The 72,089-nt window shown below is 33.2% G+C and overlaps 4 protein-coding genes across 4 annotated transcripts; 3 read left to right on the forward strand and 1 right to left on the reverse strand.

Moving 5' to 3' along the window:
- The first annotated feature begins 14,892 nt into the window (after positions 1 to 14,892).
- LOC145110934 (putative ABC1 protein At2g40090) lies at positions 14,893 to 18,008 on the forward strand. The gene is made up of 9 exons (XM_079047248.1): positions 14,893 to 15,249; positions 15,742 to 15,896; positions 16,012 to 16,137; positions 16,238 to 16,471; positions 16,563 to 16,781; positions 16,867 to 16,978; positions 17,064 to 17,155; positions 17,238 to 17,531; positions 17,617 to 18,008. The coding sequence occupies exons 1-9, from the start codon at positions 15,063 to 15,065 to the stop codon at positions 17,815 to 17,817; spliced, it is 1,620 nt and encodes a 539-aa protein (XP_078903374.1). The 5' UTR covers positions 14,893 to 15,062; the 3' UTR covers positions 17,818 to 18,008.
- Positions 18,009 to 27,891: 9,883 nt separating this feature from the next.
- Positions 27,892 to 28,433, forward strand: LOC145113855 (uncharacterized). The gene is made up of 2 exons (XM_079049905.1): positions 27,892 to 28,038; positions 28,161 to 28,433. The coding sequence occupies exons 1-2, from the start codon at positions 27,892 to 27,894 to the stop codon at positions 28,431 to 28,433; spliced, it is 420 nt and encodes a 139-aa protein (XP_078906031.1).
- A 914-nt stretch (positions 28,434 to 29,347) lies between these two features.
- Positions 29,348 to 39,314, forward strand: LOC145113856 (uncharacterized). Its single transcript, XM_079049906.1, has 17 exons — positions 29,348 to 29,523; positions 29,611 to 29,731; positions 29,827 to 30,015; positions 30,123 to 30,191; positions 30,275 to 30,447; positions 32,876 to 32,979; positions 33,219 to 33,446; positions 33,755 to 33,994; positions 34,145 to 34,225; positions 34,370 to 34,570; positions 34,684 to 35,122; positions 35,220 to 36,160; positions 36,248 to 36,812; positions 36,870 to 36,969; positions 37,069 to 37,468; positions 37,656 to 38,358; positions 38,447 to 39,314. The coding sequence occupies exons 1-17, from the start codon at positions 29,348 to 29,350 to the stop codon at positions 39,312 to 39,314; spliced, it is 5,598 nt and encodes a 1,865-aa protein (XP_078906032.1).
- A 3,050-nt stretch (positions 39,315 to 42,364) lies between these two features.
- On the reverse strand, positions 42,365 to 43,403 carry LOC145111534 (protein LURP-one-related 8-like). The gene is made up of 2 exons (XM_079047799.1): positions 43,050 to 43,403; positions 42,365 to 42,940 (listed from the first exon to the last, which is right to left on the reverse strand). Exons 1-2 carry the CDS (start codon positions 43,296 to 43,298, stop codon positions 42,584 to 42,586), a joined length of 606 nt encoding a protein of 201 aa, XP_078903925.1. The 5' UTR covers positions 43,299 to 43,403; the 3' UTR covers positions 42,365 to 42,583.
- Positions 43,404 to 72,089: the final 28,686 nt, after the last annotated feature.

Consider the following 72,089-nt stretch of genomic DNA (forward strand, 5'->3'; position numbering starts at 1 on the left):
CCTTGATTTTTTTTCATCTTTCCCAACCCACAATACACGGAAATCCTATCTTTCTCAACCCACTCAACTCACTCAATTAAAAAAAATACTAAACAACTAAGGTAAACTACCTAAATATTATAATAAAAAGAGTCCATTTATTGAAAAATTATTTTTTGATGTTTGCTATTCTGACCAAGAAAGTAAATCCTTTTGTTTACTCAGGTTTTCTATTCTAATCAAGAGGGTAAAACTTGATTCAACCTCCACCTGCTAGTACGACCTATTATCGTTTGTATTTTCAATTGCTTTGTTTGATGTAAAATTTATTTTGTTGTTTGACTTGACGTTCACATATTGTTTTATTTTTGTATTTATTGTTTTTTTTTTGGTAATGTTAATTTTTGTATTTGAGTGTCTAATGATCATTGTTTTGTTAGTTGAGTGTATCATCTTAAGTTGCGTTGTACAGTCCAAAAACATATACTAACGTTGTGTTACATAGTCCTAAAAACTGAATATCTTAAAAGTTGGTTTCAGAATGTTGAGAACATGGGGTTGGTGAACCTGGTAATTCATGTAAGGTTTGCTCTTTGGAACATTGTTAGGATACTAATTTAATTGATTGCCAAAAGCTGAAACTGTGTATAAGGCTATAAGCTGGGAAAAACATATGAAATAACACAAGTAGGAAACTATGAGGAGCTTATGCATGCTCATAAAGATCTCATCACAAGTTCAAATCCTTCATTTCTCGAAAACTAAAATGAAATCCTAGAAACTGAAATATGGATTTGAAAAATACTAATAATGTCACCTCTTTAAGGAAACAATGAGAGGCCAAAATCGTAATTTTCCCTCAATTCTATTAGCAAAATATTTTCTGAACTGTAGCTTATTTCATTTTTAGGTAACATAAAAAAGTATATGTTTTTTAATTCGTTTACATTTAAATTAATCATTTGCCCTTCACTTTTTGTTTATTGCAAATATAAAAAAGTAGGTATGTCTACAGTTTATTAGATATAAATGAGATAACCCTTAAACATAAATGAAAGTATGTGAAAGGAAGAAATAAAGGTGTAATATTATAAAAAAAACAAATAAGTGAAAGTAGAATGCTTACAGATAAATTTTCTGTCTTTGTAAATAAATATTTTTTTGCAAATCAGCGGTTACGATTTCGAATTATCAATAATTTTTTTTTAACCATGATTTCTACGGGTTTAAACCTAATATACACTATATAACATAATTGTGACAATATTTGTCTATTTTATAAGAATAAATCAATAAGATAAATATTGGATATGATTTTGTGTGCGTCGATCACGAAACATCGTTTTAACTCTAAATATTTTTGTGTATAAAAGTAATTTTAAATGTTAATTATTAATTTCTAAAAATAATTTTTGTTTATATTAGATGTTGAGTTGTCCCTAAATTTTGTTTATTAATTTGAATATTAATAGTGTATATAGTTGATAAGAACATGGGTGTGAATGTGTGGTGCTTTGTTTTGTTGGAAAAAATATTTATCTTTAGCATATTATATTTGTTAGAATGTATGATAGCATTGCACACTAAATATTATTTTTAAAAATAATTCTTTTTTTGGAAAACACGTGTGTTCTTATCTCTAAATATTATTAAAATATGTGACAACCCGAAACTTTTTCCGTTTCTGTTATACGATTTCCATTAATAAAATTTGAATTTTATTAATTTTCCGTCAAACTTCTTGATTTAGAAAATCATCTAGTTTTATATAATTAAATTTATATATGCGAGTCGGAACCAAATCACGCGAAAACCCGAATCTCTCGAAAAATCAAACAATTTATGGCCTTAGTGAGTTTACAGCCGTAAACTCGTGTACACTCGTTTACGGCCAGCGTCGGGTGGACCCCCACCCTCATTTGAACACTTTTGACCGGAACTCCCTCATTCTCTCTCTAGAACCCCTGGCCGTAAACACCTAAAACGCCCATTTTCTTCCGAAAAACATCAAAAGTCATCATTTGGGGTCGATTGGGAGCATCTGGAACACGTTTTCTGCGAAATCAAACACCCTTGTTCTTGAGTTTACGGTCGTACACACTTCATATCTTCAAATCTTCAAAGGCCGTAAACCCGTTTACGGCCGTACACTCATCGAATCTTCAAAGGCCGTAAACCCAGTTCACGACCGTAAACTGCCTGTCGGCCGTAAACCACTCTTCACGGCCGTACACCCCTGTTCACGGCCGTACACGCCTCTTAAGCAGTGAAAAGCTCGTTTTCCCGATTCAATCAAGTCCCGATAACATTCCTTAACCGAGAACAAGTGTTTTCTAACACTTTACCTAGCGAAATAGCTAATTTAGATACATATATGTATTTATTTGTTATTAGGATTCTGCTAAGTGCCACACATGTGACATCCTCATTTTCTTGGCCAGAAAAGACCGATTTTGTTTATGCTTTATAAAAATCAGAGTACTTCTTTTAATAAAAATGTTGCGGAATTTGTTCCCAGTAAAACATGATAAATACGTTATCAAAAAATTTCCGAAGAAATGTATTTTTTATTCATTTTCAAAACATTGGGATGTCATCGTCAATACAGAAACATAAGCATAAACAGAACTTACATTTATTTACACTAGTGATCTACATCTCTTTTAAATCTCCCAGTGTAAAATGGCTTCATATCGACACATGTGATACAAATAAGCTTGAGTGGGTCAGGTTGGGAAACCTGGTGAGTACATAGGGTTTTCAACCCACAATAATATAATTATTATGTTTAAACAACAAACAATCAACCCAATTACCCTTCCCCATTATCTTCTTTATTCTACCCTAAGAATCAACTATTCCTCGTTCATTTATTCCTAAGGATTATCCTAAGGAATCGGTACGAAATCCATCGTTTTCCAGAGTCTACTCATTTGGTACTACGTCGCATAATCGCCAGGTTTTAGGCACTAAGTCTCATAGTCACCAGGGTTTATACAACAGTCACTACGTTGCATAGTTGCCAGGGTTTGTTTATCGACAGTATCGTTTCCGAGAATCCACTCGCAATACATGTCAATGGGTTTTTAGAGTACATCTAGTGAATACACAGTTCAAAACACCTACAGGTTGCGAGCCTGCTAGTGTCCATTGGACTGTCTAGAATAGTCTGTGGTTGTCATCCATACTCTGCTGAATGACGGGGCCAACACATGGGTAAAAGACTTCTCCCATGGTTTACCTCTCACCCTTATCTCATGGTCTATATCACTTCTCATCATTTTATTTTTGTCACACGACAACTATTTCATCTACCCATGTTTTACCCAACACATTTTGTAGATATAAAATACATATACAGTTTAAATCATTTAAAACATGTATAAAAATCTTTCACCCAGCACAGACGACAAGTATACAGACAATATGCACACATAGCACGTAATTTATATTATATACTTCATATCTATGTGTAAGATGAAAGGGACTATGCAGTCACCTGATTAGGTGGTGACTCGGTACTTGAACAACACTTCGTTATCTCAAAACAATTTTTCCTTGACCAAAACCTAGTATCAATACCACTAGAGTTTAGTTTTAACGTTAACCGCGACTAATTAATAATCTAGCTATTATTATTAGTATATAAGCGTTAAATAACACTCAATATAACTCATAATAATAACCCAAATAATTATTTTAAGGACCTAATAACATTACTATAATTATTTAAAAGCTATATTAAAAATTGCGTAGGCGTAGCTCACTTACAGCGGGTTTTCTTAAAAATCGGACTTTGCTCGGAGCAGCGTTTCCGAACCGAAAGACCCTTTTTCTCGGGACTCCGGGAGCCTCGGGGCTTCCTTCGGGTGCTAGGGGGTTTACCTAGGCTTTAGGGGGGTTTAGGGGGCTAGAGAGAGAAAGTAGTGAGAGATAGATATAGTAAATTAGTGAGAAAAGAGGTTGCACCTCGCATGCTATTTATAGGGTCGAGCTGCTGGGAACACGCTGCGCTCCTCGGACCTACGTTGGGCGTTCCTCGGACGCAGGACGTAGACTTCCAACGCGGTGCGTTCGTACGAGACGTGTCCGAAGCCTGATGGTACGACGTGGCCTGCTCCGAGACCAAGCAATTCCGAACGCGAGGCGTTCCTTGTACGCGCTGCGTAGCGAGGCCAGGTGTCCTTATCGGATGCGAGACCGTGGGGAGCAAGGGAAGGCTGGGATCGTGCCACGTCATCGCATCTAGCAAATTCTCACTTCGACTTCTAAAAATCATAACTTTCGCATACGAGCTCCGTTTTCGACGTTCTTTATATTCACGCGTAGGAGGGAACGTACTCTACAACTTTCGTTTAGACTCCGTCGGCTAATTTTGACTTTATTTTAAATTTATATTTTTAACAGACCGGGACAGGATTGGTCCGTTAAAAATTCATAACTTCTTCATCCGACGTCCGTTTTCGTCTGTCTTTTTATCATTACGCTACTATTAACGAGATCTTCGATTCTCGTTTAGGTTGTGTCGGCTAAAAACCGCTCGATCTAATATTCGAACTTCGGGATGTACACTACTAAGCCGAAACTTCGAAAAATCATAACTTCCTCATACGAAGTCAGATTTGGGTGTTCTTTTTATGGAAGCTCTCGGTTTAACATTTTCTACGACTTTCGTTTAGATCGCTAAGGGTAAAAGTCGCTCTATCGTAAATTCACTATTTACGTCTCCCGGTGCCGTGCCGGTTTTTCCGTAAAACTTCGGCGGGTCATAACTTCTTCGTTATAACTCGGATTTCGGTGTTCTTTATATGTACGGAAACCTTGAGACATATTCTACAACTTGGTTAAGATTATTTATTCTAAATAATCTTTTGTCGAAAAGTCGTTTTCGGCCCCTATTATCTCTAGATTGACTAGCCCGAATCTACGGGCGTTACAATTATCTCCCCCTTAGGATGATTACGTCCCAGAATCATAAACGAAACAGGGCTCACATGATGACTCCATACGTTATCTCTTCATCCTAAGTAATAATCGTAACTTCTTTGTTTCTTCGAACGAGTATCTAACTCTTGGACTCGTTGACTGGAGGTGGTGCTCAATCTTGCACTTGCTCCCTATCTCACGTTAGACTCCAAATTATGACCTTCAAGTCACAATCTCGATCCTCACTGGATACGAACTTAAGATAAGTTCTTTTATTACTACAATGGAACGATGTGTCATATTCTAATGACCTATCATCATATGTTGCAATGCTTAAACTTAGGTCTCTTAGAGTCAAATTCCAGAACAGACTATACCTTCCTTCATGTTCTAATGGGATATAATCACATCTTCAAAGGTAGCATTCCTAGCTACAAGCAACTATCGTGATACCTCTACTGATTGCTTTGATTGTCTTCCACTTCAAGCTTCTAGCTTAAGTCAGATGCTACATCGGACTTGGTTCTCTGAACCACGTATCATACACACCGTAGTCGGACTCAATTCGATATGAACACTAGGGTCGGAATAACAACAATCTTCTTAGTCATTACCGAATCGATGGTAACAACATGTTTGAATAAAACGGAATCAATTACTAGTTTCTTGGTAACCTTGTGACTTTCCTTGATCCAAGTGTGAGTCCTGTGCTTCCGGTAGTATATGCATCTACTACCTTTCACACCTACTCATACTCGTCCCAAGTATTGTCTCGTAGTTTTTCCAAGTCACCATACAGAAATCACACAACAGTTTAACACACCAGATAACAAAACGATGGCTTTATTATTTCTTGAAACTATTACATAGGTGTTCAAGTTCACCCTAGACTATGCCTCTAATAGGCTACATCATATGAAACTACGGCTACTGCATAATCCAATCTTTGGATGAGAAATCCTCATCCTTGCTTCCTCGCGTTGATGTCTGCTTCATCGAGGATCATGTGGAATGCCCTTGGTTTCGACGGTGCTTCTGGCCTTGTTGCTTTATTTTTCTTTGGGCAATCTTTAGAAATATGCCCTTCTTTGTTACATCCGTAGCACACCTTCTTGTTGGACGTGCAGTTGTTGGCGTAATGCCCTGTCTTTCCACATTTGTAGCAAGTCATCCCCTCGCTACACTTTCCGAAGTGTTTCTTCTTACACTTCTCGCACCACTTAGCTTCACCTTCTCCTCCAAATTTTGAGATTTTGCTTTCTTTGTTGGTCTTTGAAGATCCCTCATGCTTCCTTTTCTCGCCAACTCCGACCTTGTTGGCGACTCTACTCTTGATCATCTCTTCTACAGACTTAGCAGCCCGGATAGTTGCCTCCAGAGTATGTGCCTAACGTACCGACACCGCATACTCCCATGGGAGTCCCTTGGCATACTTGTCGATTTTTGTTAATTCATCCGGCACAAGACGCAAGGCAAACTCCATCTTTTCTGTGAAGTTGTTGGTGTACTCATCCATTGACATGCTTCCCTTCTTCAGGGTCAGGAACTGGTTCTCTAGCTCGAGCAGGTTTTGGGTTGAGCAGTACTTGCGTTTGAATTGCACCAAAAACTTTGCCCATGTCAGTTGCAGGGGCTCAAAGTCTTCCCCAGGGTGTTCCACCAACGAACTGCGCCTCCTCGGAACAGACGCACTGCAAACGTGGTTTGTAGCTTGCCTTTGCAACCACATGTCATGAAGGCTAATTCCATCTCCGAGATCCAATCCATAACTCCGATCGGATCTTCCTTCCCAATGAAAGTCGATGGCTTGCAAGTTAGAAAATCTTTGTACTTGCATCCATTCCTCTCGACTCCATCATCTTGGTTGTTCCTTCTAATTATCGGCGGATCAGCTTGACCAACGGTCCTGCTGTAGTTTCCTTCCTCAGACTGCCCATCGTTCAATTCAGGCTCTTCAACAGACATCGTAGGTTCATGCCTCTCTTGTAGCAGTAACCGCCTTGTTTCCTCCATTTGGCGATCCAACATCATCTGGATCATCGCTTGTACTCCAACCATTGTGATTGGTTCGGGAGCGGCTACCACCACGGGTATTTTCTCAACCACTGGTGGTTGATTCCTGTTCCCATTCGCATTCCCAGCTCCACTGCGGGTTCTTGCCATCTTGATCTATACACCGAATACGGTGAATTTAGATCCTTATTTAGGATAGACGTTTAAATCATCCTTATCTCTCCGAAACGTTTACATGTTAGTTCTAATATCGTAATCGTACGTTTAGAATCCTAAACACATAAGGTTTCCAGATCCGGTCGACAACAGACCATAAATCCGAACAAATAACAGCATATAAGGCATAAATCATTTAGCACATAAAGCATATTAGGCATTTTCCTAAATAAGCTAGTGCTTGTGTCTATTCAGGTGTATTACCTAAATTTATTCCTCACGATCATCACTTAGCATTCTAAGTTTAAGTCTAGAAATAAATCCATATTCCTAGTTCGCTTAAACTAATGCTCTGATACCAACTGTGACATCCCCATTTTCTTGGCCAGAAAAGACCGATTTTGTTTATGCTTTATTAAAATCAGAGTACTTCTTTTAATAAAAATGTTGCGGAATTTGTTCCCAGTAAAACATGATAAATACGTTATCAAAGCATTTCCGAAGAAATGAATTTTTTATTCATTTTCAAAACATTGGGATGTCATCGTCAATACAGAAACATAAGCATAAACAGAACTTACATTTATTTACACTAGTGATCTACATCTCTTTTAAATCTCCCAGTGTAAAATGGCTTCATATCGACCCCTGTGATACAAATAAGCTTGAGTGGGTCAGGTTGGGAAACCTGGTGAGTACATAGGGTTTTCAACCCACAATAATATAATTATTATGTTTAAACAACAAACAATCAACCCAATTACCCTTCCCCATTATCTTCTTTATTCTACCCTAAGAATCAACTATTCCTCGTTCATTTATTCCTAAGGATTCTCCTAAGGAATCGGCACGAAATCCATCGTTGCCAGAGTCTACTCATTTGGCACTACGTCGCATAGTCACCAGGTTTTAGGCACTAAGTCTCATAGTCTCCAGGGTTTATACAACAGTCACTACGTTGCATAGTCGCCAGGGTTTAGACACTATGTCTCATAGTCGCCAGGGTTTGTTTATCGACAGTATCGTTTCCGAGAATCCACTCGCAATACATGTCAATGGGTTTTTAGAGTACATTTGGTGAATACACAGTTCAAAACACCTACAGGTTGCGAGCCTGCTAGTGTCCACTAGACTGTCTAGAATAGTCTGTGGTTGTCATCCATACTCTGCTGAATGACGGGGCCAACACATGGGTAAAAGACTTCTCTCATGGTTTACCTCTCACCCTTATCTCATGGTCTATATCACTTCTCATCATTTTATTTTTGTCACACGGCAACTATTTCATCTACCCATGTTTTACCCAACACATTTTGTAGATATAAAATACATATATAGTTTAAATCATTTAAAACATGTATAAAAATCTTTCACCCAGCACAGACGACAAGTATACAGACAATATGCACACATAGCACGTAATTTATATTAAATACTTCATATCTATGTGTAAGATGAAAGAGACTATGCACTCACCTGATTAGGTGGTGACTCGGTACTTGAACAGCACTCCGTTATCTCAAAACAATTTTTCCTTGACCAAAACCTAGTATCAATACCACTAGAGTTTAGTTTTAACGTTAACCGCGACTAATTAATAGTCTAGCTATTATTATTAGTATATAAGCGTTAAATAACACTCAATATAACTCATAATAATAACCCAAATAATTATTTTAAGGACCTAATAACATTACTATAATTATTTAAAAGCTATATTAAAAATTGCGTAGGCGTAGCTCACTTACAGCGGGTTTTCTTAAAAACCGGACTTTGCTCGGAGCAGCGTTTCCGAACCGAAAGACCCTTTTCTCGGGACTCCGGGAGCCTCGGGGCTTCCTTCGGGTGCTAGGGGGTTTACCTAGGCTTTAAGGGGGTTTAGGGGGCTAGAGAGAGAAAGTAGTGAGAGAAAGAGATAGTAAATTAGTGAGAAAAGAGGTTGCACCTCGCATGCTATTTATAGGGCCGAGCTGCTGGGAACGCGCTGCTCTCCTCGGACCTACGTTGGGCGTTCCTCGGACGCAGGGCGTAGACTTCCAACGCGGTGCGTTCGTACGAGACGTGTCCGAAGCCTGATGGTGCGACGTGGCCTTCTCCGAGACCACACGTAAACTAGTTAATATAGGATTGTGAGACCACTCTTCATTTGTACCCTTCTGGGTACTGGTAAAATCCTCAACGTTTAGTGTAACCAGAGTTTCCTGGAGGGAGAGCGTGAAATTTGTGAATAGATCTATTCGGGACTGACAATCTCACACCTAAACTGCTAGCTATAGTTAGGGAGGCATGCCTGGGGTGACAAATATCATACCATACGACGCCTGAAGAACGTCGCTGAGGTCATCAGTCATATCAAGCATGGTTATACGAACTCACAATAGTATAAACTAACCTTTTGTTTACGGGATTTCATTCTTTAATGGTTTTATTTTAAGTAATAAAACTACTATACATATTGGTGTTAGCCAGGGTTTTCATACTATACATTACTTACATTACTCGTGGTAGCCAGGGATTTCATACAAGAACTTTCATACAAAACAATACAATACAACTGGTGGTACCAGACATACATACAAGTACTTTCAGTCACAAGAACATAATTCAATAATGAAATTACAATTGGTCTTGGGGCTAAGACTACTTTTCATTACTTAAGAAAATATTGGATTTTCTTGGAAACATACAAACATTTCTACAAATTCATCAACAAATTTTCACTACAAAACATCGCTTATGAACTCACCAGCTTTATGCTGATACTCTTTCAAAACTGCTTGTATTCTCAGGAAATCAGTAGACATATACCTCCTGGAGTTTTGAGAAGACAGAGCAACTAAAGTCGCGTCTTTATATTTTGCTTACACTTTTGATGTTTACAAACAAGACTTAAACAGATGTAAACCTTTTCATATATGTATTCAATGTAATGGTTGTGTTTACTATGATTGTTATGATACAATTGTTGTGATACTATACATGACGTCATCCACCCCCGAACGTTTCCGCCGTTCCGGTAAAAGAGAACCCTAAATTCTAATCTTAAGAAATCAGGACCATTCATTACATTTCAATCCTTAATTTTTCACCCTTGGATTGTTTGTTGACATCATCATTATTAGTCGAACACCATTACACGCTTTTCTCTTCTTTCCTTCGTCATCTACCCTCTTTCTCTCTCTCAATTGTAACCTAATCATTCCTTTTTACTTCAATCATGCCAGAAAACTTATCCATGATTCACATATACCTCGCCTCTTCAAACGCCTCCAGAAATTTAGAGATTTGTTTAATCGATTTCTCCTTTCTCTCTTTTCTTCGGCAGCCATTTCTTAACACAATCCTATGCGGCCGATACAACCTACAAGAAGGTAACTGACCATCCCTTCATCTTTATTTTTGGTTTTCGATCATTATCTAATATTGTAGTTTTGATTATTGTTGGGGGTTTTTTTGTTAGTCAAACAGACAGATGCCAAGTCCATATATCGACATTGCCATGATCTTCTTAGTTTTTTTTCTCTCTCTCTCTCTCTCTCTCTCTCTCTCTCTCTCTTGCTCTAAACCCAATCGCTTCCTTCAATTAATACCAAAAAGGGTCACCCCATCGATTTCATACATCAAATTGATCTTATGTGTTCTTCCCCGTTGCTATGTGTTCTTCCTCCGACGACAGAATCTGGCCTGTAAGTCCCGTAATTATGATCGTTGACGCTTTTGATTCTATAACCGAATGGGCTTTTCATATTTGATGTTTTCATTCAGGAATTGGAGTTGAATTGGAGAATTGTTATGACAACGATAATAGGGTTCTTGGGTTCTGCATTTGGAACAGTTGGTAGTTTTGGTGGTGGTGGCATTTTTGTCCCCATGCTTACTTTAATCGTTAGGTTTGATACAAAGTATGTTGTTGCTCTTTCTAAGTGTACGTTTTCACTTTCTCTTTTCTGATTTCTTATCTAGGTAATGAATATTCAAATCTACAATGTTTCTTGAGTTTTCTAAGAGGGGATTGTGTTTCATTTCACAAAAAGTGATTCTTAACGTTTCTGATAACTCATATTTGGAATGAAATCTTTCTATTTGGGTACAGAAAGTTTGAATATGATTTGAGTTTGGATTTCATATCTTGAAAATTTTGAACCACGTATGGAAAAAGTAATTCGAAATATAACAAAAATACCAAAAAAATAATTTTCAAATAATTTATTTGTTAGAAATTAATTTTAAGATGCTTTAGTATCGAAAATTCAGAAAAAAAATTGTTCAAAGGATAAAACAATTTTTTCTTCAAAGATGTTTTACCTAATAATCACTTCGAAAATCAGTAATTCAAACTCGAAAAACCTAATTTTCTAATCACTTTTACGTTCGGAGTCGAGCTTCTCGCAAATTAGGGTTTTTAATGGTGTATGAGGTTGATACCTCGGTAATTAATGTCTGTAACCCCTTCAATATTTTGCACCGACAAAATTACAAAAATAGTCCATGTGGTTTGCCAAATGTCACAAAGTCAGTCTCTACTAATTTTTTAGACGAACATGGTCCCCGTGGTTTCCAAAAATTGCATGCATGACCCTTTTTGCTGACACGGTTACTGTTCATCCGTTAGTGTAAAGGTATTTTGGTCTTTTCAAGTAGTAAGGACTGAGTTTATTACTATGGGTGAACCACAGGGACCATTTATGTAATTTTTTCTTCAATTTATGTTTATGAGTTTGTGACTTTTCCACCCATTTACTTTGTAAAATATCACTTTGAACTTTGAAAAATGTTACTTTGACCTCTCTATTTTCTAAATTTTCGTGTTTAACCCCGTATTATATATAATTTGATTTTTATTAGACAAAACTTCAAAAATGGTCCCTGTGGTTTTCGAAAATATCAATTTTAATCCCTAAGTTCAAAAAACCTCACAGATGGTCCCTGTGGTTTCAAAACTTTTAACAAACAGTCCCTTAGCCACATAAAGAGACTAATATGCCCTTTCTATTTCTTTTTAGAATTAATTTTACCTAATCCTATTTAAAAAAAATAAAAAGACAAAATAAATAATTCATTGGGCCCACCTCTCTTTCTCTCTCTCGTGAAAGTCTTTGTCATCTTCTTCTACTCAATCCCCAACACCCTTTGACTGATAAAAAAAACGGGCACTTCATTTACATCAGTTCATAGCCCCAGCAACTTGATTTTTAAACATCACCACTGCTCCACCACTACTCCGCCATAGAACCACCTGTATCAAATGTGAATCACCAACGTTGGCCACCGTTTGTCAACCAACAACCCCCCCTTTTCCCTCTGCTGCTCCGACAATCAATCCTAAAAGCAATAACACCAGCAGAAATCAAGGGAAGGCAGAAATCGAGGGAGGTTCTTCGATCCTCGTCTGATCGAGAAGGGAGAAGCAAGAATGGAAAACAACAGCAGGTGGGGGTGTTCGTGAGGAAAGAATCCGACGAACCAAGGCTGCCGCCCCTGTTTCAGTTTCTCTCCTTCCTTTCACATTCTTCCATATCGATCAACAACTCAAAACATCCCCTCGTTTGCAGTGGTCCTCAATTTTGGCTTCGATAAAGTGAGAGGAAGAAGAACCGATAAACTAGCGAGCTGTTACAACTCCCCAGCCATCCTCACTTGGTTCTCCGTCACCTCCAGCACCTCCTCTCTCTCCGCCTACTGGTGGTGATTTGAAGCCACAGCTCGGATGAGTGAGCTATCAGCCGAGAAGGAGCTCATCGGAAAAACCGACTGCTCTTCCCTCTTCCACCATTATAGCCGCCTCCGCCTTTTCCCCCCTTGTGACTGCTTAACTACTGCAGAACCACACTCCACCATCGGAGCTTCCTGATCGCAGCCTTCCATTCGTGATTTCAGCTTCTCCGAACAGACGAAGACGGAGACCTGTTCCCTTAGCTCTCAACCGGAGATGATGCAAGTTATAGCCTCAGAGGGTCGCCGGAGATCGACGACTCTGTCTCTCCTCGCGATTTGAATGACCACCATCGGAACTTCTCATCGCTTCCGATTTGTTCGTTCCTCCAAATCCCCAAACAGATGAAGAAGACGATGTGCGTTTTTTATGTTGAGAGAGAGAGAGAGAGAGAGCAAGTGGGCCCAATGAATTATTTATTTTGTCTTTTTATTTTTTTTAAATAGGATTAGGTAAAATTAATTCTAAAAAGAAATAGAAAGGGCATATTAGTCTTTTTATGTGGCTAAGGGACTGTTTGTTAAAAGTTTTGAAACCACAGGGACCATCTGTGAGGTTTTTTGAACTTAGGAATTAAACTTGATATTTTCGAAAACCACAAGGACCATTTTTGAAGTTTTGTCTTTTTATTAATAACTTTTGTTTGTTCACCTAAAAAACTATTTTTATGTGTTTATTTTTATATATTTGTTGGTATAATTTAAGGTGATCAACGTTTCGACTTTAATTTAGAACTTTCTTTCGTTATTATTATTATTTTTTAAAGTTACATGTTTTTTTTATAAAATTGTCGGTTTAAATTCGAATCTGTCTATGTTTCGATGTAGGGATTTTTTTTTTCATGCTTAATTTTATGTACGATTAAAGCATATGACTCGGGTCACATATTATACGTTTTTGATTATTTAAACTTTCGTTCGTTAACTTAAAAAAAATCTTACTTACTTATTTTATGCACGTGTTGATATAAATTTGAGTTTTTCTTTTTCTTTATTTTTTAAATTTCGATTTAATTTTTTTTGTACGTTTTGGTGCTTATTTTATATATGTTCATACGTATGAGTTTGTTCACACATAATAGATAAAAGCGTAATTATGAACATTGAATTTTGTAAGTTGAATTTTGACGATTGTATTGATAAAAGTTACGTTTCGACGTAAAAAAACACGTACATAAAAACAAGCACGAAACATAAAAAAGATTACGTCGAAATGTAGACGAACTCGAATCTATACTGATACGTAAAAAACGTGAAAAAAAGTTACATTGAAACGTAGACAAACTCGAATATAATACATTTTTTAAAACTAACGAATGAAAGTTATTATATGTGACCAGAATGATACATAAGAATGTATATAAAATTAAGCACAAAAATATACAAAAAAAATATATCGAAACGTAGACAAACTCGAATATAATACATCTTTTAAAATTAACAAAGGAAAGTTATTATATGTGACCCGTCTCATACGTAGGAAACGCACATAAAGTTAAACACAAAAAAAGTTACGTCGAAACGTAAACTCGAATTTAAACCGAAAAGTTTATACAAAACAATGTAATTTTTTACAAAAAAAATTAACAAAAGAAAGTTTTAAATTAAAGTCGAAACATTGACCACTTTAAATTATACTGACTAATATATAAAAATAAACATGTAAAAATAGTTTTTTTAGGTTAACAAATGAAAGTTATAAATAAAAATCAAATTATATATAATACGGGGTTAAACACGAAAATTTAGAAAATAAAGAGGTTAAAATAACATTTTTTAAAGTTCAAAGTGATATTTTAAAAAGTAAAGGGTGAAAATGCCACAAACTCATAAACATAAAAATATAAAAAAAATTTAATAAATGGTCCCTATGGTTTATACATAGTCACAAACTCAGTCTCTACTACTTGAAAATACCAAAATACCATTGTACTAACGGATGAACAGTACAATGATCAGGAAAAAGGGCCATTATTGCAAGTTTTGGAAACCATAAAAATAATAGGGACTGACTTTGTGACTTTTGGCAAACCATAGGGACCATTTTTGTAATTTTGTCTTATGCACCACTGTCTCCGTCGCTTGCCCGTCTATGGTTTCACTTTTACCCGTTGCGAGTTGCGTTTGTGGAGCCAAATCACACACGAAAGCGTCTACTTCTCTACAAAAGGGGACGGGCGGCCCACCACCTACTGCCACCGCCCACCTTAAGTTTGCCTTGCGTCAATCTCTAAAAACATTCTGCGGGGAAACCATTAGCTATTAGGTGAACAAACATGGTGGTGGCACGATCTATTTTAGGCTTTAAATCCAAGTTCGCAATTGTTGCCACTGCCTTGGGCGCCGGTGCTGGTGCTGCGGCCATCGCTAAATCGGATGATCCTGCCACTTCCCTCAAGCTCTGCACCACTGTCCCCGTCCGCCTCTTTCGCCTCTCCCTCACCGCTGCTACTATTGCCTTCGGTAATTTCCCTTTATAATCTCAATTTCTTTAGATTTTAGCTACAAACGCGGGAGTAAATCGTGAAATTATAATCGTATGTTGTTATCTCATTTTTTTTTTAATATATTTTTACGTGCACGTTGACTTGTGTCAAACGTTTCTTTCCCTATGGATCTCTGAATCACGTTTGAAAGTGTGTTTCTCCGACTTAAGTGTTTATGCATTTAGGAAAGAGCAACGCTTCAACTTTCGAAATTAGATGAATTGACCTTCAACTTAATAAGAAGTTGCTATTTCGAAAATTGTTACAAGATTTCGCTACCTACATTAGGTTTCGATGCATCTGGGGGATTTTAAAACCAGTTTCTCTTTCTAAACAGAGATAACAAACCTTCTATCATCGACTATAATACTTTAATCTTTCTTGTAAATTGACGTTCTTTCTGGAGTATATTTACTATACAATTTGAATTGATTTTAATATAGAGAAAGAAATATCTGTATGCTTTCAGATTATGAGTATTCACTATGGGGACTCCCAGAAGATGTCAATGAGAGGACAAGAGTTAAACATGAAGTCCACACCAGAAGTGCACGTAGGCTTGAAGAACTTTGCCTCAACAATGGTGGAATATACATCAAGCTTGGTCAACATATAAGCCAACTGGTAGGACTAGGATCTACCCCTTCCTTTCTTATTTGAATTTTGAAGATTCAATTTGTATTATATGATCATGATGCACAAACCACATACCTAAGCCAAATTGAAACCTCTCATTTAGGAATATTTGGTACCTCAAGAGTACATTAACACATTGAGGGAGTCAATGTTGAACAGGTGTCCTACTTCTTCCTATGATCAAGTATGCCAAGTTGTCAAGAGAGAGCTTGGTGGGCCACCTGAAGAAGTATGCATCTTCCTAATCTCATTATATTCTTTTATTTGTGTTGTAGTTTTTTTGAGTCATAAAGTTAAGTCAAGTGTTTGTTTTCTTTTCTTACACACAGATATTTGACGAATTTGACCCTGTCCCTATTGCAAGTGCTTCTCTTGCTCAAGTTCATGTTGCTCGCACTCATGAAGGAGACAAAGTTGCTGTGAAGGTACAACATATGCACATGACAGATACTGCTGCTGCAGATTATGCAACAGTTGAATTAATTGTCAACACTTTGCATTGGATCTTTCCTTCATTTGATTACAGGTGGTTGGTAGATGAAGTACGCGACAGTCTACCCAAGGTTAGATTTGTAATTTTGATCTTAATTCTCACAATCTTTATCATATCATATGCTGGATCCTTAAGATGTTATGATGTGATATGGTTATCAGGAACTAGATTTCTTAAATGAGGCCAAGAACAGCATAAAATGTATGGATAACTTTCGAAGGTTATCTCCTGATATTGCAGAGTATGTTTATGCCCCTTTGGTATATTGGAATTTAAGCACCACAAAAGTGTTGACCATGGAGTTTGTGGAAGGTGCAGAAGTCAATGATTTGAAGAGCATTAAAAAATTTGGAGTTTCACCACATGACATTGCCAGACTAGTAAGTTCATTGCAAATTGCTTTTTTTAGACAAAACATGTGGCATGATTTATGTTAAGTGATTTTGTTTTTAATACACAACACAGGTGAGTAGAACATTTGCTGAAATGATGTTCAAACATGGATTTGTACACTGTGATCCACATGCTGCTAACTTAATAATTCGCACAATGCCTTCTCAACGAAGTGGCATTTTTGGTAAATATCTTTAATATAATAAAATTGGAATCATATCTTTAATCTTTATATAATATAACAAAATTGTATGGTTTTTGTGTTTAAGGGAGAAAAAAACCACAATTAGTACTTTTGGACCATGGTCTGTATAAAGAGCTTGATGTTTCCACCAGGACAAACTATGCTGCACTGTGGAAGGTGCACTTTTGCAATTTGTTGAATCTGAAAGGGCCTTTTATGACAATTTTTAAATGTTTTTGGTTATATTACAAATTTACAGGGTTTAGTACTAGCTGATGCGAAAGCAATAAAGGAAAATTGCATAAAATTGGGAGCTGGAGAGGATCTGTATGCATTGTTTGCAGGGATTCTGACAATGAGGCCATGGAATAGAGTTATTGATCCAGCTGTCGATCATCTTGCTATTCAAGGAAATCCCAGTGATCAATCAGAGCTTCAGATGTATGCTTCCATGTATTTTCCTCAAATTACAGAGCTTCTGCATAAACTGCCACGTGTCATCCTTTTGATGCTGAAAACAAATGACTGCTTGCGTGCAGTTAATAACGCATTGGTATATGTCCATGTCATACTTTTTAAATTTGATGATGATAAATTTGTTGTTTGTGTTGTTAATAAGTAAAGTTGTTGACATACAGATAGAAAGACCTTCAGTGGAGTCTTTTATTATTATTGGAAGAGTTTCATCAGAGGCACTGATTGAGGAGAAGTTGTTGAATGCCAATTCTGTTTTTAGGTTGGTGAGTGTTTGGTTGGAGGAGATTTCATTAGAAGCTCGGTTTTTTATAATGCAGTTGGCCTTGTGGATGCTTCAGTTTCGTAGAGCTTTGGTGTTCTAATCATGGAGTTATATCATTACAATGAGTATACATACATCACAGAGATCACAAAATCATGTGGTTTTCAACTAATTCACTTATAAAATTCATTCTATATAGTGTATTCTTTGGCTATGAGCCCATTGTTTTCTACGTAGTACACAAAAATTCAATAGATAAATTGAAGCTGGACATGTTGTGACATTGTAAAATTTTATACAATGCTTCATGAGTGTTGTTCAAATGAAATATATCCAAATTGATTTCGGAATTTAAACATGATAAATAGGTTGCACTAAATTTAAATCCGATCCAAACCAACAAATTATAATTCGGTTGGATTGATTTTTACAATTTATTTTTTCGAGAGCTGAGAAATTTACAAAATATATTATTTGAACATAAACAAGTTTAATCATCATATTTTGAATTCGCAATATTCAATCTCTTGTCTTCTAAAAAAACTCTAATAAAGAAATAAAAGCAAATAGTTTAGTTAGAATTAAAATATATAAAATAATTACTTTGAAAAACATGGTAATTTAATATTACATGTATAACTTTTTCTGAAAAGAATTGGTTTTTAACTTTCTAATCGAACTAACAAAAAATAGTCAATTAATAAACTATTAATGATATATATTACAAATATATAAGATAAATAAGTAAATAAATTGTTATTTTTTTTTTTTTGACTATTCAATTATTATTTTAAAAATCAAATCACTGAAATCCAAATGCTACAACCAATCAAAATATCTAAATATCTTAGACAATTCATATTCTTATTATGTCCTTAGTCTTTTAGTTGTAACATGTCGGCTTTTGCAGTCATTTTTTATATCTATTAACACTCTTTCAAAATAGTCTCAATTGCCATATCAACGACTATTATATATATATATATATATATATATATATATATATATATATATATATATATATATATATATATATATATATATTAGGTGTGAGACTCATGTATTATATGAGTTAAATAAAAAATTAAATATCAAAATGTAAACATTAAGTATTTTAAAATTAAAATTTTAAATTAGGAAGGAAAAAACATATTTATTGCAATTTATGATCATATTTATTACATTTAATACTTTACTTATATAACAATATGTATTATGTGACTTTTTTATTTTAAAAATTAAAAATCTAGAAATTGATATGTGGATAGTCTCGGGGTGTGCAAAAAACCGCACCCAACCGCACCGCATAATGCGGTTTAGAATTTTGTGGTGCGGTTTGCGGTTCGTCATTTTATCAAACCGCACTATGTGGTGTGGTTTGCGGTTTGTATTTATAAAACCGCAGTTCAAACCGCACCGCACCGCATGTTATATATATATATATATATATATATATATATATATATATATATATATATATATATATATATAGGTTCAATTGTTTAAACTAAGTATTGTGTTATTGTATACATAAATGTTGACCAATTAAAATTAAGTAAAAAATTAAATAATTAAATAAATAAACAAGGGTATTTTAGTAATTTGATAATTAGATTCCACAAATAATCCCTATAATCTTGCTAACATTCAATTTTAACCTAATTTATTTTCTTATATACAGCCGATGTCTTCCATAAAAAAAGAATGAATTGAAACAAAAAGAAGGGCTTTATTTCCCCGTGTTCATCACCTGACTAACAGATCGGGCAAAGATCGGGGAGAAGCATCGGGCAAAGATGGGCAATCGATATATAGGGGTTACTAATTTGAAAAGATATAACATTTCGTTCTTCTCTCAGTTTCAATTTCTCTCGGTTCTCCCTACTTCAATCACAACTTCTTGAACTGGGATCTGTGTGCACGTTCCCAAATTTTTTTCTCCCCTCTTCTCCAATCGATCGCATGGTTCTTCCTATCTTCTTGAAATCGGTGGTAGGTTCTTAATTCCGATCGACACCACCCCCAATCACAACTCCTTTTTTCTTCCAATCGATTACACACCCCTGTATCGCTCTTTGTATGCTGGTACATATGTATTGATTCATTGCTTCAAATTTATTAATTTTTATTTGAATTTTTTGGTGTTTAGGGTTTCCGGTGGAACCCATTAACGCGATGGTTAAGGTATTAGACGCAATCTTCTGCATCCAGGCCTGCTATGTTCTTTACTTTACAAAGTTTTTGTTTTTTTGGTTGTACTCTGATGAAAATCTAATTGGTCTTTCTTTTTTTGTTTCGTTTCCTAGGAGACTTTGAATGGCCTGCAGATTTAGAAGAGGAGCAGTGTTTATGTGAACAAGAAGGTTTTCCATTGGAGGAAGATGAATGTGAATCTAATCAGGTTATTGAAGTTTACTCATGTGTTTGATTCTTTTTTGGTTGGGCAATTGAAATTTAGAAGTCATTACATTTATGCTTTCTGGGAAATCAAGTATGGTGATTTTCCCAGCTGGAGCTGGAAAGTCACTGTGTTCTTAGTTCCCTGCTATTGTTCTACAAGGAATGATAGTTGTCATTAGTCTATTGAAGATGTTGTTTGAGTCTTTGAATGGTCTAAAAATAGTTGGGAAGAATAGAAGCTTGAAATTATGCTCTAGGAAGTGAACCAAAAACTCTTATTAGGTTTTTAGACTGAAGCAGTTGACCTTACTACCAGTAGAAAAGGTAACATATGGAAGAACACAAAAATAATTCTATGAGAATATTGCACACCAGGTGTTTGTAGAAATGCCTGAAAGAGAACTTGATGTTCAAATTCTTGAAGAACACAAAATAATTTATGAGTTCGTTATTTGTGTTACTTGATTTTAACATGTAGTATGAGTTCTCTTAGAATTACTAAAATTTGTTTTATTTTTGGTGTATAAAAGCATTCTCACATAGTTTTATTCTTACATAATTCAATTTCATGACAGATATTCTCATAGAATGAATGAAGTACATGATGATCAATGGCCCGAAGGTTGGATGAATGTGTGTAGGATAGACATGAACAATCCTCAATGGTCACCGATCTTCCACAAAAATGCACTACTCATTGTCATATTCTGTTAGATTAATCTATAATAGAATGATAAGAGTATATGTAATAGTATATTTCAATAGAATAATCTACATATTATATTTGTTTGTTATTAGGGAGTGTTTCATTATTATAGAATAAAATATAAAGTTTTTTATTTTTTCAAAGATGTAATAGAAAAAATTTAACTTGTATCTAAAAATTTGTTTATTCTGCGAGAAGTAAGACTCTTTATTAGTTTATGACTTGCATTTTCATAGAATATCATTATAAAAAGAATGTCATTCTGTCAGAATAAAACCGGATATGATTAAAAATTATATTAGAATTATTTAAACTAAATTAATTTAAAAAAAATCAAAATTCAAAAATTAAGATAATCAAAGATCCATTAAACTCTGTAAATTTCTTTTTTTAAATTTCGGTTTCCTAATTTGAAGGCAATGCAAATGTACAATATTACCCTTCTTTTAATTAAATGGCATTATTCTATTTTTCTTTTATTTAATAATATAGGTAAATCACTTTCTTAAAATAAGTAAAATGATTGGCCTACATTGATGCATACAATAACACAATAACTAGTTTAAATAGAATAACCTAAGCCTATATATATATATATATATATATATATATATATATATATATATATATAGGGTGAGGTTTAATAGAGAACCATAATTAACCAAGGAACCAATCTTTTTTTCAACTTTTAGAACTTATTTTTTATAAAAACAAAAAAACTAAAAATAGAGAAATTCATAACTTTTTATCCTTTTTCCAATGATATCAAATTCGATTTTTTTTTACGTCAAATTCACAATGTGAATCTTTGAAAATTCACAATGTGAATCCGGATTCACACGGTGAATCCGAAAAATATTTTTCACATTCACAATGTTAATATATGAATTTAGATATTTTTAGATTTTTTTTTCGATAAAGAATAAATTCTAGAAATTGTAAAAAAGATTTGGTTCCTTGAAGAACCAATAATTATGGTTCTCTATTGAACTTTTCCATATATATATATATATATATATATATATATATATATATATATATATATATATATATTCTTTACTTTGTTAAAACTTCAAATCACGATTTAGAAACGATGTATTTAAATATATTTCTTACAATAACCAAATATCTATAACGTAACATTAAATCACTATTAGATCAAGATCCCACAGTTTACAAGAATATAGCAATTATAACGGCAATATAAAGGAATAACAATAACACTTACAAAACTATAGTAGCATGAATCACAATTTATTAAAAACGATTTAACTTGAAAACTGTATTTGTTTTTATAAAATGAAAGCAATCAATTTTTTTAACCGGGTCAGTTTTTTGGTCTTTTGATAGATTTAATGTTGAACAACTCATCAAACCGCACAAACCGCAACCAAACCGCATAAACCGCCCGCACCAAACCGCACCTCATAACGCGGTTTTGAACATTTGTGGTGCGGTTTGCGGTTTCTAAAATATTCAAACCGCATATGCGGTGCGGTTTGCGGTTTTGACTCTAAACCGTACCAAACCGCACCGCGCACACCCCTAGTGGATACTATTAATTTCAAAAATATCATAAAATGTCAAGTGTCAAAACTTATGAGAGGTTAACATGTGACAAAATTGATCTTCTTTTATTAGAGTAAAATTTTAATTTATCAAAAAATTTATAATCCTCATGCAAATTTTAATATTAACATATTAATATAATATTTTAATACATAAATAAAATCAATATAAAAGGATGATATGACTTGCAAGTACACTTTAAAAAATTGAAAGAACATGCTACATGAATGCCTTGATAATGATTTATAAGTAAGGCTGTAAACGAACCGAACGTTTAGCGAACGGTTCGTGAACCGTTCGGCAGGAAGTTCGCTTATGTTTGTTTATTTAATAAATAAACGAACATGAATACAAATTCTCGTTCGTTTAGTTAAACGAAAAAATATGAACATTTGTCTCGTTGGTTTAATTATGTTCGTGAACGTTCGTTTACGTTTGTTTATGTCCGTTCATATAAGTTCCTTTTATATTCATATATGTTTAATTGTATTTGATTACATTACTATATTATATGTTCATTTATGTCCAAATATTTTCGAATTATGTTTGTTTATCTTTGTTCGTTTATATGTTCGTTTAGCATGTTCACGAACATAAACGAACGAACATGAGCAATGCAATTTATTAAACGAATGAACATGAACAAGAAAACTCGTTTGTTTATCCGTTCGTATTCGTTCATTTGTTCGGCTAACTTAAACGAACGAAAATGAACAAGCTCCGTTTGTGTTCGTTCGGTTCGTTTACAGTCCTATTTGTAAGTGCTCCGAACAAGTTGGTTTTATGACTTTATCTAAATTCTAAACATACATAAATTTATCAGTTAAATTGTGTATTAGATGGAAACAAACATATTTACGAAGATGTTCAAAACATAATCGTGTAAGGGCCTGTTTGATTTGAGTCTAACTGGTCAGACAAAATATATGACCCGGTCCAATCAGTTTGTTTGATGCCGGCATTTAATCCATCTGACTCGGTCCACATTCATCCATTTACAACTTACTCGGACAGGAAAAAAAGATCACTGACTGGGAACGAATCGTCATTCTACCTTATTTACCCTTACTTAGGCCTGGCAATCGTGTCGTGTTCGAGTTGGCGTGTCGCGGGTTGGCGGGTCAAAATATGCCAACCCAAACACGACCCATTTAAATATACAAGTCACGGGTTAGCGGGTTTGTAACATAAACTCATATATGACCCGCCAACCCATTTATTTATACGGGTTCACAGGTTGGTGGGTTCGTGGGTCAGATTTTATAAATAAAATTGACATTTAAACATGAACAAATTCTTGATGGTTGATGCAAACATATCCGAATTTTAGACACTTAAGTCTTAAACATCAAAACGAAAATTAAAAACATTCATAGAAACATGTTCAAACTAAACATTAATACAAACATATTCAAACTAAATATTAATACAATCATAGATAATTCAAGTGGTCTATGAATCAATGGTATATATTATATATATTAAATATTAATACTTGATACATAAATACATTTAAAAATAAAATATATTTTTTTATTAAAAATACAAACAGGTTGGCAGGTCAACCCGTTTATTTTTTGAGAAACCCATATATGACCTGTTTAATAAATGGGTTGGCGGGTTGAAAAACTCAACGCAAACCCATTTATTTCGTGTCGTGTTGCGGGTCGTGTCGAGAATTGCCAGCCCTACCCTTACTTCTACTTACGCATGCTACTTCCCACGCCTTTCTCCCGAGACACCACCACCATCGTTGCCCCCTGCGTCGTCTTCTTCATCCATCGCCGATAAGTTATTTCCTTTTTATTTTCCTTTTTTTTGTTTCCTGGTTGAAGATGTGTTTTAAGGTTACCGATTGGGCTGTGGAACATAAATTGGCAATATGTGTATGTTGATTTGGAACGATGATGAGGACGAACTAGATGGGAACATCGATTTCTTTTCGATTGCAATCCATTGTTTGTTGATTTCTTATTCTATCAATTTTAATTGGATTGATTTTACAAAACTAAATTCCATTTCAACTGTTCCTATTGCTATATTTTTCTCATACAAAAGAGATTTTTTTCTCATAGGTGGTGAGTTCCAGGTATTTTCCCTTCAACTTTTACTTCCTGATCTGTTTCATATCCTTAGTGGGTTTCATTGATATTGGTGGTTTGGAAGTGATTGCTTGCTGGCTTTAATGATAACTCATGTAATAATCTGAAACGTATTGTTGGTTTTACAAAGTGACATTTCTACAGGACAATGGTTGACACAAACCAAAAAGATGAAAGCCGAAAATCAAATCTTTAGTGAGAATTCAGAATATGATGAAAATGTAAAGAAAGACGTAAACAATCAAGCAAAATGTTGTGAAAGAAGATGAGAAGAAAAATACAGAAGCAAACAAAGGTGAGGAACTAGGTGAGAATTCAAAGAGTAAAGAAAACAGACCTAAATCTTGGGACAAGAACACAAGGCAGAGTGTGTCAATGGAGATAAACCAGATTCATCAAGCAATTTTTTGTTTGGAACTTTGTTTCTATCATTGTTATAATGAATGTTTTTGCATTTTTTTTACTTTTGTTTAATTGTAACGTAGAATACAAAAATTATATTTAATATGTGGCTGAAGGTTTCTTGCAATTCCATTCCTATTAGGTTAAAACACCCATTTTTTATGATATTTTGTTGTGTTTGATTTTCATTTATGTGTTAATAACAAAAGGGTAAAGTGGTCATTTTAAACGGTGAGCACAGCCAGTCAGATGTGTAATCAAACAATATGGTTTCAGACAGGGCTTCAGACTCAGTCAGGTCCTGAGGTCCTGAGGTCCTGACTCAGTCAGATCCGACTCAGTCAACAACTATCAAACAGGCTTGTTTGGTTACATGACTTACATCTGAAAGAGAGATGGGGCTTTGTGCCCAAATGAAGATGGTGATATACGAAACTCATTCTGTCACTACAAAATCGAAACAACGGTGAAAAATGTCGAACCAATATTATAAGCATTTCAGCTTTTTAATAAATGAAGCATGCAGGGGTGTTCATTCGATTCTATCCGATCAACCGAATTAAAATTGATTTCAAATATTAAAATATTGTGAGGCAGTCCAAATTAAATTCAATATCATTTAAATCGATTAAATTATAATTCGGTTTCATTGGTTTCAAAAATCGAGACGTTTAGAAAAAAAAGAATTATAAAGTTTAAATATGCAATATTTAATATTTTGTGACTTTTGTCTTCTTAGTGAATCTACCCTAATAAAGGAAAATAACATTGCCACATGTCATCACCTTATTCACTATGCCACATGGCATTTTATCTATTTTTCCAATTACCATTAATTCCACTTGGCAAATTCTAATTTTTGTGCTTTTAAATTAAAAAATCCGTAATGAAAATACAATATATCAATTTCCCTGAATTTAAAGAAAGTCAATAACTGCTTAAAAGCTCACGTAATTTTTGCAAGGGAGGTATTAATTTCAAACAAACCTTCTTAATTATCATCAACAAAATTCTGTCAATCCCTTTAAAAATAACGTTAATTTGGAGAAACTTTTCAAACATTCCTTCACTCACGTAATTTTTGCAAGGAATGTATCAAACTTTTACATCCTTTCCAAAAATCATTTTTATAAATTACTTTTTATGTATAACTCAATTCTATTCATCTGTTATCACTGTCTCTTGCAATATTGAGTTTACAGCATCGTCTTCTAAAGTTTTGCATCATCACAGTGGAAAATCTTCTTTTCAATCACAGAGTTCAACCCATTCGGTAAGTTTATAAAAAAACTACTTTTAAATTGTTTGTTTATCTTTTGTTTCTTCTTGTGTTTTTTTTAATGTGTGTGTTGTTTTTTTAACATCTTTCTCAATGTGTATGCGTGTGTGTGCGTTAACTGTTTATGTTCATGTGTGTTTGTGTTTAACTGTTTATGTTCCTAAATCAATCCAATATAAAACGCATGATTCTGACTTTTGAGTTTTCATTCCATGTATCAAAATGTGGTAGATGAAAACAGGCGCGTTAAAACGTATGATTAAATGTCTGTAACTCTCTATGTATAAGTTCTGGAGCAACATTGAAGCTGTAAATAAATAAGATGAACAAGGATTTTTTATGTAGACTTTTTTTAAACAGGAGACTTAGAATGAAATAAATTGTCTTATAAAAGCCCCTGTTTTCCATCCTAAGTCCTTGCTTTCAACCTTGGGAATCAAAATTGAAACCATTTACAGCAATATAATTAAAAAAAATTAATTGTTATTCATGTTTTTGTTCAACTATGCTGTTTTAGGTGTTTTCCTACTTATTTGAAAGTTGTTATATTTGTTTCATGTGATGGAATGGAAACAGGAAAAGGAATGGAATACTCTATTATCACTGTCATTTTTTTTTGTTATAATGTAGATTAATTAAAGTGAAAAATACAAATACTTTTTTCTGTCCCCAACTGTTTACTATTTTTGTATGACCAAGGGTCAAAAACGTCATTTTTACATTTTTCTTGGTTGTTTACACATTTGGTACATATTAACCTAAATGTGAATTTGCATACATTCAATCTACTTACAATTCAAAAAAAACATATAAATATTCTTCATAACTCCAGTCGTTTCATTACCCATAGCAGATAACAAACTGAATACCTCTTAGAATCATGATAACATCAGTGCTGTTACAGGTGTTATTAGAAAAAAAAAACTACAAAAAAGGTATGCTTTAATTGGGATGGTTTTTCAAAACAAATATGCTTTTATTATAGCAAAAAAGGAAGTGGTTATATTTTTGTTTTACTATTCCATATTTTGTATTTTGGGCATTGCTGCAGAAATGACTTTGTTTTGCTATTTATTTAAAAGTGGTTATATTTTTTTGGTGTGATGGAATGGAAACAGGAAATATGGAATAGGATGGTCTATTATCACTATTATTGTTGATTTTTTTATGTTTTAATGTTGATTGATTAAAGTGAAAAATACTAATAATTTTTTTTGTCCCCAACTATTTATGATTTTTCTATGAGCAAGGGGCAAAAACGTCATTTTTACAAATCTGTTGGCTATTTAACACGTCTGGTCCATATTGACCTAAATGTCTATTTGCATATCTTCAATCTGCAGAACCGACTTTGTTTTACTGTTTTATGTAAAAAAAAAATGAAAATTCCATTTTATAACAACTTCAAATAAAGTAACTCTCCTCGGAAGATACCGAATACAATTTTTTCCCCTACAATATGGTGAGTCTGTTGAACATCGTATGTTTTGATTATAGTTGTGGGACACTTCTGGTATCTTCGGATTACTCATGTTATGTTTAATACCTTTGTAAACTAATATATTTGTAAATTAATAATTTTTAGTCATTATGATTTCTCTCTAACCTTATTTGACAGTTTTACACATTTGGTACATGATTGACCTAAATGTTTTGTCATTTATGCAATTAAAATGGTGTTTTCTTATGTTCATTACTACATTCTTGCATAGATTAATGGAAAACAGGAAGATTAGCATGATAAGTGAGTTGGCTCTCTCACAAGATGACTATACCATTAAGGTCCGTGTCATCCGTTTGTGGAGACAAACTTCATGGAATCAACAACTTCGTATGATTGGCATGATATTGATGGATGAAATGGTATGTTATAACTTACGTATGTTAACTTACAATTATATGTATGTGTATTATAACTTACATATTTTATATATCATTACATTTATTGTATGCTTATTAATTAATATTTGATTTTTTATCTTAAGGGCTCAAAAATTGAATGTAATGTGGACAAACCATTTGCATCGCTTCAAGGAAAATCTTTTGAAGAATATGGTGATTACTACATTCATAAACCCACATTAGGGTTAAATGAAGGTGCTATAAAGTTTGTTGACGGTCCACACAAACTCTATTTCCAGTATAACACGAAGGTAACTAAATGCATAGATTTTTGCGGGCCACAGAATTCTTTTGATTTTGCAGACTTCCAACAACTTCATGATAATGCAATAAACCCAAAAATTTCATTTGGTTAGTGCATTTCCTTTCAACCCATTCCTAATGGATTAAAATATTTAAATTTCATTTTTTACACCACAAAAAAACATACTTACATTTTTCCTTTTGTATAATATAAATGTTATTGGAAACGTTTTCCGGTGTTTTCCATTGGAACCTGCAAAGGATAGACAGGAAAAGAAAATCACATTCAAAATGGAGGATTTAGAGTGGGTTTCATTTTTTATACCTATAATTACTCTTTTTATTATATATTTTTTTAGTAATTTTCATCATTTTTTACAGAGGACATGAAGTTTTTGTTACCCTATGGGGAAGGTATGCTGATGAAATTAATGCATATGTCTCTAAGCATACCGGTCATTTTGTATTGCTTATTCAATGTGCTAAGTTGAAGCTTGTCCGAGGTACTTACTTAGTAAATTGTTAATTTGTAATATTTATATTAATAACATATCTATGATATGAATTTGTTAACATGTGGAAAATTATTAAATTTCATTTTCAGATCGTCCTTATGTCAATAACACCTACTTGGCCACAAAACTTTATATTGAAGATGACATTGAGGAGATAACAACTTTCAAAAAAAGGTTATGTGAAATTTCTACATGATTTCTCATTACGTTTTAATTTTTCAATAATATAGAGTTATACTATCTAACATTAATTATCTTAATTAGTTTACAAGCAAAAAAAGGCTCTTTGACTTCCTCGGTTTCACGTACCTCGGGTTCATCCATCATGTATTCACTACATGATGACTTTCTTCAAAAAAACTCTTTTCACCAAATATCCGCTATTCACGAATTGAACGAGGTATATGAATTATTCTTTTTTTATTTAGTTAATTCAACACTTAAATATTTAATACACCTAAATACACCTAATATCATAGGGAGGTTGTGCGGTAATTCTTGGCACAATAAAGATGTTTGAAGATACACGGAACTGGTATTATAATGCTTGCAAACATTGCAAGTCAAAGGTTCAAATAGTTAAGGTTTCAGATGAGACGGTCAATGGCTTGGACCAGTTAGAAGAGAAAGAGATTATGGTTTGTACAAATGAAAAGTGCAAGGACAAACTTATTACTGTTGAACCAAGGTGTGTAATAAATATTAACTTAGTATATTATTCTTCAATATTATTATATTTAATTTAAACTTTTAAAATTTTTATGTGTTTTTTTAGTTTTATGATCAAAGTTCGAGTTCAAGGTTTAGTTGGTGTTGTGAGTCTTACGATCTTTGATCGTGAAGTCAGAAATATTCTGAAATTATCTGCTGCTGATTTATTATCAAAATATGAAAGGGTATATGTTTCTTATATGCAATACCATCTTGCTAAATACAACTTAATTTTCACACATTGATTTAATTGTTATTATTTATTAATATATTTTTTTAGTTTGGCAATACAAGTCAGTTTCCTATTGAGTTGAATGCCATGATCGACAAAAAATTGGCTTTCAAGATTGTTGTCAAGACATTTAATGTTTCAAGATTTGGTCGTTCTTACAACATTTCCAAAATAACGGATAATGTTGACATTATTTCTGCTTTGGAGAAAAATGAGAAAAAGAGTAGGATTGAACAGGTAACTATACACCAATTTAATTAATTTAAAACATACATATTTTGAAAATACTATTTCCTAGATTCCTTAACCCAACATACTGTTTTATTTTATCATTAATTTTATAGGACATGGATACTGAATCTGTTAATATAATTGGCTCAGAATTTGCATCTCAAGAAACAGTGGGTTGTAAGGTAAACTACATTACTACATCATTTACTCTTATATATGTTATCCTTTATATTACTAAACAACATTATTTCTTTTTTTATTTAAGGATGATACTTCCCACACTGCTGATAATACTCCTGTGTCGAATATTCCCTCTGGCATATCATCAAGAACAGTCAACAACCTCAATTCACCGCCTAGAAGTGCCAAACGTAAACTTGTAGATGTTTACGATCTTGATGATGACGTTTATGAATCAGCAACGAAACCTAATGCACAGTGATCCTGTTTATGAAGACAATAACTTCGATCTTTCTTTGCTACTCTATGCTATTTTCTTAGACATTTTTTTTAATATTTGGCACTTTTACTTGCATTTTATTTGGGATTTTAATATTTAGTGTTTGGTACACTATGAATATTCATTCGTGTTAGGTTTTACTTTTTCTTTTATTATAAGCAACTTGGATTTGACTCTTTATGGGATCATTATATTGCACTTTATATTTGGACATTACATTCATATTTTCTTCATAATCGTCTTTTATATTTCGGTTAATAAAGGCATTTTTATTAGTAGTCTCTTTCACATCCTACAACAAAATTTAACCGGTCATCCAAATACAAAGAATTTTTTACTCTTATTATTGGATATATATTTAAATCTTCACAACTTTCTTTTACAGTCCATGATTCTTATACATAATTTGACTTGATGTATAAGTAATTTTATGCTACATTTTAAATCTCATAATTTGCATAGTCAATTTTGTTATTTATATCAAATACTAGCCTAAAGCTCGTGTTTTACACGGTTTGACAACTTAAAATATCAAAAGTAGAAATGTTGTATAATGTTATAAATAACAAAAATATAGTCACCACTATGGCCACTATAAGTGATAAAATAATAATTTTATAAATAACAATAGTATAGTTGTATATTACAATTTTCCAAAACTTTTAATTGTGATATGATGCAACAGATGTTTATTTTAAAAAAGGAAGATATTTGTTTTCATGAATTTTAATTTTTCTATCTTTATATAGTAGCTTAATTTATGGAATCCTCATTTACGTTTTTTTTTTAAATTGATTTTATAATGTAAGAAGTTAGTGCCTAATATGCAGGAATTACTATTAGAATGACATAGAGCAATTATAATCATGAACAAATTTGGTCAATCCCTTTCAATATCACGCTAACTTGGGAAACGTTTCAAAGATTGATTCATGACAGCTAAAATTTTGGAATACTCTATAATTTCAAACCAAACTTTGATATCCTTTCCAAAAATAATTTTTATAAATTACTTATTATGTATAACTCATTCTAATTCATATGTTATCACTGTCTCTTGAAATATTGAGTTTATTACAACATCGTGTTCCAAATTTTTGCATCATCACAGTGGAAAATCGTGTTTTCAATCACAATCACAGAGTTCAATCATTTCTGTAAGTTTATAAAAAACTACTTTCAAATTTTTTGTTTATCTTTTGTTTCTTTTTGTGTTTTTTTTAATGTGTGCGTTGTTTTTTTAACATCAGTTTATGTTTATCAATGTGTATGTGTGTGTGTACCTGCTTAACAGTTTTTATGTTCCTGTGTGTCCAACTTGATGATGAATTGCAGAACATTACAACTGACCATTCTTTGATAATGAACTACTATACCCTGTTTTCCATCCTAAGTCCTTGCTTTCAACATTGGGATTCAAACTTGAAACCATTTACAGCAATCTAATTAAAATAATAATTAACTGTTATGCATGTTTCTTTTCAACTGTGTTGTTTTATGTGTTTTCCTACTTATTTGAAAGTGGTTATATTTGGTTTGTGTCATGGAATGGAAATAGGAAAAATAATGGAATGATCTATTATCACTATTATTATGACTTTTTATTGTTTTGATGTTCATTAATTAAATTGAAAAATACTAATACTTTTTGTTGTCCCCAACTATTTATGATTGATGTATGACCAAGGGTCAAAAGCGTCATTTTTACAATAAAATGTTCACTATTTTGCACATTTGGTCCATATTGACCTAAATGTGTTTTTGCATAGATTCAATCTACTTCCAATTAAAAAAAAACATATAAATATACTTGACAACTTCAGTGGTTTCATTAAGCATAGCATGTAAGAAGACAAAAGAATCTTGCTTAACTTTTTTAATGAACGTATATCCATTTTACATAAGGGTATTTTTGTCATTTTCAATGAATCTTTCCGTATCTTTGTCTTATTAATCTCTTAATCTCTTGTGCTGAATCTTATATTAAACAAGGTCAAAAATCGACATTCTGGCAACACATTTGACGGCCTCATCTAGAAAACGGGTTTTCCTTCTCTTTTCTTATTTTTATTATTTATGAAATCCTTCCTTTATTTGTTATATCAAAATGAATATAAATTTTTTTGATGCGAGTATTAATATATATGCTTATCTATATTTTCCTAAATCTTTTAAAATTAAGTTTTTTGATAAAAATCTTATTTTAGTTGTTATGTTAATATACACTTCTTTGTTGGAAGTCTTGATTTTTATTAATGTAAAGTATACAATTCTTAAATATTACCAAATTTTAACTACTATATATTAATCGTATTAATGTCTCCGTTTATTATAATTTTCAATTTTAAATTTTAATGAAATTATTGTCAATATATTTTTTATTACATAATTTTTTTTGTTCTTAAGCTACAAACACGATATGGATTCAAACGAACATAAACAAAGGCGCAGATATAGAAAATTATATTTGGATCAACGAAGATCCAATGTTATGTCCAACTTGTCATTTGGTAATTCTTTATCTACATCTCATTTTACTTTCATATTCAGTAATGCTTTATATGTAACGGCTGTTGAACAAATATTGTTTTATATCTTCTGGCGTTTTATCTCATATAATCATTGCATTTTCTATAATCATATAATCATTGCATTTTCTAATTAGTCATTCTTATTATCATTGCGTTTTATCTCATATAATCATTGCATTTTCTAATTAGTCATTCTTATTATTATATATTCAATGTAGGTTATTCTCGGCAACATTTATCATCTTCAAACAATTGTACACATATTCGCGATGACAATGAAAATTTGAATCCAAATATATCATCCGCATATCAACATACAAGTTTCCAATCTACTTCAACTTTTAATATTAGAAATGCATTGTCTGATGCTGCTAGAGAGAACAGAAAACTTAGAAAATTATATTCGGATAAGAAAAGATCTAATCATATGTCCACATCATCTAATGGTATATTGTTTTTTATCGGATAGACTAATTTTTATTTTATACTATATTTTTAATCTCACACAATCCTCTGGATCTTAAATATTATTATGTATTACCTACACTCTTTGCTACATTGCAATTAATTAAACATTATTATTTTATAAATCGCTTATATATATATATATATATATATATATATATATATATATATATATATATATATCATTTCTAATTATATCATTAAATTTTTTTTTTATTTTTCTTATTATATGTAACTTACACTTATTTGTATCTGCATTATAACTTACATATTTTATATTATTTTACAGTGCTTTCTAATATAACTACCAACATTCAAACACCTTCATCAACCAAGTTTGTCAATATTGTTGGTAACAATGAAAATGTCAGCCCAACTTTGTCATGTGGATATCAGCAAACACGGGTTCAGTCTATTTCGAATATTTATATCGACAGTCCATTGTCGAACAAGGCTAAAGATAAACGAAAAGAAAGAAAAATTTATTTGGATACAAGAAGATCCAATCACATGTCCACCGTACCAATCGGTATTTGATATATATCATGCATCTTACTAATTTAATTGTATCCATATAAACTTATTGTAAATAATGTAATAAGATACTATGTTATTTTACATGTTTCTTAATTGTTCCCTAATTAATACATATTTATATGAACTTATCTTTTATTGATAGGTAATGTTGGTCGTGATCAACAACATTTTCAATATGCTTCTGATTTTTTTACAAGAACTCCGTTGTCCAAAATTTCGAATGGTACGACTACGTTTATATTCAACTTACTGTTTGTTACTATATATGGTACACATAAAATAATATGTATTCATTTTTTTATTATTTTTTATTTTTTATATATTTACTTTATAAGTTTAATACTAATTGTCATACTTTTATTGTTAGTAAATGCACAATATTCTACCTTGTCCGGTGACATGAGAGCTACGAATTCATCTTCAGTCACTCAAGCTTCTTCCAACAATTTATCATGCAGAAAACTAAATAGAAAAAGAAAGATTCCAAATATATCTCAGATACCCATTTTGGACCTAACATCAGATGAAGATTTACGTGATCAACAAATCCGTCAACAGTTAATATCAGGTATTGCAAAAGGAAAATATTAATTTTTATTTATAATCCCCTTTTATATTTAAATTATTACTTGTTGCAACATTAAATTATTTCAAAGTTTTACAAATGTTTTTATTAAACAGATTACTTGGACCATGGTGACCAGACATTTGTGTGTACGATGTGTCATGCACAATTATGGACATATGAAGCTCTTAAAGGCAATACTTCCGGAAAGAAAACTTCTTATTCCATGTGTTGTGGTAACGGAAAAGTCGAGCTTCCTCAATTAAAACAAGCTCCAACAAATTATCAAAATCTCTTTCGTAATGTTGATCCAAAAGGAAAAAATTTCATGAAGAATATTCGTCGATTCAATTCGATGTTTTCCTTTACTTCAATGGGTGGAAAAGTTGATTATTCCATTAATAGGGGCAATGCTCCATATGTTTTCAGACTTAGCGGTCAAAATTACCATTGTATGGGAAGTCTTTTACCTATAGACGGATCCAAACCAAAGTTTTCACAACTATACATATATGATACTGAAAATGAAATAACAAATAGACAACGCGCTTTCAGGTATAACTTTATTAATTTTTTTATAAACCATTACTTTTATAATTTTGATATAATTATTTACTTGCTAAATTTTACATATAACCGTTGTTGTTAACAGTACACAGAACGAAGGTTGCACATCAACTTCTCATTCTCTTGATATTGAAATCATTAGATTTTTGAAGGACATGTTGGATTCGACCAATGAGTTGGTTAAGTGTTATAGAATGGCCAGAGACTGTTTTGATGAAAATCCTCATATAGATCTAAAGTTACGTCTTATAGGAAGAAGGCAACAAGACGGAAGGACATATAACTTACCTACTGCTTCTGAGGTTGCTGCTTTAATTGTTGGTGACATTGGCGATGCAATTGATAATAGAGATATCATCGTAACAACTAAATCAGGAAGTCTACAACGTATAAACGAATTACATCCGGCTTACCTTGGTCTTCAGTACCCACTACTCTTTCCATATGGAGATGATGGATATAGAGTTGATATACCTCACAGGGATGTTGATCATTCAACTAATACCAAACGTCGTTTCTGTACAATGAGAGAATTCTTTGCTTATAGAATTCAAGACAGAGTTAATGTTTTTTCATTAATTCTTAATTCAAGAAGGCTTTTTCAACAATTTCTAGTTGATGCTTATACGATGATTGAAACTGAGAGACTATATTACATACGCAACCAACAAAAAGTTCTTAGATGCGAATCTTATGAAACTTTAAAAAGTGTACAAAGTCATGGTAATACTGATATTTCCAATGTTGGAAAACGTGTTATCTTGCCTTCTTCTTTTACGGGTGGTGCACGCTACATGATGCAAAATTATTTAGATGCCATGTCGCTTTGTAAGTTTTTTGGATACCCAGATTTTTTCATAACCGTAACATGCAATCCAAAATGGCCTGAAATTAAAAGGTTTCTAGCTGACACCACACTTAATCCCGAAGATAGGCCTGATATCCTTTCTAGATTATTCAAAATTAAGTTGGATTCTTTGATTAAAGACTTAAAGAAGAAGAGGTTATTGGGTTTGGTCAAAGCAGGTACCATATATTACAATAATAGTGTTATTAAAATGTTTTTTTATGTTTTTTATTATCTTATAATATTATATTTATTTAAATATACAGTTGTTTATACGGTGGAGTTTCAAAAGCGCGGTCTGCCTCACGCACATATATGTTTATTCATGCACCCTGATTACAAACTCCCTACTGTTGAACATATTGATCGAGTTATTTCGGCAGAAATTCCAAACAAAGATGATGATCCAGAATTATACTCACTTGTCAGTGAGTTCATGATGCATGGTCCATGTGGTTCTGATAATCCAAAATGCCCATGCATGAGTGAAAACAAGTGTTCGAAAAACTTCCCGAAGCCATTCTTGGAGAATACTTCAGTTGATTCAAATGGTTATCCTATGTATAGGAGACGTAATGATGGATCTTTTATAGAAAAGTCAGGTGTTAAGTTAGACAACAGAAGTGTTGTTCCATATCACAAAACCCTTTTGAAACGATATCAAGCTCATATTAATGTTGAGTGGTGCAATCAAGCGGCTTCCATCAAATATTTGTTTAAATATATTAACAAGGGTCCTGATCGGGCTACTGTTGAAGTTGCACAAAACAACAACGGAGGTGATAATGATGATGCTCCGGTTGATGAAATAAAGAACTACTATGATTGTAGGTATTTGTCTGCGTGTGAAGCTTCATAGCGTATATATGGATTTGATGTTCATTACAGATATCCTTCAGTTGTAAGGCTTCCGTTCCATCTTCCTGGAAAACAAAATGTTGTATACGGAGCAGATGATGATATTGAAGATGTCCTCAACAAACAATCTGTTTCTTCTTCAATGTTCTTATCTTGGATGAGCTGTAATGAACATAATGAGGATGCACGAAAACTTTCTTATGTTGAGTTTCCTACAAAATTTGTATAGAAACAAGAAGATCGTTGTTGGGAGCCAAGAAAGAAAGGGTTTTCTATTGGGAGGATTCACATAGTTTCACCTAATCTCAGTGAAGCATATTTTTTGAGAATTCTTTTAAATAAAGTCAAAGGTCCAAAATCATTTCCAGATATTCATACAGTTAACGGACAAGTATGTCCTACTTTTAGGGATGCATGTTATGCTCTTGGACTTTTAGAAGATGATAGAGAATATATTGATGCCATCGAGGAAGCAAGTCATTCAGGATCTGGTTATTATTTACGGTTTCTATTTGCAACTATGTTAAAGTCTAATAGTTTGTCTAAACCGTGTTATGTTTGGGAAAATACTTGTCAATACTTATCCGATGGAATTCTCTACAATCAACGAATAAGATTAAAGTCTCCAGGTATTATTATTTTTGTCATTCATTACATTTTGTACATTACTTATATAATTTTTAAATGCTAAATATACTATTATTTGAAATTTATATGTTTCTTATAAATATTTAAAAGTTTTTTTATACACATTATTTTTATTACGTGATAATTGTCTGTATTTATCTTTTAATAATTAACTCTGCAATTGTATAGGTTTATCCCTTAATGACGATCAACTTAAAAACTTGACGCTATATGAGATTGAAAAAATTCTACTCCAAAACAATTCAAGCCTTAAAGATTTTGTTGGGATGCCTTACCCTGATCATGATTCGATATCTTCTTCAAACAACCGTTTGATTACTGAGGAGTTAGATTTTGATATGAACAGTCTACAACAAGAATCTCATCAACTACTTGATTCATTAACAATTGAACAACGATCAGTTTTTGATGAAATCATGACAGCTGTTAAACAGAAAAAAGGAGGTGTGTTTTTTGTTTATGGCTATGGAGGTACCGGTAAAACTTTTCTTTGGAAGACTTTATCTGCATCTATAAGATCTAAAGGTGATATCATTTTAAATGTTGCTTCAAGTGGTATTGCTTCATTGTTACTAACCGGAGGTAGAACAACACACTCACGCTTTATAATTCCTCTAAATCTAACTGAGGATTCCTTTTGTTCTTTTGCACCGGATAGTGATGTAGCCGAATTGTTAAAAAAAACATCTTTGATTATATGGGATGAGGCACCTATGATTCATAAGCATGCATTTGAAGCCTTGGATCGTTCTTTGAAAGATATATTGAGTTGTGATTTTCGTGGAAACTCAAAATTGCCATTTGGAGGAAAAACAATTGTCTTTGGAGGCGATTTTAGACAAATTCTACCAGTTGTTCCTAATGGAAGCAGGCAAGACATTGTGAACGCTTCTTTAAGTTCCTCTTATATTTGGTCAAGTTGCAAAGTCTTAACATTAACAAAAAAACATGAGGTTAAGTGTTCTCACATCTGATATTCAAGAAACTGAATCTTTTGCAAAATGGATTTTGGATATAGGAGAAGGAAAAGTTGGTGGTTTGAATGATGGCGAGGCAATTATTGATGTTCCCACAGATCTTCTCATTGTTGATTCAGTTGATCCTATTGGTTCTTTAATTGGATTTGTCTATCCTTCTATTGTTGAAAATGCCAACAATCCGATTTATTTTCAAGAAAGAGCAATCCTCGCACCGAAGAATGAAGTCGTTGAAGAGATTAACGAGCGTTTGTTAAAATTATTTCCAGGAGATCCACAAGAGTATTTAAGTTCAAATACTCTTTCTCATGCTGATTTTGTTCATGATGAAGTTGATGAAACTTTATACTCTCTTGATGTTCTAAATGGTCTTAGACCTTCAGGTATGCCAATTCACAAGTTGGTTTTAAAAGTCGGTGTTCCGGTTATGTTACTAAGGAATATTGATCAGAAATGCGGATTGTGCAATGGCACGAGGTTACGGGTTATTGCATTGGGTAAACGTGTTATAGAAGCTGAAATAATATCTGGAAGTAATATCGGAAACCGTACGTTTATTCCAAGAATGACTTTGACGCCTTCGGATAAAAGGATTCCTTTCATATTTCAAAGACGACAATTTCCACTGGCTGTATGTTTTGCAATGACAATAAATAAAAGTCAAGAACAGTCACTATCGAGGGTGGGGTTGTTTTTGAGACAACCAGTATTCACTCATGGACAGTTGTATGTTGCATTGTCGAGAGTTAAAAGTAAAGCTGGATTAAAGATATTAATTTTAGATAAAGATGGTAAACTTACCAACACGACATCTAATGTTGTATTTAAGGAAGTCTTTGGAAATTTGTAATTCATAAAAATAGGTGTCAATATTTTAATAGTTGTTTTTATTATTATACATTAACTTTACTTACTTATTCATCATTTTGTTTTTTTATATGTAGCAAATTTTAATTAATTTGTGTTTAATGTTTACATCATTATTGTCGTCATCATTTTACAAATATGTATCATTTTATTAGGGTCGATATATTGAAATAGTAACTTTATTCATTATAGGATTTTGTATTTATGTAAAATTATTACAAAAAAACATGTAATTCTTGACAATTTATATTAATTTTTTAATAAAAACCCGTGTAATACACGGGTCTCACACATAGTTCTAATAAAAAATGAAAACAAATCGTTTACTAATTGAGTTGCAAATAGATTTCTTTAACAAATATAATAGTTTAATATTATATGTTCAATTCTTTTTTTGAAAAAAATAAAAATAAAGATTAAGGTTTTTATCTAGCCATACTTTAAGAAAAGAAGAGAAACTAAAACAAAAACAATATATTTTTAATTATTTATCTAAAAATCATTACTTTTATTATTATTATTATTATTATTATTATTATTATTATTATTTCAAAAATCATTAGCATTTATCAATATTTTAGAAATACATTCTTGATATGCTATAGCTAAATAACATGTTTTAAGACTACTCTCATTTACAATCGAATCAAATCCAACTATCAATTAATTTTTTTTATATCTTTTTCATCTATTTGATCTAACTAAACCCAAATTTTCACATTCATTAACAACTCAATCAAAATCAAACTTTTATATCATTTATAATTAATTTTTATTAGAGTAAATTGCAAATTTGGTCCCGGTGGTTTACTAAAAAGTGAAGTTTCAGGCCATTTTTTTTCACGCACGGATGCTCCAAAATCAAAACTATCGTGTAGAATTTGTCCCTCGACTTAATTGTCGTTATTTTTTCCAGTTAAGTTAGTCGCATGTCACTCATGTATTTTGTTTATTTTTTGTATTTTAGTGTATTTTATAGACAAACTTATTTTATGTATTTTTTTTATTATTTTTTTAATAAAAATAAAATAAAATAAATTACAAAATAATGTTTATGGTGCAAAATAGTTGTAACAAATAAATAAAATAAAATAAAAAAAAGGCCATCTGAGGTTTGGTGGAGCAAACCTAGGGATGACAAAAAAATTCGAACCCGACGGGAAAACCCCAAACCTAAAGATCTTGGGGCGGGTCACTCTTATCTGGTATCGGGTCAGGTAACAGGTTATTATCGAGTATTTTGTTCGGATTCGGGGCTGAGAGTGGGATGTGTCTGCCCCGACCCGCCGCCCCGAATAGACACACACACACACGGACGCACGACCCTACCCTTAATGATTGTAACCCTAAAATCATATATCCTTCTCAAACTCCTCCAGCCGACAATCGACATAGCAAAAATCAAAAATTCCTCTGTGGTTTCCTCGCTTCCTCGTTCGTTTTCTTCTACGACTCTTCGTCAATCGTCATTGTCGCATACAACCAGCCACTTTGCAGCAAAACCCACGACGGGTGGGTTTTACTGGCATTTTCATTTTTTTTTAATCAAATGTGGCAACCAACCAAGCTTTTGGTTGCCAATGAGGTAAATCTAGGGGGTGTTTGGGATTGCTTTTTAAAATTTAAAAGGACCTTTGACAAAATGATTTATTAACTCATGATTTTTTTAAAATATGTTTATAAAAGAATGTTTGAATTAGTTTTTGTAGTTGGAAAAGTCAATAAATTAAAAAAAAAGTTTGGCTAGATTTTATATGTAAAATGATCCAAAAATAAATTATTTACTAATAACTTTTCCAAATAGTCAGGTTTATATGACTTCTTAAAACATTTATTTTCTTTTTTGTCAAAAAGTCATTTTAAAAGAGCTTTCCTAGAAGCCAAACATCTTTTTAACTTACTGGTTTTTTTAAATTAATAAGTCAATTTAATAAGCAATCCCAAACACCCACTAAGTATGATCGAGATAGGAAGATAGGGTTTGCCCAAGGAGAAGTTTTAGGGGTTGCGAGAGAAACAAAATAATAATAATAATAATAATAGTTATGGTGTCCCGATTCAAGAAGGAAACAAAGGAGAAAATAGAGGCAATTCTGAAAGGAAGTGATGCTGGAAAGGGGGAGATGCAGGAAACATCATTCCCTCCTCCTTGATATGTGATTTCATGTTTACCTTCCCGCTTCCTTTTGGGAAGCATATTGTGCACCCTTAAATATTAGACCTTAAATATTATTATTATTATTATTATTATTATTATTATTATTATTATTATTAATTCCCCTATTTTTCTAGTTTTAATATTAATTGTTTTAAAAATAAAATGGTCCAATCATTCACTTACATTTTTCATTTAAAAAACGAATGGTCTTCTATATGTTTGGGCTACATTTTCTATGTTGTTTAAAATGTTTCATTTTTTCACTTTTTGGTTGTTTTCGCTCTTAAAACAACTGCTCAGTATTTATACAATTGTTCGGTTTTCAGTTAAATTTATCTTTAATTAATTATATGTGTTTTCTCCATTAACGACATGCCAAACTGTTGTATAAAACATACAACCACCATGTAGCTCATTAATACAAACTACATATACTGAATAAAAACACCTGAGACAAATGTGATGTGCCTTTTATCTACAATTCTATATGTGAAGTTTTATTTATGGAATAAATTCAATATATTTATTTTTGAGGTTTAATAGGCAAAGCTATATGTGATTAAAAAATGCTTTCGAACTTAAGGTATGGTGTCACCTTCTTTATGAGATCGAAAGTTCAAATCTCACTAGAATAGAAATAGATCAGATTTACCCATGATTTTATTAATTATTTGATAAAAAGATACTCAATACAATAAAGATGCAATTAACTAAATTTCAATTGAACAAGAACATGCCTGGATGCATCAGTTCAAGTGTGTATTAGATTGGATATAGACATAACGACGAAGATGTTTTAAACATGAAAAATCAATTTTGTATTAAAAACTTTTGATTTTAAATATTTTGTGTTTTTTTTTCGAGTTACGAACATATAAACCAGAATATCAAACTTGATTAGATATATCATATATATAGATGATGGGTGATACAGAGATATGCACATCAGAGCTTGATCTTTTATATAAAACGAAAAAACCAAGCCCTCAATCGAGCCTAATTTTCAAAAAAAAGTTTGACTTTAATTCCTACCAATTAGGGGAATTGGATCCATCTTGCTGGATGAATTCAAACTTACGTGTTAAATCCTCTTTCTACATGAACATCTGATCCAGTACGACGACGAGTGCCATCGCAACCGTTGGATCAATCTCAGGCTGCTGTACAATTAGACGGAATACATCTCCGCCAAAACCCACACCTCCCACAGCTTCCTTGGCCCTAATCTCAGCCACGCGCCGCCGCTTCTCATCATAAACACCGCAGCACCTCTGCGAATACGATCCTTCAATCTCGTACATCACCTTCTTCGTCCTCGATCCTGGAGCAGGAACACTCACGTGCGCCAGGGATTTCGTGCCGAGGAAGTTAACGTGTTTCGTCACTGTGAACCGAGGATTCGCCGTCGTTTCTCCGTCGAACACTACCCAATTGTCCAATAGACTTAGCCGCTGTCGGATTAACAAACCATGTTAATCACTCATAATTTTTGATAGATTCATACACAGCCGGAGAATAAATTAAAAACAAAATTAATATTCATGATGACGAAATATATACCTTACGGCGGATGGTGAAAATAGAGCGACCGGATGCGTCCATAAGGACGATCTCAGCATTGCCTCCGGCGGTGTAGTTGTCGACTCGAAATACGAGATTGCCATTGGAATCGAAGACTGTAAATCCATAACAGTTGAAGAGCAGAGACTTCTTCCAAACGGTGAGGACAATCGGAGTATCGGCGGCGACGGACGGCGGTTCCTTGGTCTCGAGAACAATGGCATTAGGGTAAACCTTAGTCATGACCATGTACTAATTTGGTGTCTGGTACTCGGAGAGAGAGAGAGAGAGAGAGAGAGAGAGAGAGAGAGTAGAAGGATCTTATCTAAGGATTGAGAAGATGAAGGGGGTTTTATATTCCAACCATTCCCAACAATACGTTTATTTTATATTAACTTTTTATCAGTAGATACTTGATGAAAGACTGTAGTACCCTCAAATCTCAATTCAAGGAAAGTGACATCCGAGAAAAGGTGGTGACGAAAAGTCGGTTGACCCTTGCAATTTTGCGTCTTTAAAACTTAAAAGAGTCATTATTTTCATAATTATGTTTACGCCAAATTATTGGGCCCTATTATAACCAAATATAAGTGTTTTTAGTATTTATATTTATTAACTTATGATTGATTTATTATTAAAAATTATAGAATTAAGGTGACGTTTGGGCCTTATCTTTATCTAATGGGGTTGGAATTGGTATTGCTAATTTGAAATACTTGTTGAATTATCAAGCTTGACACTAATTAAATATTTAAAATTTTGTATTAGAAATATATCAAAAATATTTATTTATTTAAATAAATAGTTTTGATTAATATATATATTTTTTAAATTTATCCACTTAAATGGTTAAATTTTAATAAATTACATTCTCATTAGCATATTTTGTCAAACACTAAAAAATAGTTTGCATGTTTATTATGTTTTTGTGTGGGATAAAATAATTCAAAACATTTTTAATAAAACTACGTTCTAATGATAAGTTAAAGATAACTTCACAAAAAAAACATATGTTGAAGGTTGTGTATATGTTGAGTATCCACATGCTTGAAACAATGAAAGATAAGACCTTAAAACAAACTAGGAAATCGTAATAAATGGAAAAATGATCACTGAAATTATAGAGAATATATTTTAAATGGTGTGTCAGATTCCTTATTTTCCTTATTGATATCTCCCGACATAGTATAGGTTAAAAGGAAATTATGGAATTCCCTTGAATCAAATTATATAAGTGAAGATGCTTCTAGCAATAACTTCTTAGTTTGTGATTCTAAAAACTATAAAATGATTGATTCAAGGTCTATCATGGAACAATAAAATGAACTCATTCGTTTTTGGGTCAAATTACATTAGGCATGACGAATATGGATGAATCCATTATTGTTTCGAGTGTGATTGATACAAAATACATTGACCTCATTTTGAAAAGATTTCAAACATACATTAAAAGATTTCAAACATACATTGAACCATCAAAATGAAGATATGTCATTGATTCAACTTGGTAGTTATATATACCTCAATTTTAGAGATGCTAGTTTCATTCGCAGCTTAGCCATAAAGAGAGCCGAAAACGCTGTGAATTTGATGCGTCTTCTTCAACAATTGTCTGACCCCCAGAGTGAGCTCATTCTGCTTCGGTCTTGTATGGGTATTGATAAGCTTTTCTTTTGGCTGAGGACGTGCCAACCCGTTCACATGGAGGAGGCGGCACTATTCTTTGACAATGGGTTACGCGGGGCGATTAAGGACATTGTGGTTTGTAGTGGCCCTTTCTTTGGCGACTTACAGTGGCGAATTGCTTCCTTACCCATTAGGTTTGTAGGGTTGGGTTTATACTCGGCAGCAGAGGCTACCTCATATGCTTTTGTTGCCTCAAGGGCCCAATCTTGGGTATTGCAAGACCACATCTTACGAGATAACGACATATATGGTATGGATTCTGATTATGATTGTGCATTGGCATCTCTTCTTAACAAGCTTCCAGATTTTGACCTCAACAGTTTTACTACTAAAGACACTGCCCCACTAAATCCCAGAATACACTGGCGAGTGCCCTTTTTTGTAAAATTGTCCAAGATATGGAAGTGCATCTCGACATGACGGATCGGCAAAAAGCGGTTTTCCAATGCCTACGTGCACCACATGCTCAAGATTTTCTTTTAGCTATCCCTATAGATGGGCTTGGACAACATATGTCTCCCGTGGAGTATCGTACTATCCTCAAATATCGACTCATGATTCCCATATTCCCAGCTGACGAGATATGTCTGTTGTGTCGCAAGACATGTTTGGACTCTTTTGGAGAGCATGCAGTTCACTGTAAAGAACTCATGGGGTTCAAATACAGGCACAATATGGTTAGGGATGTTTTGTTTGACATATTTAAGCGTGCCAGAGTTTCCGCTAAGAAAAAGGCACCTGTTAATTTCTTGACTGACCCGACAGAAGGAAGGTCAAACCTCAGATCGACTGACATTTTGATTTTTGGATGGATCGGAGGGAAACACGCATGTGTGGACCTTACAGGGGTATCCCCTCTCGTGGGCTTGAGGGATGGGGGGCGGGACAGGCTGCTTTAAAAGCAGCTACAGGCAAAGTCACCAAACATGAGAAATCGTGCATGGAAAATCAACACGTGTTCATACCATTTGCATTTGATACGTTTGGTTTCCTTGCGTCGGATGCGGTAGAGCTTCTTAATAGAGTGCAACGGATCATGCATAGTAATGTTATACCCCTTAGAACTTCGCATGTAGTCTTTAAAAGAATTAGTTTTACCATACAAAAGGCTTAACGGCGCAGCTTGTTGCCTGTTTGTCATCTCACTCATTGTACGATGATAATTAAATGGATTTGGATCAATATATATATATATATATATATATATATATATATATATATATATATATATATATATTCTAATAAATGAATAGTTTTAATCTCCTTTTACCAAGTGTCATTCTAATACAACTCATCATTAATATTATGTCATGTGTCATGTAGATATATTAGACAACTCATTTCAAAATTCAAATTTACATTTTCTAATTATATGTTAAATTTGAAGTTATAATAACTTTAAAATTTTGATATATCTCTTAATTAATAATTTATTTAAAATGATTTATTTAAAATAATTGATTAATAATTATAAATTTTTATTATGAAAGTTTAATTAATTTTATAACCCGTGATCCACACGGGTTATAAATTAGTGTGTGTGTATATATATATATATATATATATATATATATATATATATATATATATATATATATATATATATATATATATATATATATATATATATATACCTCAAAAAATATATTCGAGTGTAAGAAAATGAAAATGAAATTGTAAATTTGAATATGGACATCTTCAATTAATGTGGTTAAGGAAAAATAGACCAATTCAAACAAAAAAAAGAAGGGCAAGAAACATAAATTTTCCAGTCAAGACAAATCAAACAAAATGTTGAAATTTTGTGTGTTAAATATGTCAAAAGCTGGGTCATTATAAGAATGTTTGAGTAGTCAAGTTGAACAATGGTGTTGGAACATATAGTAGTGCACAAGGGTCTAAGGACTGAGCTCCACCTAAATTTCAGATTTAATTATTCTTGATAATTTTGTTAAGAATTATGTTGCACTTATTCTTTAGTCTTTTTGTGTGTATGAGGATGGTTATTCTTAATGGATTAAATCAGGGGATACAATCCATATTCTCAAAAATAAAAGTTGGTTTGAAAAATTGTCATCAGTTGAAGATGGGTTTGTGCTAAATAAGAGAAACTAGTCGAGTGTATCGATTTGTGGGATTAGAGATATTTGTTTGCAGTTTATTTCTAGAAAATATATTAAGCTATTTGATATTCTATATATATTACAAGGATTCAAAATAACCTTATATTTGATCTTTTATTTGTACCAAGTATTTCAAAAGAACATTGTGTTCAATGTTTGTTTTAACAATTTAGGCTACAGAAAAATTAATGAATTGTGAAGGGATATTCCAAGGTTGTCAAGATCGGGATCCTACGTAGGATCGTTTTTGAGTTTGCAAGATCGGGATCGGGATCCTAAGATCTCACAAGATAAAATATAATTTTAATTTTTAATTTTTAAACATGAAAAATATTTCAAACATTCAGTTTTTCGTTCAAAAGTTATAAAAACTTCAAAATATTTGTCATAAGTCACAACACAAAATGAAAAATGGTAAATTGGTAAAGGTAAAAAACATAAAATGGTAAAAAAAATTCATATGCAAAAAAAAAAATCAAGGGAAGGTAGGATCGGATCGGATCCCAATCCTACCTACGATCCTACCCCAAATACGATCCGTTTACGATCCGGATTGTTTTTCATACCTAGGATCGTATGATCCTACGATCAGGATCGCGATTTTGACAATCATGGTATATCCTATCTTATTGTGACATGTTTATTGGATTTGGTTATTTATATAACTGTTAATAAATTGTCTTTTATAGATAACTTTGTTTACATGTCATTATCTTCTTCATCCTCTTATAAATATTATGATTACATGCATTGGCATGTTATATTCGGTAATGTATATCTTGAAAAAATCTATACAATATCAAAAGATGACTTAAGTATAACTTTTGGAATCATTGCTCAAAATATAAGAGTTGTATGCTTTCAAAGGTTATAAAAAAACATATTGCAAATTTTGAAAAAAAAAATGGATGTTTTAAATTTAGTACATATTGTGTGATTTCCTTTGAACTTCTTCCTTAGGAAATAAAATATATTTAGTTACTTTTACTGATGATTCCACTTGGTCTTGTAATGTATATATTTTACATTGAAAACTTTGATATATATATATATATATATATATATATAAACACACTCAAAACTAAGGTTCGATTGAAATTTGGAAATTCAGTTAAATGTAGATAAGTGATCATGGATGGGAATATATGGATCTTCAATATTTGCAATTAGTTGACATCATTCATGAGACTACCACTCCATACACACCATAACACAATGGTATTGCAAAATGGAGAAGTTGAGTTTTGAAAGAAATTGTCAACTCAATGCTATCTTAGTCAGGCTTGAGTGAGCGCGAGAGATCCTATGTTAGTGATCTAAATATAATTCTAATAAAAGGACCATAACAACCTTGTGTCAACTTTGGATAAAAAAAACTCCAAATTTGAGCTATTTTCATATTTGAGGGTGTCATACATTGAAAATTTACCTAATCCAAAAATGAAAACTTTGGGATATAGAAGAATAAATTGCATATATATTGGAAATGTAAAAAAGGTCATAACTTGCACGTTGTATATAATAGAACCTAAGGATTTAGTGCTAGTTGACACCGTGCTCGAGTCGTGAGATGTAAATTTTGATGAAATGTGTTTTTAATAAATACAAAGGCCTAAGCACCTGATTCCTAGTACTAATGGAATGAAAATACATAAAGTTGGAGGGTGCTGGTGGACCAAAAACACAAGAGGCTGAAAAAGCAAAAAAGTTCAGATTATTATGTATTTTTGTTTTGACTTTCATTTGTATTTTGTTGAACGTTCATGGGATGAAATCAGATTCCACAACTCTTATTGTTACTATATAAAAGAGGATCTAAGGAAATTTATATAGGCTATGGGAGATGTAGCCTTTTGGAATGAGCCACTTGGTGGTAAAATGTCTTCAATTATTAAGAATAACACTTATTTTTTATCGAACTTGCCTACATAATCTAAACCACTTCGTTATATTGGATCTTCAAAAAGAAGATAAAAGTTGATGTATGTCTTGATAAATTCAAAACTAGGACAGTCATTTAGGGTTTAGGTAAAGACCTATTATTGACTATTTTGACTTCTATGGGGGCAAGGCGAATGCGTGACTGTGCACATCATCCTTAGATATTTTGTTGATTGATGATTATGGGATACTTTGATTTTGACCATGTTCTTGAAAATAATGTTTTTGTATTGTTTATAGATGTATAAAGGGTTTTAAAAATAAAAAGTTTTACTATGATTTTTGGGATGATATAATACTTATGGTAAAGGAGTGATAATTTGTCTATATGTTGATGATATGTTGATTTTTGGTACCGATCAAGATGAAGTTGATAAAACTAAGAAGTTCGTATCATCTGGTTTTAACATGAAAGACCTCAGGGAGGCCAAGGTGATTCTTGGTATAAGAATAAAACAAAGAAACAATGGTATTTCAATCACTCAATCTCATTACATTAAGAAGATATTGAAAAAGTTTAACTTTGGAAATTATTCTCCTGATAGCACTCCTATAGATCCTAATCTTAAGCTTCTACCTAATAAAAGATATCTAGTGTCTCGACTTGAATACTCAATAGCTATTGGTTATCATGATTACCATTAGGCCTGATATAACATATGTTGTAGGAAAACTTAGTAGGTATACTAGCAATCCTAACTCACATCATTGACAAGCTAAAAATAGAATATTCAAGTATTTGAATGAACCATGGATTATGGCTTGACATATAATGGATATCCTTTTGTTTTGTAAGGTTATTCAAATGCTAGCTGGATTACCAACTTAGAGGATCACTCATCTACTAGTGGCTGAGTATTTCTTCTTGGAGGAGGTGCTATTTCTTGGGCATCCAAGAAACAGACTTGTATTACAAACTCAACCATGGAGTCTAAGTTTGTAGCATTGTCTATTGCTGGAAAATAAGTTGAGTGGCTAAGGAATTTAATTTATGAAATTCCATTATGGCTTAAACCGATATCTACCATTTCTATTAGATGTAATAGTGCTGCAACCTTGGATAAGGCTTATAATCAAGTGTACAATGGGAAGTCTAGACATTTAGGTGTTAGACATAGCATGATTCGTGAACTCATTATGATTTGTGATATCAGTGGAGTTTGTGAGAACTTAGTTGAATTTAATTGATCATCCAACCAAAGGATTAGCAAGAGATCTTGTGCACAAAGGGGTTGTAGGGATGGGTTTAATTTCCACTTGAAATCTTTCATATCGAGATACACAATCCCCGTCTAATGTAATATTAGATGTTGAATTCGTTATGGAAAGCTTGATATTTGAATATTGGAACACATTATTATCATCATCCCAATGTATGTGTTCAGTACTGTAAGTAAAGGATGTTGAATTTTTATTTTTTAATAGTCTTTTTTGAAAAATATCATTTGCAGGTACAAGAATAAAAGGACTACATATATAAGCATGAAGTTTAGCTGCTTTAAGAAGTTGGAACTTGGATTTGATAAGCTTATTGAAGGATAGGACACAAACTAGCCAAATATAATGTCAAGTTAGAACTTATGAGAATGTAAACTGTTGTGTGTATTATCTTCATTTATGCATCTGTTTGTTGTTATGTTTTGTTTTAAGTTAATCAAGATTACACTTAAATGGGGGAGGTTTGTTTGTGATTTGTTTCACTTAATATTATTTAAGCTTAATGTGATTGATTTGTTGACCAAAAATCAATCCTGATAAACATTAAACAAGTAATGGTGGTGCAGAGTGCACACTTGTTTAAGTTTGTTCAAGATTCAAAGTAGATTGTCATTTAGGGGCGAAACCCCTGAACGGACGGGAGTCTGGGGACATCGCCCTTGGTAGCGGGGTCTAAGGGGCGCAACCTCTGGCGGAGTCCAAGGGGCAGAGCCCCTGTTGGGGTCGAAATTTGGATTTTTAGAAAATGGACCCAATTTTGACTATTGTCCAAATACTTGTTTTTATGATAGTTTTTGGTTTTTTGTGATAGTTTGAAACTGTCATGTGACAGTTTTCTGACATAGATCTAAAACCAGTTTTTGGTCATAATTCTGGTACACACGAAAAGTATAACAATCTCATTCTCTATTCTTGCATCTCTTTTTAGTCTTATCCAATTATTGATTTCGGGAGTACCAACGGAATACTTCAATTTGAAAGTGTTTCACCACTCAGAATTCGAAGCAATCTCTCAAACCCCAAATTTCTAACATTCTGCAAGTCAAGTTAGTAAAACAATATGAATACTATCGATCGACATTTGTTTTGGATTATATCCATTTTATATAAATATATTTTTTATCCAAGTTAGGTTATATTTAACCATACATTCGAACTTCACAATTCAACATAATGTTGCGAAAAGCCAGAAGAAAACGAAACTTGAACGGCAGTAATCTTTAACTTGTACGTCAATAACAACACTGCCATCATAATAATTATAGATACACGTTCAAAAAAAGGGTGATGATATACATATAATATTAAAGGGAAGAATAATGGAAAATGCCATTTTCATTGACAATATTTAACACAAGGAAAAGGAATGGGTGGCTGAGGGAAATTTTGCGGTGGTGGTGGGGACAAGAGAATTTGTTGGTGGATAAGAATAAGAAGACCAGCACGTGAAAATATCGGGGGCCGTTGACGATGGCTGGTGCCGTATCATACCGGAGGAGGAGAACTTTCATTTTTCTTTCCTAACCCTAACCAATTATACTAAAATTACCAACTATTTTTAATTTATTTTAATAAATTACCAACTATAAAGTCGGGTTAGTTATTAAACATTTAAACCATAAATTATTTATGTATGTCAAATTGATGTTGTTGAGTGTTTAACTAACCTTGACCGAGCATTCATCGTTAACTATTTATTTTTGTGCAATTTTAGCATTTTAAAAAGATTCTAACAAGGCATAAATCCAATACTATTGATTTTTGTGCATACAATTTTTTTTTTTTAATTCTTAAACTTATTCACGATTAAAATCTTATACGACGAAGCGTGACAATGTCTACTCTCGAACTTTGGGATCGATGGTGTGACCATAACTTTTTTAAATCGATAATTTTGTATTAAATTTATAATTATAGATATAAAAATATTTTCTATTATTATTTGATTTTTTTTATATAATCTTGTTTTCATGGCACATCCTGGCGAAATCTAGACAAGCTTTTTAAAACTTAATAAGTCATTTTCCCTAATTATTTAGTTTTAATCTTTAAGACAGAGCAAGTTTTGCAAATCTTTATAAAAAAAAGGAAACAATAGTTGAAACCTAACACTTAAGATATGATAAAGAAAGAGTGGCGTTTATGTTAGGTCTAAAAATATTTAAAAAAGTTTGACAAAATCATAGATTTTTATGAAAAATGAAAACAAAAAGGGAAGAGCTAGAAGTGGAGTGGAGTGGTCGTCCCCTCCATGTCTCCAATGGCCAATAATACTAATAGCTAATGGATGCACCCTCCCATCATCATCATCGTGATGTATTCATGTACTTATTAAATTAAGATGACGGATAACATTTGTAGACATAAAGTGATAAAACCATGTAACTTATATTAAATTAAGATGGCGGTTGATAATTATATTCTTATTGTCATAAAAAGTCTACAATATATGACGTTGCAAGCTTATAACAAGTCTATATATTGTGTTTATAAATAGAATACAATCATTCATGCTTACTAAAATTGTCGTATATAATTATTCATGCTTACTATAATTGTCGATATTTATTTTAAATTCAAATTAAAAACTAAAAAAAACATACTATTTCATCTTCATAATAATATACTGATATGTTTTTAGGCATGCTTCGTGGGCCTTTATAGTTTATACCTTGTTGTATGTTTGAATTTCCACAATTCAGAATTCACGTCCAAACTCGAAAGCTTTGTTATTTTAATAATATTGTTTTGTCAGTGAGATTATTCAAATGTATGAATTCCGAAGATACATTGCATATCATCATGAACATACAAACAACCATACAAAACAATGATACATTTTTGCTCCCCTTTAAATACATAACACAAGGTAGTAAGTAATGTTATTTAAAATTGTTGATGGACCCATTTTTAAATACCAAATAAGTCAGAGACAAATTTAAAATCAATGTTTATCTTGTGGATTAAATTCATGTTTAATATAAATTTTATCTAAATCTCATAAATATTTTACATTCAATTATATCTCTGTCTTTATAAACTTGTGATGAAACTTGAAAGACATACATACAAAATTGCATACACAATTCCTCATCGTGCTACGGAATATTGGATAGATTTTTGAGATCAAGTAAAAAATTAGTCCTACTAAAATCCCAAAATCTTAACAAAAGCATGTAATAATTTTTTTTCTTGTTTAGTTTCTTTCAACTCAATATAAGATCTATATATAGTTTATGTTTCCATATTTCAAGTTCTTTTATTAAAATAACTAACAACCAAGTGAATCTAGAATGAACATAAGAAATAAGTATGAACTCTAGTCTAATTTAGTGATTTGACACAAACTACGGAACATATTTTAGGTCTTTTCTAGAGCGAGCTAGGAGCAATTTGACAGAAGTGACCAACCTTCTTCATTCTTGGTGGATTATGATAGTTGGATTAGATAACAGTTTTTTCATTACATATATAGAATTCATATCCGAAAAAAGAAGGGTTTATAATCTACCCTAATAAATAAAAATGATTTTGCCACATGTCATCTTCTAATACACTCTTGCCACATGTCATTATGTGACATATTTAAATTACTTAAATTTCACATGTCATTATGTGGTATTTTATTTCTTTATTAACCAAAAATTAATCAATTTCATTAATTAATACTTCTATTATTATATATGTAAAGTATTCATTGTATTAAATGTGTAATCAATACTATAATTATTAAAGTTTTTTTTTCGTAATTTACATTTTTTTCAAATTCAAATAAACTTATTTTTAATCCTTTATAACATTTTATTTTAATCAACTCGTATAATATACGGGTCACACAACTAGTAAAGTAATAAACTCAAAATAGTAGTTATTGTCTTAAAAGTGCTCTAAACATTTTGGAAAATTTTAAAATTGATTTGATTTTTAACTTGAAAGTACAAGGATAAAAACTCCTATGATTTATAAGTGTTTCGAAAGACTCATAATTGCATGATTGGCTTTGATAAAAATAGTCATAGTTATTGACAGTTGCAGGACCGGCCCAAAGATCGGTGTAGCAAGGGGAAACAGCCATGGCCCAACAATTTAATGGGGCTGTCAATATTTTCTTAAGCTTAATATATATATATATATATATATATATATATATATATATATATATATATATATATATATACTATCTTATAAAAGAAATCTAACTATTTCTATAAATACATTTATTATAATAATATTATTTTTTTAAGATGTTCAAGTCTCTAAGCCTAAATTACAACCAATTATAAATAAAATAATATTAAATTTTAAGTCATCCAAGCTTATAAGCTTAGTATACAATTACCTAATGCATATTTGGACCGAATCCCTTAATCCCTTAATCCCCTGATCGAGTCAGTTTGACTCCAGAGATCTCGCCAAATATTTCCACATCCAACCTTTCCGTTTTCTTCATTATCGAATCTCAGTCTCAAAATCGAAAACCCTCTATCTATCCAAAATTTTATCTTCAATCTAATAAACCCTAGCCTCAACACACCGCCTCTGATCTTCCTCTCCCCAATTTCACGCACACAATCTCCATGGGTCGCCACAATCCACCACCTCCTTCAACGTCTCCACAATCCACAGTCACCGTCATGACCTTCATCACTACCAATTGCTACTCTCTAAAAACCCTCACAAGATCTAGCCAACATGACCGTCAAAACCATTCACCACCACTATCCCATGTCAGGCTCTACCCTTATTTCTCTCTTCTTTGGATTCTTGGGTATGTGAGGCACTGATGGTGTTTCTGCCTTAATCATCACCACCATCGCCACCATCCAACGTCAACCCAACCCCATTGGTGGATCTGGACTCACGCCTCCTTCTCTTCTCTCTCATTTGATCGCAAAGAAGATAAATCAATAGAGATGGAGTTGGAGAGAGCATCTGTCACGACCATCGTCGATATGTTATGCGTTGCTATTTCCTCCGTTTTCGTCTCCATAAACCTTAAGCTCATCTCTCTCTCTCTCTCTCTCTCTCTCTCCCCCCCCTCCCTCCCCCTTAAGCCTTTATATTGCACCATATTTGGTTGGTCTTGGTTGATTATCCATAGGATTCTGGGATATCATTTTATTTTTAAGTTGTCAAATGATTATGGTTTGATGAACACAAATATTGTTTTGTTATTAGGGATTTAGGAACACCAGGAAGTTTTTGTGGATACGAAGTTGTTGGTAATTGTTTACTCTTCTTTACTTTATAACTCTTGAAACAAGATCTCCGATGTTCATGTTCGATTGTTTTTGGTTTTTGGTATCGCAGGTTCGGTTTTAGTGAAGGAAACCTCTCGATAAACTTGCACACGTAAATCTCTAGATCTGAAATCTGATTTGGAGTCATGTAACTTTTGGCATCATCGTAGCTTAGGGCTTCAAGAAACTGTGTCTTCTAACTTGAAAGATACAATGATTTTAATAATAGTTTGCGTCCAGGTAAACCAATATTATTTTGTTTATTTTTGTAAAGAAATCTTAATGTTTTTGTTAATGTTTCAAATTAACTATGATGGAGTTGAGGATAAGTTAATGATGACCTAATTATGCTAATGTTGATGAGTTACTGGGAAGCCTTTGTCAAGAAATCTTGATGTTTTTATTTGGTTTCGTGGTTGTGCAGTAGCCAATAATGGAAGTCAGATGAATCCATGAAAGGTTGCACTTCAAAACAAAAGGTGCCATTTTATAACAATGTATTTCTTTACATTTATAGAAATTTATTAATATGGTCACTAAAGTGGTGTAAGTTGCTATTTCTTATATTTACCCCTTAATCCTTCAGATAAAAAATAGGGAAAGCTTGAAAAGCTTGGATATATAAAGAATAATGGGGTTTAGTTGATTGGAGACAGAAAGTTGTTGTCACCCCTAGGCATGATCAAGGGTAATTAGGTAATTCTTTAAACATTAAACTTTAAAAAACACTAAAAATAACCCATGTCTAAAGTTTTTATTTGTTTCTATTACAGGAAGCTATTAGGCATTTTTGACTGTGGTGGTGGATGAAGGAATAACCAAATCAAAACCAAGGAGTTATCAGACGAGGCAAGAACTTATCAACTCTGACACACGAAAAAGCATGAACTATGTGAGTTCATATCTTCTCTAATTTACAACATTAATTATAATCAGTTTAATACAAAAAAATCCAATCAAGATTATTAGATTGCACTAGCTAACACTTTATAAATGTTGTTTTTTTTGTTGTGAAAACATTACTACATCAGGTACATTTGAAGTAAAATGCATTTTATGGTCATTTCAATTTTGGAGGTGGCAGGGAGCCAGTGAGCCTCTGCGGTGTATGGTTCCAACTTTCACGATCGATCTCCCAACTCTTAAGGCTCACGTTATAATTCACTCTCTCTACTCATAGGCTCACTCGGTATATTCAAAGTTATATCTGTAATATTTGTTAGTTACGGGTTATAATTATAGTAAAATAAGTGGCTATACCTCAAATGTTTTCCTTATTTTTAAAAGCTTCTATTTTCATAAACACACAATGTGATACTAAAAATTCATCGATATACATCATAGTTGGTTTTTTTTCCATGTTCATCCTTCATGGAAGCAGTGAGACAATCGATGGTTATTTTTTTGTTCCATTGTATATTGATTGAAATTGTGCTAACATGTAATTCACTGTCATTTTTCTTATAAAATTTCATGAGTTTATGATGAATTTGAAATGATTGGAGGGGCTTTCCACTTAAAAAACGTCACTAAGATTGGTATCAAGTTGGATTTTCTATTGGATCTTCAACATTTTCTTTATCATTATTTAACCTTTTATTTTCTAGATTTATGTGGTTATCTAATTGTGTTCTTCTAATTGGACTTTTAGGTCGAAGATGTATATGGGTGGATTTTAACAAGGAATCAAGGAAGACACATATTATATACAAGAAAACTATATGCTTTATGAAATATTTATTTGAAATCTTCTGTACTTTTTCCTTTTTGTTTATATGATTATTATAATTTCTAGATATGCAGTGGTTGATTATAATGATATTTGAATTATTATTTTGTTTAGTTTGTAATAAAAATTGACTAAATTACATAAACGGTCATTGTGGTTTATGTATACTACACCATAAGGATCATTTTTATAATGTTGTCTAAAAAATAAAAAAAGTAAGTTGTTAGATACCGGTTGAAGAAGCATTTCCTACATCTTGGAAATCAATATAATCGGTTTTGTTTTGGGTTTCAACATTGAAAGAACATATGGTTTTCATATCTAAACAATTTAGTTGATTACCCAACAACCAATTATACGAGATGGGGTTGGTTGGAAATTGTGAATCTTGATCGGATTTTTTTGGAAATGATTAAGCGTGCTTCTTACAGAACGTATAGATACATACATCCTTTGTGAGGCTTATTGGTTCAACCATGTGGACCCGAGAAGGAAAACATCGAGTAGGAAGAGCCACAAAGATTCCGACAACTATTGAAGGCGTGTTCCAAATGAAAGTAAGATGTGGTTTTGTATTTATAGATGTACAATATAATCTTAATTGAAGTAGACATAGTTGCATAAACTTATCATATATTTTAAAATAAAAAAAACGCCATTTGATATCTAAACAAAAACAACCAAATCTCCACCGATAATAATATGTTAAAAGGAAATTATTAGTCGCCGCAACATTGTACATTTATTCCACTAGAAATAAAGAAAAACAAAAAATGAAATACAATGAAAAAAGATAAAACAAATCGATATAGCGTAGTACAAACCAATGGTTTTTCAAATTGACAAACAATTATTTTTGATTGGTTTCGTGGTTGACAATCCCAAAAATTTCGAGTTCGTCGTGGTAGACAAAGAACACTCATGACTAATCGTCGCCTGGAGCATTTCATTAAGCCATGCTTGATATGATTCTGAAAATAAAGTAATGGTAGTCAGTAAACTATTCACTAAAAATAATATCGTTGCATAGAAACTATTCATCGAAATGAAACTAAATGTCGACGCCAAATTGCGCGGGTACCCTACTAGTATATATATATATATATATATATATATATATATATATATATATATATATATATATATATATATATATATATATATATATCATCATGTGTAATTCGTGAACACCTAAAAAAATGAAAGACATAAAAAAAAAAATTCATCGTATAGTTGATTAGTGATATAAAATGATAATATGATCTTTTTGCATATACTGAAACTACTATACGTTGTAGGCTCTTTATTGTTGTTACTGTGAATCCAAAATATATTTGGAGAGCATGTATACATGTTATCACTAGTCACATGTCATAAATTTGTGGCTAACAACTTCCACATTGACTACTACACCAGCCACTAAAGTATGTAAGTACACCCATGGGGCGTGAACATGTGTAATTCGTTTTTTTAGAAAAGAAAAAAGAGACATTGTTACAAATATTTTTTACATTTTTCTAGTATAATTGAAGCTTAAATTTGTACAATTAAATTTCTTAAAGACGTTTAGAAAAATATTTGTCACACAATTTAGGCATTTTACAACTCAACTTAAAGCAACAAAACCTAAACTTTCAGTGATTAAGAATTAGAAAAATTCAAGAAGTTTTAGATTTGTTGAACCAAGTTTTGTCATGATTTAGAATATGATATGTTTTCTCAAATTTGATGCATTATTCGAAAAATAAATATCATTATGAACGATATTACTTCTATATGGTCTTCGAAAAAAATAAAAATAACATGAACGATGATAAAGAACTAAATAACTTATAGCAACGACACTTAGTTATTGATATGTTTTATGTAGTAAAACAATGAGGGTGACCAATGATTACTTATCACTAAGGTAACAACAATTAGGGGTGAGCAAAACCGAACCCGGAAACCGAAAAACCAAAAAAAAAACAACAAAACCGAAACCGAAGCATAAACCGACGGTTTGGGTTTATATTATTCAAAAACCTAAATTTTCATTGGGTTCCGTTTTTGGGTTTGGTAAAACCGAAAGAAACCGAACCGAACAGATTATATATATTGTTTAAAAAATATATATTTTATTTAAATAATAATTATATTTAGCGAAGTAATAACAAAAGCAATGGTTTGTTCAGGTTGATAAGGAACTAGGCTGTTGTGTAGGAGGTTGCAAGTTCAATTCTTGTTTCCACCATTTCAATTATTTTAGTTTCGTAGCAATAAAGAATCGTGCTTTGTCCCACATTGCTTGAGGGATCAAATTATAAGCCATCTTCAGCTCCTATATAAGTGAGGATCGGTTTGGGTTCAAATATTTAGAAACCGATTTCATTTATTTTAGTTTCGTAGCAATAAAGAATCCATCCCACATCGGCCTTTGATTGAAACTCAGTTAGAAACAATGTTTTAAAAACCGGTTTGAACCGGGAGGGAGCGGTTCAACTATCACCGATTTTATGTTGATTTTTAAATTGGATTGAACCGGCCGGTTTTTAGAAAAATCCGATTGAACCGAATAAAAACATATGGAAAAGAATCATCCTTCCTAATAAATCAAAATCTTTTTGTCACATGTCTTCTTCTCATTCATTTGGACACATGTCATTTTCTAGAATTTTTGAATTTTCTATTTTTCACTTGTCATTTTATTGTATTTTTCATTTTATTAAATTAAAATTTCACATTTAATATGTAAAGTAATATATATCTAAAGTATGTATTAGAAATAGTTTATATATGTAATGTATTCAATGTATTAAAGATTCATTAATTTTAATAATTTAAAATTTTTCTCATTTTTCTTATAAATTCAAACTTCTCAAATTGTTAAAATTTCATATTTAATTTTTTTTAAATAAACTCATGTAATACATGGGTCTCACACCTAGTTTGGATAATAAAACTTGGTGTTTTTTTTTCTATTTAGTTTTCTCTAAATAAAACTTATGGTAAATGTTATAAAGTTTTTTGATGTGTATGTATTCATCTAAAACTATATTTTATTTCGGTATTATACTTTATTTTCTTTTTGACGTATATGAATTGATGTAAAACACTAAAACTTATGTTTTTTTTGGAAAGGGAACTTCCCTAACGAGGGTTTCCGGGCCAGCTTTCGCGCACCGACTAATCCCCTGCTGCAAACATGAGGCTTTGCCTCATGCCCTGGAGTCACTTGTTATTTTAATGTATTTGGATTGATCTACAACTTATTAGTATATTTTTAATGTTTAAACTTGTAAACGTCAAATTCATTATTTATATATGTATGTATGTATAGGAAAATAGAAAAAATGATGAAAATTATAGAAACCGGTTGACCTGGCGGTCGAACCGGAAACCGATCACCATACCGGTTCAACTAAAAAACCAATTTTTAAAACATTAGTTATAAATCCTTGCCTACATAAGCAATCCTTCATCCTTAGTTTTATTAAGCTTTAAGCTTTGTCCCATATCGCTTGAGGGATCAAAGTATAAGCCATCTTCAACTCTATATAAATGAGGATTGGAGATGATTTATACCATGAGGTTTGATATGTGCTAACGAGGGAACCTTCCCTGTCCACATCTCGTGAGGTGTTTTGGCAACCTTCTTAGTTGGGACCAGATTAAGGATATGGGTGGCAGTCTCTAAGGTATACCCCAGGATGAGAGAGGTAACAAAGCTCGACTCATCATGGAACGAACCATGTCCAACAAGGTTCGATGGCACCTCTCAGCCACACCATTAAGTTGTGGTGTCCTAGGTGGCGTCAATTATGAAACAATTCCACATTCATTAAGATAGTCGTGGAACTCGATACTAAGATACTCACCACCTCGATCAGATCGGAGCATTTTTATCTTCCTGCCCAGCTGATTCTCCACTTCTTGTTTAAACTCTTTGAACTTTTCAAAGGTTTCTGACTTATGCTTGATTAAGTAGATATAGCCATATCTGCTATAATAATCAGTAAAAGTCACATAGAAGCGGTTAACATCCCTTGTGGCGGTTCTGAAGGGTCCACACACATCGGTGTGTACGAGATCCAACAAACCCCCACCCCTTTCACAAGTACCAGTGAAGGGTGACTTGGTCATCTTTCCAAGCAAACAAGATTCGCAAGTGTCATCCGACTTTAAGTCGAATGACTCCAAGACTCCATCCTTTTGGAGTTGGGCTATGCGTTTCTTGTTGACATGTCCAAGACGACAATGCCACAAGCATGCCTTGTCCAAACCTTTGGACGAATCGATGTGCAATACATTATTTACTAAGTTGTCTACAACCATCACAGTTTCATATATACCTTTACAAGGCCATGCTTTAAAATAAAATATACCATTATAAAAAGCATTAATAGAACCAATTTCATTATCAAATGAAAATCTAAAACCTTGTTTATACAAACCATGAAAGGAAATAATATTTCTCGCCATATCGGACGAGTAGCAACAATTATTCAAATCTAATTCTAACCCATTGCTAAGCAATAAAGAATAAACTCCAATCTTGATGACAGACGACACTTTCCTATTTCCCATGATTAAGTTTATCTTCCTGTGCTCCACATCCCTACTTCTTTTCAGTCCCTGCAAATCAGAACAAATGTGATAACCACAACCTGTATCAAGGACCCACGAATTAGCATGTGATGAGTTATTAGACAGAATAATGTAAATACCTGCATGGGTGGGCTTTATCTTCCCATCCTTGATTTCTTGCAAGTATTTGGGGCAGCTTCGCTTCCAGTGCCCTTTGTCATGACAATGGAAACACTCTGCTTCCTTTTGGTTAGTAGAGGGAGTAGCAGAACCACCTTTGGTTCCACTAGAAGATGATCCATCATGGGACTTTCCCTTGCGACTCTTAGAAGGAGCATTCATCTTCTTTCCCTCTCCATGTCCAATTGCCAGAACAGGGGCAGCAGTAGTAGGAGTAGGAGTAGGAACAACATATTTGCCTTTCAAACTACTTTCAATAGTTCTGAGTAGGCCTTGAAGCTTGCTTAGAGTGACCTCATCCTTGTTCATATGATAAGTCATACGAAACTGATCATAACAGGGAGGCAAAGAATGTAGGATAATATCAATGGCCAACTTTTCATCGAAGTTCACATTCAACTTCAGCAAGCGGTCCACAAACCTTTGCATCTTTTGCAAGTGGGCCATGATGGACTCTCCATCCTTCATTTTTGTTGTTATCATGGAGGCAATGATTTCATACCTTTCCTGACAAGCACTTTGATGGTATTTTTCCATCAAGTCTTGGTGCATCTCGAAAGGGTAGTAGTCCTCATAGGACTTTTGAAGTTCAGCTGTCATAGTGGCTAACGTGATACACGACACCTTTGTGGCGTCCTTCTCATGAGTCCTAAATTCAGAAACTTCTTCAGGAGTAGCAGTTGCTTCATCAATCTCCTTAAGCTATTTATCGAGGACATATTCCTTGTCCTCGTAGCGAGTGACCATCCTAATGTTCCGAATCCAATCATTGAAGTTCGAACCATCAAAGATGACCCTCCCACACAAGTTCATGAGGGAGAAAGAGCCAGAAGGGTTTGAGCCAGAAGCAGTGTTGGAAGACATCTGAAAAAGAAAGACAAAGTTTAGATTAGATAAGAATCCTTAATATAACACCCAAATGAAATATTAAGGCTAGGACCCAACACAATATTTTACAATTCGGAAAAGGGATGTCGTAATCCAATTGCAAAATATTTGAAGGTAGGTAAATGACGATTTACCAATTTCCACCATGAAAAACGAAATTGATTATTAAGTTTTAAATGAATTTAAATTCCTAGATTCTTTTGAGATTCATTGAACTTTTCAATAGCATGTTTAAATCTCGATTATGCCCTTCAAGTTTGTGACTGGGATACCGAGGATCACAAACAAGGTGTGAATAACCATGCAAATATACTTGGTACTCTCGATGTCATTTATCACCTAATAAATGTGCCGGTTAACCACACACGCTCCATTGATATATCACAAACATCAAGCTACCCTTTGCCACCCTTGTTAGTCCAAGTTAGTGTGACGGTTAACCACACACGCTCCACTAACGACTTGGCAAGGTGCAAAGTGTAATTTCATGGAATAGCATCATTTTCACTTTTTTCCTAAAGTAACTAAGATCAGGAATTTTATAAAAACATTTAGTTACTTTATAATTATCATTATACTTTTAATGAAGGGAGAATTAGAGTCCTATCCTACCTGTTCGGCTAACGGCCCTCCACCAGTCAAGGAAGTGGTGGGTGAGAGTGGACACCCATTCAATCGCCATTTTATAGGCAATTTCCTTATACCCCCCTTATAAACCGGCTTCGTGAATGAGGCCTACTAACGGTAAGACTGACCTGTCTTATACATATATATAAGTATTAACTTTTAATATTATAATAGTATAAGGGTTGAATTTTAAACTTTTAAAATTCTAAGGTTTGGAATTAAATGTTTCATAAGTAAGACTTTACAAATTCCAAAACTTGAGAGCAAGTTTTGTAACTCTTCAAAACTTTTGGTTTCCATAACTATGAGTTTTAATGTTCATGAATGAGACTTTTCATATTTTATAACTTGAGGACAAGTTATGAAACTCTCTTCAAGAACAATTTAGATCAATTATAACTGATTCAATTATCATATGATTTGTTATTCATCAAGTTGATCTAATCTAACTCATATAGCAAGGCAATTCAAATCAAATAATACAAATAATCAACTTATTATCTTAAAATTTGATAATTGTCGTTTAATTGGATGAGGATAATCATTACCATATCAGAAAACGAGTTTTATGATACAAAACAGTTTGTGGTAATGATCCTAATCTAATTCTAGACAAAAGGATCGAAAATCTACAAGCATAAAGTTATACTCGACGATTGCATGAACTGGAATCGTCGAGTTGCCAGTTTGTGAGTGAACTCGTCGAATCAGATCATTGGACTCGTCGAGTTCATCAATCAGAGGCCAAAAATGTGACTTTTTCAGCTTTGAAAATCAACCAAGCATCAATATAACATAAAACAATCCTAGGCTCTGATACCACTGAAGGGTTTTGAGCACTATAACATACTTATGGTGCACATGCAACCCTAATGCTTTGGATCTAAGTTTTCTTTAGTTATACATGCAATAAACATTTTTCCAAATCATGAAGCCTAACTTGCATGAAACTTGATATATGAATCATAAAAAACTAGTTAGAAGATTACCTCTTGTTGTAGCTTGTATTACTTGGCCTTTAAGAGCTTAGCACCTCAAGTGTGATGCCTCAAATGCTTCACAAAACACCACCAACAATTGGATGACTTGAGAGAGAGGTTGGAAACCCTAAAATCGGCTATACCCTTGTTATGTCACACATGCATCCGATTTTGGCATCTAAGGGGTTACATATATAGTGTTAGAATTCCAAGAGTCATATGAAACTCTAATTCTTACACTTAGGCTCATGATCCATAACTCATGTGGACTAACTCTTCATGGACTCTCATATAAACCTAGTCCATCATGGATCAATAGCCCAAACCATATTTATCACTAACCTCTTTCTCAAATGTCCATCCTATCATATTGTCCTGGTGAATGCAACCCAAATGGACAATGCTACTCTCGGGTCAAGTACATACCAATTATAGTTATGGGCTTAGACACCTATTCCAACAGAGAAAACCCTAATTTTTCGGGTATTGCACCCTATTTAAAGGACTTAACTTCTAGGGCTGGCCTCCTTACCAGCCTCCCTTGTCCAGGAGAAACCCTAGATCATTTTTCCACGTGTTGCTTGGGTTTTGTGAGTTTTAGAGTGATTGTTGGAGATCTTTGAAGGAAGCAGTGAATAGAGAAACATCAAGCTTGGAGGAGTAACCTTGGATCCAGAAACCCTTCATCAAAGGCTACATCTTGGAGGTATAAAGTCATAACCTAGACATGTAGCTTATTAGATCTCATCTCTTGTAGTTTTGGCTTGGTTTTGGGTCTTTGACCGAGTTATCCAAGAAGAGGAGGATTTCAGGGGTTGTTATGGCAGATCTGACCCCTAAATGACCTCTTGAAGCTTAAAGTTGAAAGCTTTATTGGTCCTTATGTCCCATTCTTGCCATATGTTCATTATGAAACTTAAATGGACCTTAGAGAAGCGTTTCAAGCATGCATGGACGTAAATTTAGAAACTTTACATGATTTGTCCACCCTTAGACATCATATCTGTGTTTTGAGACATTGAAATGAGAGTTTAAGGGATTAATGGGTCAAGACCTTCCTTAAAGGACTTAGGTTTTGAGTTTGTAGCCTCATGGATGATCCTTGGGAGTAAAGTTGAAAACTTTATCCTCCTAGTCATCTCTATGGATGGGGATCTGGGGTTTGGAGCCTTTGGAATTCAAGAAAAAAGGCTTAATGCAATAAGTGGGCTGACAGATCGAATAACTCGACGAGTTCATGGGTGAAGTCGGTGAGTTGGGTTGGGGTTGCCCCGAGTCTGTTAAAAAGCAGAGGAACTTGACGAGTTGTAGGAAAACTCGACGAGTTGGATCGCAATATCGCGATTCTGACTTGGAAGTGGACTCGACGAGTTGAAGGACCAACTCGGCGAGTTGGGTAACCTAGACCGTTGACTTTAGCGTTGACTTTGACCTTTAACCGATGCATTTGACCAAGTTTGTCCCAGTGGGTGTTGGAGTAACCTGGAGTGTATTGGAGGAAAATATGGGCTTAGGATTATACCCATATGGGATTGGGCCCAATTTGGAAAATTGGGCCATATATTGGGCCTTGGTTGATTATTTGGCTTTTGGGCCTTTAGAGTGTGAGGTTGGGCCTTGGTTTTGAACCAAGATAGGTTAGGGGTAAAATGGTCCTTTTACCCAAAGTGTGGATTTATGGTTATGCATTGAAACCCAAATGGTAAATTGGGTGTTGTTTTGATATGGACAGTTCGGGATTCTGTCATCCAGCAACTAGAGTTTTATCCGCGGGACTTCGGCAGTGTTAGGTGAGTCTCCTCACCATACCAATGGGTCGAAGGCACAAAGGCCGGCCCATTATGTGTTATGTGGTATGCTAGTTGATTATGTGATACGTGATATGCTAGTTGTCTTTGTGATACTTGCGTGGAAGACCCCGGAGGGAGCCCGTGGCAGATGGATGTCAGACCATGTGAGGGAGCCCATGACATTCCAAGCAAGACCATAGGGGGAGCCCATGACACATAGGTGTAAGACCCTGGGGGGCCCACGAAATCTTGGAGTAAGACCCTGGAGGGAGTCCACGGCGTCCTTATATGCTTATATGTATGGCTTATGTGATTGATATGGTTTATTTGGTTATGTGGATTATGTGGGGTATGTTATGAGGAACTCACTAAGCTTCGTGCTTATAGTTTTGTTTATGGTTTCAAGTATCATTGGTTTGGAAAAGAAGGGTCCGGCTTGATCGCAGCGCACACACCTGTGTTTTCCGCATTATATGATTTTGGGATGTAACTCTCATAAATGTTTTAATTAAGCAATGTTTTTGAATGGTTGGATTAAGTAACATTTGTGTTTGACTATAATGAAAAATGTAATTTTTGTTGGGTTTTGAGCATTCTAACACTCCTAAGGTGTACATGCAACCCTATAAACCTTGGATCTATGTTTGTCTAAAATACATGCAAAATACTTTTTCCAAGGTTCATAATCCTATCTAGCATACATGGGGAACTTTAAACATAAAGATGGCTAGAATTACATACCTTGTAGTTGATTTGATTCCTTGAAAACCTTGTGAGCCTAGCACCCCAAGTGTGATGCCTCAAATGTCTCACACAACTCCAAATGCTTTGGAATGACTTTGAGAGAATGTACAACTCTTCTAAATTCGGGTTGTCCTCACTATTCTTTATTAAGTGGCCGATTTTGGTAGCTTCATATTCTTTATATAGTGTGTTACAATTAGGGTTACACCATGTAAACCCTAATGTAACATGGCTCTTCATTTCCATGACCCATGGGTTTGTAACTCCCATGGAGCATCCTATGGACCTTAGTCCAACTTGATAATCCATGGAGCATTTAGCCCACTATACAAGTATGGATGATTTACACAATCAACCCATATATTTAATTAGTCATCTTTTGATCACTTAATTAATACTAGATTAATTCTTGATCAATACTAATTAAATAATATTATTAATATATTAGAACTTATAATATATTAATAAACCATAAGTGTTATTTCTCTCATTTTAGTCTATCCGAATGCATGATGCCATGCAACCCAAATGGACCATGCTAATCGGGTCAAGTACAACCCAGAAATAGTTATGAACTCAGACACCTAATCCAACAGTCTCCCACTTGGATAAGTCTAATAACTATATCTGCAAGAATAACTTCAGGAACCGATCAGCAATCGTAGCTCATTTATGGTCTCTCGGAACTGAGAAGATGATGATATGCCATTTAAGATAAGTGATCATATAATCCTCTATTCTAGATATCAGTCGGACAAATACATGGAACAATGTCTTACTTATTGTCCAGCAGTTTGTTTCCCGATTTCCGATTTGTTTGACATATAACTTAAGTGAACAGATCAACTTAGTTCTGACCGGGCCCGGTACATGGGTCAACACAAAAACATCGAGGGGCCCAGATATCGCTTCTAATCCAAGAAGGAACAGATAAACTTCGACTCATATGCTTGTTCTACTACTTGTTGAATCACACACAAAGGTACGTTTTATAACATCGAGTTACCAATGCGTTTTTGTACGATCAATGCATAACTAACTCATAGGCAAAAAGTCATATCTCTAGGTTTGAAGACTTATATGATATTACCGTCTCACGATCACTCGAGATAAGATTCCATGAAGTGATACCAGTGAGCGTGGGTTGAATCCAATACTCAGAACTTATGAGCACTCATGAGCGTTGTAGCACCACTTTGTCCAACATCTTAGACCTCTACAATCCAACCCATGACAGTCTTGGTTCATATCTACTTCCAACATATGACCGACTGTGGATGGTTTGAATAACTTAGTCATTCAGGAAGAGTGACTTAGTTATTCTGGAAGTCAAAACATGCAAAGTGAAACACAAGAATAATCGAATCAACTATGATCTCAGAACTTATGAATATAAATAAAAACACCTTTTATTTATCACCATATTGATTACACATCATTCATTGCATACTGTTTCAAACTATTGATTTAATACTTGAATTTAAAAACAATAGTTGTCCCATGCTCCAAGCATGTACACTATGTTTTTCTAAACACCAGTCATGCCATATACCAAGTATGCACACTATGTTTTTCCAAACATTAGATATGCCATACACCAAGTATGCACACTAAGTTTGTCTATGATCTTTACTCTGTGAAATAGATCGATTGAACATAATTCCAATGGTACTCATTTCACAATCCCAAATCCTTACCGCAAATGCAAGAATTTCAAATTCCTGCCATTTACCTAAATATGTTAGATTTTAAACTTATATGCATTGGACCTCTTGTAATGATTATGTACAAAGTCACAAAGAATTGTCAACAGACATTACAGAGTATGCCAATGGAGATCAACTCCATGGGACCGAAGTCTCATATTCAAAGTTCATTGCTTCGAACATTCTTCTTGCATTAAGTTTCCTAATCTTACACAAATTTAATGAATAACTTCCTCCTATGGGAACATTTCCATATTCCCCTTTTGACTATTACTCCTGAACAAGAGTTGCCTCTTTTCAGAATATGTCAATATGGTCCTTCCAAAATTAACACTATACTTCCAACTGTCCCTGAGAAACCAATCTTTGGTAAACCTTAGATTGTCCTCGACAATTGCTTAATCAAATTAGTCATATCCTGTTCTACTACTTTTCCCTCTTAATGCTTTAGGCATTTTTGGAAAAGTTTAGAACAGATGAATATTATAGCATATGCAATCGATCCTATATCCGAAGCATATGGGACACGATTCATTAAGACATGATACTAGATCAGTCTTTTGCTATAATATTTCTATTTCTATTTGCCAAGTTCTCATAATTCAGATTATGAAAAAGGGATGCCGTAATCATAATCGAATTTTAGAACGCAAATAATAGACCCATATATAGAATTTCTTTATGTTGAGCCATTCCAACATAAAATTCATATATATATCCTTGACTAAAGATGATTAAAATCTCAATCTGAGCTTTTAGAATTGAAATGAAGTATAGTTTCCTCTCTCTTAATTATAGCAAAACAAATTTTCCTAATTGAAAACCTTTTATTTTCTATAATTAACATTGCTAACTTGCAAGACTTATTTTAATTATCATGCTCCCACTTGCATGATGATTATTAGCATAAAAATTATGCTCCTACTAGCTTTGACATGTACTCAGAAATCAGTTGGACTTCTAGAAATCAATACTTTATTGACCTTCTTACCAAAGTTCATATTTCTGATACGAGATGCTTTAATAAACTTTATCAAAATTATACACCATTCCTTAGATAGCATACATGTGTGTCCAAACAATTATAGCACTATGAAAAGGGATGTCGTATTATAGTCTCAATTGTTTAGACCTTTGCCATTTCTCACAAGTCCATGTTAGTGTGCCGGTTAACTACACACGCTCCACTAACGACTTTGAGAATGCAAATATCACAATTGCTATCTACTTAAAATCTACTTAGTGAAAGCGTTTCCTCACCATCATTTTCATGAACCGGAGAGAAACCTTATCACACTTAGATTTTCTAGTGTATGTGTTCCTATCCAAGTGAATTTTTCAAAACCATAATCACAAGACAAGGTGAGTGAAAAATCCAAACTCTTATGGATTGAACTTGTGCAGTCTTAACTTCTTGCCACCTAGCAGCTCAAGGGCCTGTCATAGCTTCCAAGATGTTATGCAACCAATTGAGAACTCTTAGAACTCAACTTTAACTGGAATGGGCACAAAATATGTCAACACGATAGGTTATAGACCTCGAGTCGTGTGCTAGTGATAAACTATAGGTTTTTTCTTCTTGATCAGATCTAGAAGCTTTTTCAAGATCTTTAAGACTCCCACTGTCCTCTTGACATATAAGACTTACTTGCCAAATATTCAAGATTTAGTGCGGATTCTTTATCAAGACAAACACTTCATACAGTTGGCCTTAGTTGGTCTTTGTTTTATCCAAAACATCACAACTTACCAATTTCAAATGTACAAGAGTAGGACACTTTTACTCTTACATTTGACAAGTGTTATAAACCTTTCTTTAAGATATGTCACTCAACTTACAGTCTTGGAGTATGACTCTAAGACTTGCTTTGGAACGAAGTATGACTCATCTTCTTGAATCAACCATTTCAGCAATTCTTGATTCCTCTTCTTAGCCATATGAATGCACTAAGATGTCCTTAGAGGATCAATTGTGACATGGTTTTCTTAATCATAAAGATGATCACAACACATGGTACTAAAGTACTCTCCCATCTTTCCAGATTTGAGAAACTTTTATCCTACTGCCTAATTTGATTCTTCTCATTCGTTCTGCCATATATCGAAGGTTTTCCAATGTTTCAGAATTATACTTAACATGTAAGTATAACCATATTTACTAAACCTTTGTAAATCATGATGAATAGTCTTATCAATCTGTTGTGGTGGATTTGACTAGTGCACAAGAATGTGTACTGGGTCCCTTAGTCCTTCACTTGACTCACATATACATGTGAAGAAGGAATTAGTATTAATTTTTCCAAAGTTGAAAGTTCTCACTCATCATACTAAACGACTTGCATGATTCCAAGTTTCGGTCCAATTGAAAACCTTGGGTGATGAGAATCTTTCCTTATTTGGTAAATTATGACACTACCACAAACGAAGGAATCAAATTCATATTTCCATTATTGCTAGAACCATACAAACATCAATTTTCCATAAATGTCGTTGCAAGGAGATATAAAATAAAGTAAAACAAAATTTTATTTTTTTAATAAATGCGGAAAACTTATCCTTACAATGCAACTTTAAATGAAAACTATGTTATTACAAAATTTTCTAGCAATCTATCATAACTCTTAAGTAGTAGCTCAAGAACCCGATCTTCAAACCATGCGATTGAAATCCATCTTCGCGATCAGATTCAGCATACCTTTCCTTTAAGTTTCCTTCTCTTTGCTTGATCCTGCTAAACACAAAAAAATGTAACCGAGTCACATTTTGTATTAAGAATCATCAATAAGGAACTTAATAAAGTTAGATAGTGGACTTACCTGAAGTAGAGTCAAATCTTCTTGATTTTTTCTTCTCTCTTAGATCTTTCAGGTAGTTAGGGCAGTTTCGCAACCAATGCCCCTTCTCTTGACAATGAAAACATATGGACTCTTTGGGAATGATACATGGGACTATCACAGACTTAGTTTTTCTCTTTACCTTTTGGTCAACCGGGTTGACCAAGGCCGATCCCTTTTCATTGGGAAGAGAAATATTTTCTGGACTTCCAATGTTACCATTGACAATGTCCATGGAAGTTTGAGAAATAGACCTTCCACCCATATTTGCTTGACTTTTGTGCCAAATCATTGCTGATTCAGCAGCAACAAGCAAATAAGAAAGATCTATTAGGGTCATGTCGTGATCTGTCATATAGCAGTCTTTAATAAACTCACTATACGACTTAGGAAGTTACTGAAGAACCCAGCCAATAGCAAACTTCCTTGAAATAACAACACCCAACATTCTCAATCTGTCAATGTGTGACTTCATTCTTAAGACATGAGTGCACACAGGTCTTCCATCTTTATGTTTCATTTCTAGTAGAGCTTGAGTGACCTTTAACCTTTCTAGTCTTCGGGCTTGTGGGTCAGGGAGAACAAATGGAGGAGGTGGAGGTAGAGAAGTATGGTTTCCATGAGATTTGGGAAGATCACAGTTGTCTAAACCAGACATCTGCAAAGGGAGATATTCAAGTTAGTTGATTTTAAGTCCTTAATATAACACCCAATATGAAATATTAAGGCTAGGACCCAATACAATATTTTATAACTTGGAAGTGGGATGCCGTAATCCAAGCTATAGA

This window comes from Lactuca virosa, chromosome 5, assembly GCF_052849685.1.
Source record: "Lactuca virosa cultivar CGN04683 chromosome 5, Lactuca_virosa_CGN04683_v6, whole genome shotgun sequence".
Classification (NCBI taxonomy): Eukaryota; Viridiplantae; Streptophyta; class Magnoliopsida; order Asterales; family Asteraceae; genus Lactuca; species Lactuca virosa.

What these genes read in the sequence shown, in the direction of transcription:
- LOC145110934 (XM_079047248.1), top strand. Translation starts at nt 15,063, where the DNA reads ATGGTGGTGGCACGATCTATTTTAGGCTTTAAATCCAAGTTCGCAATT. An exon ending in CACATGACATTGCCAGACTA is followed by an intron (nt 16,782 to 16,866) that starts GTAAGTTCATTG and finishes TACACAACACAG; the next exon opens with GTGAGTAGAACATTTGCTGA. An exon ending in GTGCAGTTAATAACGCATTG is followed by an intron (nt 17,532 to 17,616) that starts GTATATGTCCAT and finishes GTTGACATACAG; the next exon opens with ATAGAAAGACCTTCAGTGGA.
- LOC145113855 (XM_079049905.1), top strand. Translation starts at nt 27,892, where the DNA reads ATGGAAAACAGGAAGATTAGCATGATAAGTGAGTTGGCTCTCTCACAA. An exon ending in TGATATTGATGGATGAAATG is followed by an intron (nt 28,039 to 28,160) that starts GTATGTTATAAC and finishes TTTTATCTTAAG; the next exon opens with GGCTCAAAAATTGAATGTAA.
- LOC145113856 (XM_079049906.1), top strand. Translation starts at nt 29,348, where the DNA reads ATGTTTGAAGATACACGGAACTGGTATTATAATGCTTGCAAACATTGC. An exon ending in TATGTCCACATCATCTAATG is followed by an intron (nt 33,447 to 33,754) that starts GTATATTGTTTT and finishes ATTATTTTACAG; the next exon opens with TGCTTTCTAATATAACTACC. An exon ending in CCGTCAACAGTTAATATCAG is followed by an intron (nt 34,571 to 34,683) that starts GTATTGCAAAAG and finishes TTTATTAAACAG; the next exon opens with ATTACTTGGACCATGGTGAC.
- LOC145111534 (XM_079047799.1), bottom strand. Translation starts at nt 43,298, where the DNA reads ATGGTCATGACTAAGGTTTACCCTAATGCCATTGTTCTCGAGACCAAG. An exon ending in TTTTCACCATCCGCCGTAAG is followed by an intron (nt 42,941 to 43,049) that starts GTATATATTTCG and finishes TTAATCCGACAG; the next exon opens with CGGCTAAGTCTATTGGACAA.